Source organism: Entelurus aequoreus, linkage group LG15, assembly GCF_033978785.1.
Source record: "Entelurus aequoreus isolate RoL-2023_Sb linkage group LG15, RoL_Eaeq_v1.1, whole genome shotgun sequence".
Lineage (NCBI taxonomy): Eukaryota > Metazoa > Chordata > Actinopteri > Syngnathiformes > Syngnathidae > Entelurus > Entelurus aequoreus.
Window position 1 is genome coordinate 44,797,770 of NC_084745.1, and position 72,089 is coordinate 44,869,858.

The 72,089-nt window shown below is 37.7% G+C and overlaps 2 protein-coding genes across 5 annotated transcripts in view; both read left to right on the forward strand.

Moving 5' to 3' along the window:
* The first annotated feature begins 862 nt into the window (after positions 1-862).
* Positions 863-31,495, forward strand: LOC133630183 (zinc transporter ZIP12-like). 3 transcript variants are annotated; one of them, XM_062021592.1, is made up of 14 exons: positions 863-950; positions 1,438-1,735; positions 2,036-2,338; positions 8,493-8,700; positions 9,672-9,790; positions 9,863-10,034; positions 14,579-14,751; positions 14,817-14,969; positions 18,296-18,376; positions 22,951-23,023; positions 23,097-23,255; positions 23,325-23,512; positions 29,663-29,911; positions 31,186-31,492. In XM_062021592.1, exons 2-13 carry the CDS (start codon positions 1,490-1,492, stop codon positions 29,798-29,800), a joined length of 2,013 nt encoding a protein of 670 aa, XP_061877576.1. In that variant the 5' UTR covers positions 863-950; positions 1,438-1,489; the 3' UTR covers positions 29,801-29,911; positions 31,186-31,492. The 3 variants fall into 3 exon arrangements, with proteins under 3 accessions (XP_061877576.1, XP_061877575.1, XP_061877577.1); XM_062021591.1 differs by having other exon boundaries at positions 22,948-23,023; positions 31,186-31,490; XM_062021593.1 differs by lacking the exons at positions 863-950; positions 1,438-1,735; positions 2,036-2,338; ... (4 more) ...; positions 14,817-14,969; positions 18,296-18,376 and adding an exon at positions 18,664-18,704 and having other exon boundaries at positions 31,186-31,495.
* Positions 31,496-38,570: 7,075 nt separating this feature from the next.
* cacnb2a (calcium channel, voltage-dependent, beta 2a) overlaps positions 38,571-72,089 on the forward strand; it is a 190,779-nt gene continuing 157,260 nt past the window's right edge. For both annotated transcript variants that reach the window (XM_062021594.1, XM_062021597.1), the window contains exons 1-2: positions 38,571-38,662; positions 45,623-45,715. In XM_062021594.1, coding sequence (XP_061877578.1) covers positions 38,627-38,662; positions 45,623-45,715 — 129 coding nt within the window. In that variant the 5' untranslated portion in view covers positions 38,571-38,626. The remainder of the gene's footprint in view (positions 38,663-45,622; positions 45,716-72,089) is intronic.

A 72,089-nucleotide genomic window follows, 5' to 3' on the forward strand; every position in this document is an offset into this window, starting at 1 on the left:
TTTAAAATTGCACTTTATAAGTTAACCCGGCCGTATTGGCATGTGTTGCAATGTTAAGATTTCATCATTGATATATAAACTCTCAGACTGCGTGGTCGGTAGTAGTGGGTTTCAGTAGGCCTCTAAGGTTGTGTGTTTACATGCTTTTTTATTTCTCTTAGCTATTTGGGCGTATTGGACCCTAATTAGAATAAAAACTAAGAATCATCTTTTGATATGATGTACTTAGTCCATAAGTACACAAACGTGTACTTCATGTTTAGTGACATGCTAATTCTTATTTTTACACTTTTTTTCCCCAAATTCCATTGTATGTTATACTCTTCTGACACCACGAGGTGGCAGTATAAGTGTCCACATAAGCGGCCATAAGACCCCAATTCAGTAGTGTACACAATTTTGGAAATAAGAGCTAAAAGGCCTTTTGGGGCCAGATTGAAAATTTCCTCAGGTCTGGTTTAATCCCTACTATAGACCGGTTTGATGGTACAAAGTCCAAATGCATCATAAATGTTTTTCTGCCAGGCACGCTCCAATTGTCCACTAAATAAATGTGGTCTTGGAAAATTGCTCGAAACCCACGGGCCGTCACAAAAAGTCTCGCCCACAGATGGCTGTGAAGTTAATCTATTCCCAGTGGGATACGAAATACAATGAAGAAATCTGTGCTTTGAGTCTTCAACCTCAAATAGGACCTGTCATGTTCCCTCGAGTAATGCAAGGCAGTAACATACCGTAAATATGTTGAAATGACTATCACTTCTATTTCTCCATCACACTTCTGCCATTCAACCACCTCCTAGCCTTCTCCATGGCAACCGGCCCTCTGTCGCAGCTAATCCTTGAGAGCTTACTCCTTTCTTACCCTTTAAGAGGAGAGTTTCACCAACGACCCCAAACACCCACTGTATGCTGTGCTGAGGAACGGCGTGAGGAACTGAGGCGGACAGGTAGAGTAGAACTTTTGCAAACATGTCGTTTCACTCCGTCTTCTGTTGTTCCGTTTACTCGACCTGGGGGCGGGGTAACGGCGTGGGAGAAGAGTGCCGTTGGCTCTGTTGGTTTGATCTGCCATGACTCAGAGAGGATTGAGGAGAACAGAAGCTTCTATTTCAATCTAATGTTGGGGATGCAGGGAAATGTATTGTGTTGACAATACGTGAGCATTGGTTTAGTCACAACTATACCTCCTTTACCAAATATTACTTTCTTTACGAACTCATTAAGTTCTCCCAACAAGGCCCCCCACCTTTGCCTGCCACTGTGCTCTTTCACTTGCTGCACTAATCCTTTTGTTGTGGGCCGAGGGGCCCGGCTTTGGCTAGTTCAACTGGGGGTTGAACACCCGGGCCTTGCTTTCCTCTGCCAGGTCGGAAAGCTAGGAGACGGCTTTTTTACATGGTCAACTTATCTCTTTTGCCTCATCTTTGCTTCCAGTCGCCTCTAAAGCTCGTGACAGCTTCTCCAAACAGACGACTTTGGAGGGAACATGCGCTTCGGGGGAGTCGCTCCCCGTTTTCTGCTGCTGCTAAGTTTTTTGTCCGGGAGGGTTCGAGTGGACACAGGCCAAGCACAGGGTCATCTACAGGAGGTTCTCAGGGCATTGGAGCTACCACTCAGTGCTGATGAAGAACCACGTCTGCAGAAGAGCCACATCAGTCTCCTGCTCACCGCACTTCTTCTGGCAGTGGACTGTCAAGAGCGGGCTGGTGCCTCTCAAGAGGTCTGTGACAAGGTAGGTCTGTGAGATCGGAAAAACGACCTTGTCAAAGTCTGGAATGTGAGGGAGGCTTAAGTTCTTGAAATTTAGGCCTCCATTCATACAGCGCTACTTTGCAACCTGTGCTAAAATTAAATGGGATTTTCTTTTTCGGAATAGTAAGTGCCTCTTAAGCCCTCTCCATGTCAAGGTTGCCACTACCGAACCACTCACTTTTCCAGTAATCTAACATACTTGGTTGAAGTCCAAGTAGGACCAGGATTTTAACTCAACCTAACCCAAAGAACCACACCTTTTTTTCTTCTGTTGTTCCAGTGCTTGAAGCCAGACTTCGTTCTTTCAGTTCTGAAGGATGAAGGGAAGGCTTATCTCACGGAGGACGACTTCCAGCGCATCTCCACTCTTCTGCTCTACTACATCATCAACTTGCAGGATCTGTGCCAGTCGTCTTCCTCCTCTGCCGGCAGCTACGAGTTCTACCTTCTGGCTCTTACCAATCTGCACCCAGCAGAAGACAACCACTTTCTGTCCCCGGGGGAAATAGAGAGCATTCTGAAGCTCATCAACCAGCACTACAAACCCTCCAATCGTGAAAGTTCAAGTTTCTCGGACTTCCAGGTAACAGATGAGCTCTCTAAAACCTTAACCCAGGGGTGTCCAAAGTGCGGCCCGGGGGCCATTTGCGGCCCGCAGGTAATTTTTTATCAGCCCCACGGCACATTTTAAAAATGCGATTAAAAAAATGTAAAACATAAAAAGTGGTATAAAGGAGCAAACAGGTTAAATGTAACAAGAAAATGTAGCAATGTTTACTCTAATAACACAAAGCTGCCATGCAGGCTGTTTCTTTCTTTAAAAAATAATAATCAATCAAAATCAATGTCATTAGGAATTATTGACCTATTAAAGGCTCCAATTACGTCACATTAAATATTCCACTTTGAGATATTTTTTGGGGAAAATGTTGCATATTTTGTGTTTGCCATGTAAAGAACTGAGCTGTTTTTTTTAAAGAAGGGCTTAAAACGAACAAACAAAACACATAAACAACAATCAAACTTATAATTGACGGATAGTTCTGAAGTTGATCTCGAGATTATTGTGTTAAAAGTAAATAGTAAAAAAAATTTATAATTCTTTTTTTTAACTTTAATGAGTAGGACCCTTTTGGATCCCCAATAATTTTAGTGTGATTTGTTTTTAAGTGTCATTGCTCAAAAATAATAATGATATAATAATAAAAAATCAATGGTGTTATGAGTTATTGACCTTTTTAAGGCTCCAATTGTTATATAATCTCAAATATTCCACTTAAAAATTTTATTGGGTAAAAATATTGCATATTTTGTGTTTTTTTCCACAAAAAAAAAGGGTTTTCTTTGACAAAATGAGCATACACCTTAAATCTTTAAAAACATTATATTGACGGATAGACCTAATGTTGATCTGGATATTTAAAACTTGAAAAATAATAATAAAAATAATAATACTGAATAATGACACATTTTTAATGTTTTTTTTTACCAAAACCCTTTGGGGTCCCCGGGATCAAGCCTGAGTGGAGGCCTGAATGTATATTTTTTATACATATATTGTATTGGTTTTTAAAATAAAAAATATCAATCAATCAAAAGTTTACTTATATAGTCCTCAATCACGAGTGTCTCAAAGGGCTGCACAAACCACAACGACATCCTCTGCTCGGATCCCACATCAGGGCAAGAAAAAAACTCAACCCAATGGGATGACGATGAGGAACCTTGGAGGGGACCGCAGATGTGGAATGGCCCCCGCTTGCTTTGATTTTTCAGTGTGTGGCCCTCAGTGGGAAAAGTTTGGACACCCCTGCCTTAACCTCACTTGGCTACAGTCAGTGTGTCGCAAATATTTTCTGTTACGCCCCCTATAGGAAGAAACTTTTTTTTTTGCACCCCCCACTCTTTACCGTGACTATAAAGAGTATAATTTGTCTATAAAATTGTTAGGACTGTTATAACACTGTAAGCTTTTTAACACTAAAGGAAACGACGGTCTTTCCTCGTCTCCCACCGTGGTTACGGTGAAGCCAAGTGCTTCATACACTTCATTATATTCTGATACGGCAACAAAAGCCACTATTTGAGAAGGACTGGGGCTTCACAAACACACACAAAAAATACAGAACCCATGAAAAATGTATTAAATATTACAAAGATCTAGCAAATTTCAAAAAAATTGCCTACCTTAAACGTGTTCATGATCATTCCCCAAAGTTTCAGTTAGTTTCAGAAGTGGACTTAAAGGGATTGGTGCCTATGTACTTTTACACAAAAAAACATGGCCTCAGGAAAGGACGAACAGACATAAAAAATAAATGATCATAATGATTTTTTTGATATCCTCCGATCTCGATTGTTAACACAATTTTTCATCTTGGTTTTAAAATGCCAGTTTTAAAGCATGTGTACTAAAAACTAAAGAAACTAGAGATTAGTTGAAGTTCCTATTAACATTCAAAATAAATAACGGTGCAAATTGAATGAGATGAACATAGAAAAATTTAAAATAACACAATGAACAATTTTACCGATATTACAATACCAAACAAACCTTACCAATATAAACAATAGCAACACTTAATACGCCGATCATATACCTTTTGCAAATAACACTCCTCATGGTCCATATAACCCAACATTATAATAACATATCAAACAAATAAAAATAACCTGTATGTAGGAATATTTTTCCCTCAAAAGTGCAACAAATGTAGAAAAATGTTACAAAACAGTACACTGTGTGTAACCCTGACCATTTTTGGAAGTATACAAGATACAAAATAAACAAACTGCCCCTCGGGATTACGACCGATGTTCCCTCTGATTTTTCAGGTGTCTGAGCAAACACAAAAACTTCCAGAGCACAGTGTGAATATATATATATATATATATATTCATATATATATTCATATATATATATATATATATATATATATATATATATATATATATATATATATATATATATATATATATATATATATATTTATATATTCATATATATATTCATATATATATATATATATATATATATATATATATATATATATATATATATATATATATATATATATATATATATATTCATATATATATATATACTGTATATATATATGTGTATGTATGTGTGTATATATATATATATATATATATATATATATATATATATATATATATATATATATATATATATATGTGTGTGTGTGTGTGTGTGTGTGTGTGTGTGTGTGTATATATATATATATATATATATATATATATATATATATATATATATGTCTTAATTAAATTATCCAAAAAATAGTGCTCGATACCGTGGTAGAGCGTAATATGTATGTGTGGGAAAAAAATCACAAGACTATTTCGTCTCTACAGGCCTGTTTCATGAGGGGTTTTCCTCAATCCTCAGGAGATTTTAATGGAAGCATTCACATACCATGGTTTATATAGGGCACAGGGCGGGTGGGTACAGGCAGGCGTGGGGGCGTGGTGATTGACTCATGTGTTACCTAGGAGGTGTTTCCTTCTGTGACGGCATGCTGATACAATTTCGCTGCGCTTGTTGAGGGATGACAAGTCTGGACGGTATATGATAAACAGTTTCTCTTTTAAGCATAGGTTGCATCTTTTGTTACCACTGTTGTAAGGTGTGCTGGATGCAAGAATTTGCCATGTTATAGAGTATTCAACATTATTGTCTTTGAGATTCCAAATGTGTTTACTGAGTTCTGTAGTGTTCCGGAGTCTTTTGCATCTGAAAGAAGCCTTGTGATTGTTCCATCTGGTTTTGAATTCTCCCTCAGTTAATCCTACGTATGTGTCGGATGTGTTAATGTCCTTGCGTATTACCTTTGCTTGGTAAACAACTGATGATTGTAAGCACCCCCCGTTGAGAGGGCAATCAGGTTTCTTGCGGCAGTTACAGTCTTTGTCGGTTTTGGAGTCGTTCTGCCTGGTAGTGGGCGGCTCCTTTTCAATTGCTTTATTGTGGTTTGAAATGATTTGTCGTATGTTGTTCATGCAGCTGTAGCTCAATTTAATGTTGTTCTTGTTGAATACTTTTCTTAGGGTGTTGCCTTTGGGGAAGTGTTTGTCGATCAGGGTGAGGAATTTGTGGCCAATATTAGTTGAGACGTTTTTGCTGTATGGGGGGTTGTACCAGATAATGTTGTTTCGTTTTCTGCTCCTTTTTGGTTGGTTTCCTGGCGTGGGTTCGTAGGTGAGGGTGAAGTTGTATCCGCATTCATCAAGTGCTTTTTGGTACGGGGGGGTTGCTTTGTCGAATTCAGCTTTGCTAGATGACAGCATCGATAGTCTTTTATTAATTCCGGTAGGTATTCTTTTCGTGGTGGTGGGTGGGTGGTTGCTGTCATGGTGCACGTATTGGAGTGTTGTGTTGGGTTTCGTGAATGGTTGGTAGCTGTTATTCCTCAGGTTGAAAGTGACGTCGAGGAAGTTGACGGTTTGCTTGTTGGCTTCAATCGTGATCCGTAGACCGTTCTCTTTGAAGATTTGGCATATACGCTTCTTGGTATTCTCGCTGCTCCTTGGCGAGGCGCGACACACTGCCAGTCCGTCTTCACGGTAAATACCAAGGTTCAGGTTGAGGCTAGCGAGCTGGGAGAGGAGGAAACTCCCAACAAGTTTGCACGTTTCTGCTCCGTCAAAACTCCCCATAGTGACGTCGAATGTTGAATTGTTCTTTTTTTGCCATGGTGTACCGTTGCGGATGAGTATGGAGTTCTTTGCGTGGATGATGATGTTTCTTTCGTTGCCTGTGATTGAGTCGTAGTCCGAGGCAAAGTCTAGTGCTTTGGTCAGTAGGTCTTGCGTGATGGAAGGGTAAAATTCTTCGACATCGAAGGAGATGAAGTTGTGCTGTTGTTTGTCTTGACATCGAAGGAGATGAAGTTGTGCTGTTGTTTGTCTTGACAAACAACAGCACAACTTCATCTCCTTCGATGTCGAAGAATTTTACCCTTCCATCACGCTACGTCATATATACACACACACACATATATATATATATATATATATATATATATATATATATATATATATATATATATATATATATATATATATATATGTGTGTGTGTGTGTGTGTGTGTGTGTGTGTGTGTGTGTGTGTGTGTGTGTGTGTGTGTGTGTGTGTGTGTGTGTGTATGTGTGTGTGTGTGTGTATATATATATATATATGTGTGTGTGTATATATATATATATATGTGTGTATATATATATATATATATATATATATATATATATATATATATATATATATATATATATATATATATATATATATATATATATATATATATATATATATATATATACAGATAGATAGATAGATAAAAATAGTGTTCATGTATGAAATCTAAGATTATTGTTCTCAATATTGAAATCATGATTACTGATTGTTAGGTAAAGCAGTGTTGGGGTGTGAACGTAATACCATCATGTCATTTCTAATGTCTAATAATAAGACTATAGATACACTTTATCCATATATTTATAGACAAATATTAGTTTTTTTATTCTTTAAAAACATCAACTTGTCAGCTTTTTGGCATTCCATGATGCCTTTATCTCTATGTTTACATTTTGATAGAGAGTTTTTATTTATTTTTTTATTTTTTTAAGCAATGTACATTTATATGTACATCTAGATGACGTATCGGGACTGATCCATTAAGAGTTTCAGCAGAATTATGTCGTATAGGAATTAACTATACACAATAAAACATTAACAAAATAATGTGTCAAATGTTTTTTAAAGTAGTACCTTTGTGACATGAAAAAAACACAATTAATGTAAAAAAAAAAAACCTGGCGTTTACTTTTTGGTATCAAAATAAAACACAAAGCAGTTTGGCTAATGAAGATGAAGTCTAATAAACAAGCTTTGTTCTCCTCCAACGCCTCCCTAGTGTTCCAGTACAACAGTTTGGCCAACAACAACAAAAACCGGAGTGATACCTCTCACATCGAATAAACGATCTTCACAGCCTGCGTTCAATTCGATGAGATGACAAAACATTTTATTGATTTAATTTGAACACTGATACAGTTTGCAGTTAAACAAAGTAAAGACTTTATAAACAAGTTGTGACAAAGTTCACGACACATCGCCTGCTGCAAAACATCAAATAGTTTTCTCCTTCGCTGTATATTTTTAGTGTGGGGACAAGTGCGTCTGTCTCCAATATTGTCCACACCTGTCTCCATCCACACACAGCAGTGCGCTCTTAAACACACGGCGGGAAGCGAGGGAAAATGACATTAAACTAAGCGCTTGGCTCCGTTTAGGAGGGGAAATCTCCCAAGCAAATAAAAGTCAGTGTAGCTAGTCCGCCATGATTATCAAGCCAAACGACGCTAGTGCCGAAAATGCATTAATGAATGACGGTTTTTCGGTAATTAAAACATTAAACGGTATTACTAACCGTCTGGAATTTTATCGCAAATTGTCAATATACCGTTTACTGTTACATCCCTCGTCCGTTAACAAGTAAAAAGTCAAGGGCGGTCACGGCATGTTCTTGCCTCAGATGTTGGTACATTTTTTGGGCATTACGGTGAAAGACGAGTGCAGTGGCGGCAGTTGCAGCGGTTAAATTCGAGCCCTGGATATTGCAATAAAGTTCCACCTGACCGCAATCGTACCCTGGCTAACAGAACTTTGGTGTTTGGTGTAAACGTGGTTAAGTCATATCCCATGTGATCCCCTACAGTGTATTGACGCCGCTCATCTGTTGGAAGACGCAAACGAGAAAGATGTTGCAGGCGCCGGTGTGACGACCGTGCCCAAAGTGGCCGCCGCCATCATCAGTCACATCCTGCAGCGTCGCTGTTTCGCTGGAAAGAACCTCCCACCACCTTCCTTCTTCACCAATTATATCTTTCAGTCCCTCAATCGCTCCAGTGACCTGCAAGTCTTAGGTGAGACCATCCTGGAATTGATGATATTTATTGTTTGTCTTGCGTTTTCACTGTACCTAACAGACCAGCCACCTGTATTTTCTAGAGATGTCCGATAATGGCTTTTTTGCAGATATCCGTTATTGTCCAACTCTTAATTACCGATTCCGATATCAACCGATATCGATATATACAGTGGTGGAATTAACACATTATTATGCCTAATTTTGTTGTGATGCCCCGCTGGATGCATTAAACAATGTAACAAGGTTTTCCAAAATAAATCAACTCAAGTTATGGAAAAAAATGCCAACATGGCACTGCCATATTTATTATTGAAGTCACAAAGTGCATTATTTATTTTAACATGCCTCAAAACAGCAGCTTGGAATTTGGGACATGCTCTCCCTGAGAGAGCATGAGGAGGTTGAGGTGGGCGGGGTTGGGGGGGTGGGGTTGGGGTAGGGGGTAGCGGGGGGTGTATATTGTAGCGTCCCGGAAGAGTTAGTGCTGCAAGGGGTTCTGGGTATTTGTTCTGTTGTGTTTATGTTGCGGATGTTCTCCTGAAATGTGTTTGTCATTCTTGTTTGGTGTGGGTTCACAGTGTGGCGCATATTTTTAACAGTGTTAAAGTTGTTTATACGGCCACCCTCAGTGTGACCTGTATGGCTGTTGACTAAGTATACCTTGCATTCACTTGTGTGTGTGAAAAACCATAGATATCATGTGACTGGGCCGGCACGCAAAGGCAGTGCCTTTAAGGTTTATTGGCGCTCTGTACTTCTCCCTACGTCCGTGTACCACTCCGTACAGCGACGTTTTAAAAAGTGAAACCGATACCGATAATTTCCGATATTACATTTTAAAGCATTTATCGGCCGATAATATCGGCAGTCCGATATTATCGGACATCTCTAGTATTTTCGTCATGCTCTCACGTTTGAGACATTAGTGTTCTATTTTATTCTATTCTGTTCTGTTTTGTGTTGAAGATTTGCACGAGCTCCTTCTTCAACTGGGAGTCGGTGGTGAAGGAAAGAGGCGGAAGTCAGAGACAAAGACGAAGCATTTGCCGGGTGGTTGCATGCCAGAAAGTGCAGACTGGGCACGGGTAAAGCACCAAATTAAAAGCCAGAAAGAAAGAAAGTAGCGTAACTTTGTCTTGTCCTCTGGCTCTACACAGGTATGTTTTTCGGCCAATCAGCTGGTCGACATTTTTGCTCTGGACCCTCATTTTACCATTTCCAAGGAGCACTTGAGGCTAATTTGTCCGGCCATCATTCAGCAGTTGCTAGGCAATGTGTGTGAACCTGCAGAACGAAACGCCAGAAGAGCTCAGCCTACTGCTTTTGAGAGTGAGACAATTGACCTCTTGATTTCCTCCCACAACAGATAAAAGGGACATGACTGTATTGGCAACATATATAATACATTTTCTGCATCAAGATACGAGCTTTTAGGGAGCTGTAACGTTATTTTGAAAAGGTTGTACAATAATTTGTGTACCAAATAATAAGAGGGAGACTTCCTTTATTGTCATTCAAATTTGAACTTTACAGTACATATAAGAACGCAATTTCATTGCATTAGCTCGTTGTCGTGCAGGATAAAAGAGCAATAAGGTGCAGAGTGTTTGCATTTTCAAAAGAAGGTGCAGAAATAGATAGATTTACTGTACAGATAAATATATTGCACTTTTGCATATGCATCCACGTTTATGGATGTATGTTATATTGTCTTTATAGTCCAGCGAGTTAATCCCTTTTGGGGGGGAATCGAGGGGATTATTATGATGCGTTCAAGAGTCTTATTGAAGCTGTTACAGAACCTGGAGGGTCTGCTACGGAGGCTGCAGAACCTCTTTCCGGAATCCAGCAGTGAAAACAGTCCTTGGTGGGGTGTGGGAGGAGTCTCTACTGATTTTCTGATCCCTGGTCAGGCGGTGGCTTTTTGCGATCTCCCGGATAGGAGGAAGAGGAGTCATTGTCCATTCTGTTTTGGTGACTTTATATACTCTGGACCTAGACGTTGAGTCCGCGACATACAATAACTGATGCAGTCTGCTTTGCCAGTCCAAAAGCATTCACTGTTTTCCGTAGTCTTCCCTCGACGGCCAGGTAATACAAAGCACACGCTACCTTTTTTTTTATCACATCCACGGTAGCCCGCATTCTCGTTGACTTTCCTTCAAGAAATGGACAACGTTTTTCGGTAAGTAGAATCACAGCTGACCTGGACATTCGAAAGTTCTCTTTCCATCTGAGAAGTGTTGTATCCCAAATAGCTGCAATCGCTTTTTCTTAAGGTATTCATGAATGATTTCCACAAGCATCTGTACAGACGGAAGGAGAAACACGATCTTTTCCGCCGTCCGCACCACTCTCTGCAGAGACTTCCAGTCTGAGGCACTGCAGGCTCCAGTCCAGACAGATTTATAATGATAGTTTGAATGATAATTGTGTTGAATTTAGAATCGATTCCGATTTCAATCGTCACCCCAAGAATCTTAATCGAGTTGAATCGTGAGTTGTTCTAAGATACATGGTCCAAATTGAGAGTGGGTGCATAAAATAATATGTACAGATGTACCTCGGTTTTTGTAAATAGTCAGTTCCAAAAGGTGCAATGAAGAACTAAAAGTACAAAAACAGGACCCATTTTTTTGCAATAAATAATTATCCACAAGTAGTGGTAGAATAATTTCTCGGCAAAAATCAGCGAACATTTTTTTGCGAACAAATTCTGTTGTTGATAATAGTCGGTGATGTCATTGCTCCTTTTTTCCGGATAGGAACCTAGGAACTGATAGGAACTATCAGTTCAAATTTAATGACATAATCAATGAAACACCAAAGTTTTGATGTTGCTTCTGGGTACTTGCTGGCGTTATTTATTGAACAGGCGTCAACTTGCAGTCCACACGTATATTTTATGTGTGACTGCCATCTGGGAAGCACACGCGGAATTAATATGTACACTGTAAAAAAAAAAAGTGCACATTTTACGGTAAAGTACCGGCAGCTGTGGTTGCCAGGAATTCATCGATGTATAGGACATTATGGTATGTTGAATCTGTTAATTTTATAGTTAACTGTTTTTGCTTACGGTAAATTACTATGAAAAAACTGATATATTGTTAACCGGTTTTCCGAAAAAAACTATAGAATTTACGGTAAATTACTGGCGGCTGTGGTTGCCAGGAATTCATCGATGTATAGGACATTATGGTATGTTGAATCTGTTAATTTTATAGTTAACTGTTTTTGCTTACGGTAAATTACTATGAAAAAACTGATATATTGTTAACCGGTTTTCCGAAAAAAACTATAGAATTTACGGTAAATTACTGGCGGCTGTGGTTGCCAGGAATTCATCGATGTATAGGACATTATGGTATGTTGAATCTGTTAATTTTATAGTTAACTGTTTTTGCTTACGGTAAATTTCTATGAAAAAACTGATATATTGTTAACCGGTTTTCCGAAAAAAAATATAGAATTTACGGTAAATTACTGGCAGCTGTGGTTGCCAGGAATTCATCGATGTATAGGACATTATGGTATGTTGAATCTGTTAATTTTATAGTTAACTGTTTTTGCTTACGGTAAATTTCTATGAAAAAACTAATATATTGTTAACCGGTTTTCCGAAAAAAACTATAGAATTTACGGTAAATTACTGGCGGCTGTGGTTGCCAGGAATTCATCGATGTATAGGACATTATGGTATGTTGAATCTGTTAATTTTATAGTTAACTGTTTTTGCTTACGGTAAATTTCTATGAAAAAACTGATATATTGTTAACCGGTTTCCGAAAAAAAACTATAGAATTTACGGTAAATTACTGGCAGTTGTGGTTGCCAGGAATTCCCAGTAAAACAAATTACGGTATGTCAGGCCAATTAGGCCAATATTTGTGTTGCCAATCAACCTTAGCACAGGTGCATGTCTTTAGAGGTAGGAGGAAGTCGGAGTACCCGGAGAGAACCCACGCAGTCACGTGGCGAACATGCAGACTTCACACAGAAAAGACCCCTAGACCGGGAATCAAACCCTCCTCTCTGTGAGGCACGAGCATTAACCACTGCTCAACCATGCCGCCCTGTCACCAATACTCGTATCTGCAAAATGCCTGTGTTTACAAGACATGAGAGCGGTACGTGAGGGTTTTAACTTGAAAGTATTTGTACAACCTTTCACTGGACAACTCACAACATGTTCCTTCAAGTGAGCTATTGGAATCGAGCCTTAAATGCTCCGTATAGCTGCTCGCAACCTGTCCCAACACACTTAAACACACAGCGTGGTTCATTTCTATGCAGTTTGCAATGAATAACCTCTCAATGTCTGAAACCACTCGCCACAAAAGTACAAGAAAACATGTTGTTAGCCAAACGTTAACTCGGCTAATGCCTAAAATAATGAAGGTATGCTGTAAATTTAAATGTAAAATCTTTAAAAAAAAACTTTAATTCAAACAAATTAATAATACTGTACATTTTAGAGTATTTGCATGCTTATGACATTATGGTATTTGCAAATGCATTGTACAATTTTGTAATTATTTTCACAGTAAAGTCATGTATTTTCTACGTATTATAACTATAGTCGTTTAGGTTATCTACTACCTTGGTTTGCAGGAACCCACTGCATTTACTACTATGATAAACTATTTTTGATTTTACGGGTTTTTTTCTGTTGCTATTTGACATTTGCCTGCCGTCGTTTTTAAGGCCCTTTTTTGTACATTAGGTGCACCGGGGTTATAAGACGCACTGTTGATTTTTGAGAAAATGAAAGGATTTTAAGTAGAGATGTCCGATAATGGCTTTTTTGCCGATATCCGATATTCCGATATTGACCAACTCTTAATTACCGATTCCGATATCAACCGATACCGATATATACAGTCGTGGAATTTACACATTATTATGCCTAATTTTGTTGTGATGCCCCGCTGGATGCATTAAACAATGTAACAAGGTTTTCCAAAATAAATCGACTCAAGGTATGGCAAAAAAAATGGCAACATGGCACTGCCATTGTTATTATTAGTCACAAAGTGCTTTTTTTTTTTAACATGCCTCAAAACAGCAGCTTGGAATTTGGGACATGCTCTCCCCGAGAGAGCATGAGGAGGTTGAGGTGGGCGGGGTTGGGGTAGGGGGTAGCGGGGGGTGTATATTGTAGCGTCCCGTAAGAGTTAGTGCTGCAAGGGGTTCTGGGTATTTGTTCTGTTGTGTTTATGTTGTGTTACGGTGCGGATGTTCTCCCGAAATGTGTTTGTCATTCTTGTTTGGTGTGGGTTCACAGTGTGGCGCATATTTGTAACAGTGTTAAAGTTGTTTGTACGTCAACCCTCAGTGTGACCTGTATGGCTGTTGACCAAGTATGAATTGCATTCACTTGTGTGTGTGAAAAGCCGTAGATATTATGTGATTGGGCCGGCACGCTAATGCAGTGCCTTTAAGGCACGCCCCCAATATTGCTGTCTGGGTGGAAATTGGGAGAAATTCGAGAGAATGGTTGCCCCGGGAGATTTTCGGGTGGGGCACTGAAATTTGGGAGTCTCCAGGGAAAATCGGGAGGGTTGGCAAGTATGAATGGGAGACGCAACTGCTCTGTACTTCGCCCTATGTCCGCTCCGTACAGCGGTGTTTTAAAAAGTCATACAATTTACTTTTTGAAACCAATACCGATAATTTTCCATTATACATTTTAAAGCATTTATCTCTAGTTTTAAGTGCAAAAAATATGGTGTAACTTGAATGTCACAAAGTTCCATGAAAATAATAACAAGGAATTGTTTGTTCTTTACAAAAATGTGCATGTTTTCCTTTTTGTTTTGTTTTGTTTGGGGCACTGTTTTAAATGTACCCATGTCTCTCTGCCTGTGCAGAGTTTGGCTACAGCACAGCAGCAGTGCTGCTCATCACACTGGGCTCCATGTTGGGCATCTGCTTGATCTTCTTCAACTCGTGCCAGGAAACCTACACGCTCCTCCTGCAGCTCTTTGTGGGCCTGGCCGTGGGGACCCTCTCAGGAGACGCCCTCCTGCACCTCATCCCGCAGGTGATCCGGCACTTTTCAGACCTCGTCCGCTCCTTGTTTGAATACTGTAATATGCTTATTTGAAGATCCTCGACCTCCATGGCCATGAAGATGATGATGAGGAGCACCTCACTGAGCAAAGGGAGTACCTGTGGAAGATTTGTGGCGTCATTGCTGGGATCTATGGCTTCTTCCTCATTGAAAGACTTGTCTCCTTTGTGGTTCCTCATCATTGCCACGTAGGTTCCTCCTAACACTTGGTTTAGAGCAGAGGTGTCCAAACTTTTTTACTTGGGGCCCGTATTGAGCGAAAAAAATGTGGTCGAGGGCCGAAAGCGGACTGTATTTAAAGTATCTATATATATATATATATATATATATATATATATATATATATATATATATATATATATATATATATATATATATATATAAATTGTTGCGTCTGACCAGATGTTCCTCCACGGGGAATTTAAAACGCTGGTCACTCCCAAGTTCTTTTGATGACATATAAGCTGAGTTCAAATTGACCACCAGGACAGAATAGGTATTTTGTAATTTATATTCAAATATTTGAAGAGACCAGCCTCGAATAACACATACAAAATGCGTAGCCAAAGTTGATCTGAAAAACACCACGGAAAACACTCTCTTCTTCAATATATCCCCCCGCCCTCATCTCTCTCACCCCAAACACATGCCCATTGTGTCTCTCATCTAGAGTCGGCCTGAGAAGGGAAGCAGGGAGGATTCCTCCTCTCTGCGTTCCGAGCTCCAGGTGGCCCCACAATGTAAGCACACTTTCATGAGATGATGAGAAAAGGAAAAGAGTACAATATGGAACATTAGCTATTTGTAATATGACTATGAAAGTAAAGAAGTAACACACAAATATGGATATATGTAATTATCTGCCTCCGTCAATATATACGTATATATATATATATATTACAGATGTCCATTAATATTGGCCTGCCGATATTATCGGCCGATAAATGCTTTAAAATGTAATATCGGAAATTATCGGTATCGGTTTCAAAAAGTAAAATTAATGATTTTTTAAAATGCCGCTGTACGGCGCAGTACACGGACGTAGGGAGAAATACAGAGCAGTTGCGTCTCCCAGTCAGCAGCCCTTCCCCTCTCCCCTCTCCCACACACAACACAGGAGTTGACGACTGCAGCATGAGAGGTTTACTGGCGACGCTTGATGACCTCATCAAACCGCCACCAGCGGAGCATAACAACAAGAGTGTGTTGTTGCCGGTGCTGTAGCCATGGCTAACAAGCGAGCTCGCTCGATGACTGACTAACGACACCATGTCTATGGTTTGGGATTATTTTAAAGTGTCTCTGACGGATAAAAAAAACTGGCAATTTGTAATGACAGCAAAAAGTTGGTTATGCGAGGAGGAACCAAGACGTCTTCCTTTAATAAGAGCAATTTGATCTCCCACCTCTTCAAGAATCATAAGGAGATACACGATGAATACAAGCGGAAGATGGATGAAAAGCAAACGGCGAAAAAAAGTAGTACCACACAGTTGTCGCTTAAAGAGTCCGTGGCATGTAGGAATGATGCTCGAACCCGGTTTTCCCGGTTGTTCGATAAGAAAAGAACCGAGTCCTCGGACTAGAATCCCTTTTTGAGAACCGTTACCCGTTATCGAGACCACTATAATAAAGAAAAAGAGTTGGTTCTTTATTTGAATCCCTGGGAACGAATCCCAAATGGGCAATGTTATGCCCATTTGATTGTAGACTCTTACTGACACCTTGTGGCGATATGAAAATACTACGCGTCATTAGTCTGGCCACTTCCGGGTTGGCGAGTCAGTTCAGTTCATGAGACAATTGAGAAGCAGACAAGTTGTGTTAGCTCTTACAAGCCTTGGAAAAGATAAGTCTGTAAGTAAACTGTTTAACTTGTTTATGTAACTCAATACTAAGGTGGAAAGTGGTTAAATTTAAAACTAAGATGTTTATTGAAAAACGATTTTTGTGCAGCTAATATTTACATATTGTGTATTAAATTTGAGTATGTTAATTGAATCACATAGCTTATACATTTGTCATTGTGTGTATTTCAGTTAAATTTTTTTTTAAAATAACAGTCCAGTGCAAGACAAAAGTAAAGATAGGAAAAGACAAAGCAAGATCAACAACAATAAAGAGCCTAAATGGATTAATCTGCTTTGGAACTTTATTAGACGTCTTGGATTGTTTGTTAGCTGTCTGCCTGTGTGTGTAGTTAGTATGTTCCAATAGCAGCAGAAGTGCACTTTTTGGAGAGCTGTATTATTTTCAGTTTTGTGCCCAAGGGACTGAAAATCCCCCTTAATATACTTCGGGTAACAACAGTCAATATTTATTTTTTTTATTTTTTTAGGGGGGGTAACAGTCAATATTCATTTATTTATTTTATTTTATTTTTTTCTTATAAAATAAAAGTGAGCTTTTGTTAAACCAAATATTGTGTGTTTTTCCATATACAACAACTTATCTGGATTCGATAAGAGAATCGATAAGGATTCTGTTCGATAAGAGGATTCGATAATAGGCTCGAACTCGATAATTTCTTATCAAACATCATCCCTAGTGGCATGTGGTCAGGGCAGTTGATATATCTTTGAGAAGTGTGTACTTTGAATCAAACTTTGACTGGAAGTTCCATAAGCCAATCAGAGAAATTTACGGTATATGTTTTAATTGCTGATGCGTTTTAATTGATTTTTAAATGCGGCAAAAAATAACCCGTTTTGTATACTGTTGATGTGGTTCAATGCCCAGTAGTGCTTAAATGTATTCCTGTGTAGTATTTCTCCAGCAATGGTCATGTGGTGACATCAATTATGGTATTTTGAGAGGTAATCATTGAAGTCGGACATATCTGAAGGCCTAGGTGGGAAATGCACGGCCCGCCACTGGTGTATATATAGAGCCTATACATATACAGTATATGGCTCCAGCACCCCCCGCGACCCCAGAAGGGACAAGCGGTAGAAAATGGATGGATGGATGGGTGTTCATATTAAAACAATATAATGTATATATACTGTAATTAATATAATTGGATATTAAGAGTACGTGAAAGTTAGACTTTTACTTTGTTTACTTCCGTGAGAATCTCCTTAAAGTTTTGTAATCAATCAGAAATATCAAGCAGCTAAAATCCATTTTGCATTTTTCCCATCATGCTTTTTAATGATGTAAATGGGTGTAATTTAGAATTTTTTATGGTGTCTGTTGACATTTTTTGTTGGTTGGATTTTTTATTTCTTTTTCCACCATGACTTGGGAAGGTTGTTTACATTGGGCCATATAAATCAACGCTGCGCATTGAATGCATAAAAAAGGTAATTGACTAGGAAAATTCATGTTGACAAAATTGTAGCGACAAAAATGTTCGACTTTTTAAATGAATGCAATCCTTCTGCAGGCAAGATTCTTTATTAAACTCACGACGTCTAGCGGGCCAATTTGAAGACGTCGTCGGGCGGGCCCTAGTTTGGACACCCCTGGTTTAGAGAATATTTTTGCACAGTTGATAATTTTTTCTCTCCAGACCCACTCAGGTGATGTTCCTTTAGAGCTCCACTGCAATGCTCAGTCCCAGAGAGACAAGTCCATGTCCACCGTGCAGCTGGTGAGGCTCCTCAACGCGTACATTTTACCACCTTTAGCGTCAGTCACAAACATTTTCAGACGTCTAGAAGTAGATCATTGCCACTGGTATCGAACTTTTTTTTTTCATTCACCTCATGTCACAAAAGAAACAGAAGGTATTGTTGTTGTGTATTCCTGCAAATACGAGACTAAATCAATGCTGCTGCTCTCGTCTTATGTAAGAAATGGCGTGCGAGGGAGTAAAGAACATGTAGGATGCTGAAGAATGAGAAGTGTTGCAACCAGAGGTTTCAGTCTCGACCAGTTTGCTCTCCAACCCACAAGAATCCATTTCAAGTCAAATGATGGTGAATAAACCACTCAGAAGGCATTTATTTTTCTTGAATATATTACCGATTGCTGTGAAACATTTACAGAAGAACCTCAACTTACGAGCCAAATTGGTTCTATGACCGAACTCGTAACTCATCAAAATTGTAATGGTGCTCGGCCCCCTCAAAACAGCACAATTTTAACATGTGACATACCTTTTAAAAAGATAACAAATATTTAGATAAGAAGTATGAAAAACAATACCATAGAATGTAAAACTAACAGTAGTTGTATGAAGTAATGTACAAACCCCGTTTCCATATGAGTTGGGAAATTGTGTTAGATGTAAATATAAACGGAATACAATGATTTGCAAATCCTTTTCAACCCATATTCAATTGAATATGCTACAAAGACAACATATTTGATGTTCAAACTGATAAACTTTTTTTTGTTGTTGCAAATAATCATTAACTTTAGAATTTGATGCCAGCAACACGTGACAAAGTAGTTGGGAAAGGTGGCAATGAATACCGATAAAGTTGAGGAATGCTCATCAAACACTTATTTGGAACATCCCACAGGTGAACAGGCAAATTGGGAACAGGTGGGTGCCATGATTGGGTATAAAAGTAGATTCCATGAAATGCTCAGTCATTCACAAACAAGGATGGGGCGAGGGTCACCACTTTGTCAACAAATGCATTAGCAAATTGTTGAACAGTTTAAGAAAAACCTTTCTCAACCAGCTATTGCAAGGAATTTAGGGATTTCACCATCTACGGTCCGTAATATCATCAAAGGGTTCAGAGAATCTGGAGAAATCACTGCACGTAAGCAGCTGAGCCCGTGACCTTCGATCCCTCAGGCCGTACTGCATCAACAAGCGACATCAGTGTGTAAAGGATATCACCACATGGGCTCAGGAACACTTCAGAAACCCACTGTCAGTAACTACAGTTGGTCGCTACATCTGTAAGTGCAAGTTAAAACTCTCCTATGCTAGGCGAAAACCATTTATCAACAACACCCAGAAACGCCGTCGGCTTCGCTGGGCCTGAGCTCATCTAAGATGGACTGATACAAAGTGAAAAGTGTTCTGTGGTCTGACGAGTCCACATTTCAAAATGTTTTTGGAAACTGTGGACGTCGTGTCCTCCGGACCGAAGAGGAAAAGAAGCATCTGGATTGTTATAGGCGCAAAGTTGAAAAGACAGCATCTGTGATGGTATGGGGGTGTATTAGTGCCCAAGACATGGGTAACTTACACATCTGTGAAGGCGCCATTAATGCTGAAAAGTACATACAGATTTTGGAGCAACATATGTTGCCATCCAAGCAACGGTACCATGGACGCCCCTGCTTATTTCAGCAAGACAATGCCAAGCCACGTGTTACAACATTGTGGCTTCATAGTAAAAGAGTGCAGGTACTAGACTGGCCTGCCTGTAGTCCAGACCTGTCTCCCATTGAAAATGTGTGGCGCATTATGAAGCCTAAAATACCACAACGGAGACCCCCGGACTGTTGAACAACTTAAGCTGTACATCAAGCAAGAATGGGAAAGAATTCCACCTGAGAAGCTTCAAAAATGTGTCTCCTCAGTTCCCAAACGTTTACTGAGTGTTGTTAAAAGGAAAGGCCATGTAACACAGTGGTAAAAATGCCCCTGGGACAACTTTTTTGCAATGTTTGCTGCCATTAAATTCTAAGATAATGATTATTTGCGAAAAAAATTAAGTTTCTCAGTTCGAACATTAAATATCTTGTCTTTGCAGTCTATTCAATTTAATATAAGTTGAAAAGGATTTGCAAATCATTGTATTCTGTTTTTATTTACGATTTACACAAAGTGCCAACTTCACTGGTTTTGGGTTTTGTACTTTTACTGCAGTTTTGTGTCTACTTTAAAGTCTGTGTGGTATAAAATGTGTAAAACATCAATACAGTATATGCATTTAAAAACTTTTTTTTTTAGGTTTAGGTTGTAAGGAACACTGAAAACATTGATAACGAATTCATAAACTCACTAGTTATTTCAACGTTATTGGAAAAATCCATCGAAACTTAGCAACTTTCTGAAACAGCTGCACTGCAAAAACTGAAATCTAAGTAAGATTAAATATCTCAAATAAGGGAGATATTTGCTTATTTTCTGTCTGATAAGATCATTCTTCTCACTAAGCAGATTTTATGTTAGTGTTTTACTTGTTTTAAGGGTTTTGGTCCTAAATGATCTCAGTAAGATATTACAACTTGTTGCTGAGATTTGATGACCTATATTGAGTAAAAAATGCTTGAAACTAGAATATCAACTGTTGCAAAGCTGTGTCATCAACACTCACAAGTATAAAACTACTTTTTTAAAGTAATAATTTCTTACTTCAAGCATGAAAAAACTAATCATGATGCCGAGCGCATATCATTATATCAAGATAATGGCACGAGCATTTACTTAATTTAAGAATATTTTTCAACATATTGAGGAAAAATGTCTCTCTTTTTTCTACCAAGAAACGTGCAATTGTTATCAGTGACAATATACTTATTTGATGGTATTTTGGGGTTCATTGAGGTTAGCTAATCTTACTTGTTTTGGAAAGTCTTGACAAGCCGAATTTTCTTGTTCTATTGGCGGATAATTTTGCTTAGTTCAAATAAAAGACCCCTAACTTTTGGAATTTTTTTTCTTGTTTTTGAACACTGACTTTTTGCAGTGCGTTTATTGATTATACCAGTGGTTCTTAACCTTGTTGGAGGTACCGAACCCCACCAGTTTCAAATGCGCGTTCACCGAACCCTTCTTTAGTGAAAAATATTATTATATATATATTTTTAAAATTCAAGACAAAGTTAAATGTTTTTTTACTGGTGCACAAAAGGAACCGTGCATGAACATCACCTTGTTCCAAGAACAAAACCAACACAGTGCATGAACTCACAACAAATCCCCGTCAGGTTCAAACACCAAACTATCTATTACACAAGACAAGAAGAAGGAATCAAGCAGAGACAGAGTTGAATTTTACTCATGAGGAGAGACGTATTGGGCTGCACACTCAGTTACAGTTTCACCCTACGCTCTAAGGTACAGTCCCACGTGCACCTCTATTTATTCGGGAGGTCCCTTGTTTACATCACCGAGACTGCTTCTGAAGGGAGGGGGAATGCAAGCAGTCCCAGTAGACACATTCATCCATCCATCTATCTTCAACCGCTTATCCGGAATCGGGTCGCGGGGGCAACAGCTCCAACAGAGACCCCCAGACTTCCCTCTCCAGAGCAACATTAGCAACTTCCTCCTGGGGAATCCCGAAGCGTTCCCAGGCCAGAGAGGAGATGTAATCCCCCCATCTGGTCCTTGGCCTGCCACGGGGTCTCCTCCCAGTGGGACGTACAACGAGGACCTCCCTAGGGAGTCGCTCGTGAGGCATCCGCACGAGATGCCCGAACCACCTAAGCTGGCTCCTTTCCAAGCGAAGGAGCAGCGCCTCTACTCCGAGTCTCTCTCGGGTGACTGAACTTCTCACCCTATCTCTAAGGGAGATGCCAGCCACCCTTCTGAGGAAACTCATTTCGGCCGCTTGTATCCGCGATCTTATTCTTTCGGTCATGACCCACACTTCATGACCATAGGTGAGAGTAGGAATGTAGATAGTTCGGTAGACTGAGAGCTTTGCCTTCTGGCTCAGCTCTCGTTTCGTCACAACAGTGCGGCAGAGAGACTGCAATACTGCCCCAGCTGCTCCGATTCTCCGGCTGATTTCCTTCTCCATCTTTCCCTCACTCGTGAACAAGACCCCGAGATACTTAAACTCCTCCACCTGGGACAGAGTTTCGTCCTCTCTACCAGTAGACACAACACATGATTATTCAGAATGGAAATGTGCTGACACTCGTGATTTCGCCCTGTCTCTGATTTGTCTGCGTTGAGGTACTCGATGTCCGTCCTTGGCTGTCAGCAGGCAGGGTCTGGAAAAAAACTGCTGACACGAGACAACTCGCGAAGCAAGATTACAAGTTGTGCCTTTGCACAGATAGAAAAGTACAACTTCAGCACAATTGATAACAACTATAGCAATGGCCTTCAAGCATAAGAATTGTGTGATAACTTAAGTTTTTATTTACACGATGATTCGGGTGTGTCTTGACCTTCGTCGAACCCCTGAGACCGACTCACCGAACCCCTAGGGTGTGATCGAACCCAGGTTAGGAACCACTGGATTATACTGTGTGGACATTAGCTATGACCAACTGGTGTTTCACACCTGTTTCCAGCAGGGACCAGTAGATGGCCTGGACTGTGCAGAAGTATCTCCTGAGCACACAAACACACGGGAGTCTTCACGGCAGAGTAAGATCCACACAAAAATGCAATATGGCGCCCTTCTTTATGATGGCTGATGTTCTTTTTGGGGTTCTTTCAGGGCCAGGGGTTCCTCTGCTCGCCATCATGGTAATTGTGGGCGACAGCCTTCATAATTTTGCCGACGGGCTGGTCATTGGCGCCGCCTTCTCCTCGTCGCCCGAGACCGGCATGGCGACCACCGTGGCCATCCTGTGCCACGAGGTCCCACACGAGATGGGTGAGAGGTCTCAACTGCGTTTTTCTTTCCCAGCACTTTGGCTTTATTGACATGATCTCGCCTGCGAAGGAGACTTTGCGGTGCTGCTGAGTTCTGGACTGCCCGTAAAGACGGCGGCGCTCATGAACTTGGTCAGCGCCCTGACCGCCTTCATGGGCCTCTACATCGGGCTCTTTGTTTCCGGCCAGATGGAGGTGCAGCAGTGGATCTTCGCCGTCACCGCTGGCATTTTCCTCTACGTGTCGCTGGTGGAAATGGTGAGTATTTTTACACAAACACGACAAGTTACACAAGTCATGGTTTTCATTAGAGATGTCCGATAATATCGGGCTGCCGATAATATCGGCCAATAAATGCTTTAAAATGTAATATCGGAAACCACAGTTCTCTCACAATAGACAATAAACATTAAGGTATTTTTACATGTGAATAATATGAATACGGTCTATTATAGAGCATTATTCACATGTGAATAACATGAATACGGTCTATTATACAGCATTATTCACATGTGAATAACATAAATACAGTCTATTATACAGCCTTATTCACATGTGAATAACATAAATACGGTCTATTATACAGCATTATTCACATGTGAATAACATAAATACAGTCTATTATACAGAATTATTTACATGTGAATTACATAAATACAGTCTATTATACAGCATTATTCACATGTGAATAACATGAATACGGTCTATTATACAGCATTATTCACATGTGAATAACATAAATACGGTCTATTATACAGCATTATTCACATGTGAATAACATGAATACAGTCTATTATACAGCATTACTCACATGTGAATAACATAAATACAGTCTATTATACAGCATTATTCACATGTGAATAACATAAATACAGTCTATTATACAGCATTATTCACATGTGAATAACATAAATACAGTCTATTATACAGCATTATTCATATGTGAATAATATAAATACAGTCTATTATACAGCATTATTCACATGTGAATAACATAAATACGGTCTATTATACAGCATTATTCACATGTGAATAATATAAATACGGTCTATTATACAGCATTATTCACATGTGAATAACATACATACAGTCTATTATACAGAATTATTCACATGTGAATAATATAAATACGGTCTATTTTACAGAATTATTCACATGTGAATAACATACATACAGTCTATTATACAGCATTATTTGCATGTGAATAACATAAATACAGTCTATTATAGAGCATTATTCGCATGTGAATAACATAAATACAGTCTATTATAGAGCATTATTCGCATGTGAATAACATGAATACAGTCTATTATACAGCATTATTCACATGTGAATAACATAAATACAGTCTATTATACAGCATTATTCACATGTGAATAACATAAATACAGTCTATTATACAGCATTATTCACATGTGAATAACATAAATACAGTCTATTATACAGCATTATTCATATGTGAATAATATAAATACAGTCTATTATACAGCATTATTCACATGTGAATAACATAAATACGGTCTATTATACAGCATTATTCACATGTGAATAATATAAATATGGTCTATTATACAGCATTATTCACATGTGAATAACATACATACAGTCTATTATACAGCATTATTCACATGTGAATAATATAAATACGGTCTATTTTACAGCATTATTCACATGTGAATAACATACATACAGTCTATTATACAGCATTATTTGCATGTGAATAACATAAATACAGTCTATTATAGAGCATTATTTGCATGTGAATAACATGAATACAGTCTATTATACAGCATTATTCGCATGTGAATAACATAAATACAGTCTATTATACAGCATTATTCATATGTGAATAATATAAATACAGTCTATTATACGGCATTATTCACACGTGAATAACATAAATACAGTCAATTATACGGAATTATTCACACGTGAATAACATAAATACAGTCTATTATACGACATTATTCACACGTGAATAACATAAATACAGTCTATTATACGGAATTATTCACATGTGAATAACATAAATACAGTCTATTATACGGCATTATTCACATGTGAATAACATAAATACAGTCTATTATACAGCATTATTCACATGTGGACGAGGAATAGCTAAACATGCTTCACTACACACCATAGGTGGATACAATAGCTCACCGGCGTCACCGCTAACAAAAGCTAGCACGCCTGAATGTAAACAAATGCCATGGATGGAGCTACACCTGGCATCCACTGTAATGATACCAAGTACAATAGCGTATCAATATTTTTTATCGTCACAAAATCTTTTTTCCTTTTTAAAAAATTCATATTATGTTTATAAACTCAGGAAATATGTCCCTGGACACATGAGGACTTTGAATATGACCAATGTATGATCCTGTAACTACTTGGTATCGGATGGATACCTAAATTTGTGGTGTCATCCACAACTAATGTAAAGCATCCAAACAACAGAAGAATAAGTGATTATTACATTTTAACAGAAGTGTAGATAGAACATGTTAAAAGAGAAAGTAGGCTTTTTTTGTTAAAATAAAGCCAATAATACCAATTTTTGTGGTCCCCTTTATTCAAAAAAAGTATCGAAATACATTTTGGTACCGGTACAGGTACCAAAATATTGGTATCGGGACAACCCTACCACACATATTTCAAAGTAAAGACTAGCTGGCAGTAAAAGCTCATACTTAAATTACTGTACTGTTTTAGTTCATTATAACTAACTAACTAACTGCGCTGTCGTCCACAAGTTGCAGACATTCTCCGTGCATGTTTTACGCTTGAAAAGTGTTTGTCCATCTTAAACATTTATCTGTGTTCCAGCACATTTACCCCCGCACATTAAGATCATTTCTGAACTGCTGGGAGCTATCTATAGCGCTAAATGTTGTTGGTAAATGAGAGACGATGAGAGATTATCATCACACTTCAACATCTCTAACATGTAAACGCTGCCTCTTTGCTCGGTCAGCATTGCTAATGAAATTATGTTCCTAATTGTCCTACTCTGGATAAATACAGTTTAAATGAATATATCTATAAATGTAAACTAGGAAGTAAATGTTTATATACTCCATTACCCAAAAGGCTTAGTGCTGTAGGAACAGGAAGTAGGTCATAGCTTCGTGGAAGTACGACAGTTGTGTACAATTGAGGTTACCAAACCAATTTGACATTACTATGGGAATTTGTGAGTTATTATAATTAGGAGTGTAAAATATTGAGTTAAATGCCATTAATTAATTACAGTCATATTTGATGCGTTATGTTTTCTAATTGCAGTAATCAATTTTTTAAATCTCTAACATTATTGTTTCTGTACACCTGTAATTTAGAAGTTGTCTCGCCATCGGCACAACAATAGTGTGGCTTGTTAGGAAAAGCTTGATCAAGTAAAATGAGTCAAAAAGAAACCAATGGAAGGTATACAAATTCATTTGTTTATTATTAACCGCCCGGAATGAACTTAGGTTGTCTTTAAGTTGAAGGGAAATAGTAATTGTGGCCAAAATAACTCATCAAATTAAGCTTATGAAGCAGTAAATTTGACGATGCGGACACAGTTGTTACTGGATACTTTCTAATACACTTCTGCCGTGGAGACTTAGACTTAAACTTAGTTATTGATCCCTAAGTAATAGTAATTATTTGATACTTGTTTATATTGACAAATGTCGTGTTTTACACAGCAGTATTGTTAAATTAAGGACATTTATAAACAACGTGTACTTGGTGTGCAATTGTGTGCTTTGCTGTTGTGTAGCTGCTACCTCCAATAACCATGTTTATTTTTGGTAAATGACATGACAAAAATAAAAATTAAATACATCCATTAATTACACATCATAATTACTGAAACACTCATTTTTAAAGACATTATTATTGTCAACATTTACACTTTTTTCCTTGTCTTTTTTCACAATAGATATTAGTTTTCTTCATTGCTTGGTTGTGTTTTTAATATTGTGCCCTGGCCAATAAAAACCAACATGTACTGGTCTAATGGAATACAAAGTTTAGAATTAGGAATTAAAGTTTGATTGATTAATTGACTGATGGATTACCCAGCAGGCACAAGACATTAAAACAGCGTTGAGAACTTGTTGAATTAGGCCATGACGTTGAGCAACTCAAACCTAACGTTGAAACAACATGCTTTTTGACGACGTTTAATCAATATTGGGTTCTGACATTGATTTGACCATTGAATTTTTGGTAAGTTTTCAACCAATATTGTACAACACAAATACAACGTTGAAACAACATGCTTTTTGATGACGTTTATTCAATATCAAGTTGTGACGTTGATTTGACCATTGAATTTTGGTCGTTTTCCAACAAATATTATACAACACAAATACAACGTTGAAACAACATACCGTATTTTTCAGACTATAAGTCGCAGTTTTCTTCATAGTTTGGCCGGGCTCCAGTGCGACTTATATATGTTTTTTTCCTTCTTTATTATGCATTTTCGGCAGGTGCGACTTATACTCCGGTGCGACTTATACTCCGAAAAATACGGTACTTGTTGACGACATTTAATCAATGTTGGGTGTTGACGTTGATTTGACCATTGAATTTCTGGTCATTTCCCAACCAATATTATATAACACAAATACAACATTGAAACAACATGTTTTTTGATGACAATTGTTCAATGTCAAGTTGTGACGTTGATTTGACCATTGAATTTTGGTCGTTTTCCAACCAATATTCTACAACACAAATACAATGTTGAAACAACATGCTTTTTGATGACGTTTATTCAATGTCAGGTTGTGACGTTGATTTGACCATTGAATTTTGGTAATTTCCCAACCAATATTCTACAATACAAATATAACGTTGAAACAACATATTTGTTGACAACGTTTAATCAATGTTGGGTTCTGATGTTGATTTGACCATTGATTTTTTGGTAATTTTCCAACCAATATTCTACAACACAAATACAATGTTAAAAAAACATGCTTTTTGATGACGTTTATTCAATGTCAAATTGTGACGTTGATTTGACCATTGAATTTTGGTCATTTTCCAACCAATATTCTACAACACAAATACGACGTTGAAACAACATTCTTTTTGATGACGTTTATTCAATGTCGGGTTGTGACGTTGATTTGACCATTGAATTTTCGGTAATTTTCCAACCAATATTCTACAACACAAATACAATGTTTAAAAAAAACCATGCTTTTTGATGACGTTTATTCAATGTCAGGTTGTGATGTTGATTTGGCCATTGAAATTTGGTCATTTTCCAACCAATATTCTACAACACAAATACAACGTTGAAACAACATGCTTTTTGATGACGTTTATTCAATGTCAATTTGTGACATTGATTTGACCATTGAATTTTGGCCGTTTTCCAACCAATATTCTACAACACAAATACGACGTTGAAACAACATGCTTTTTGATGACGTTTATTCAATGTCAGGTTGTGACGTTGATTTTGTTCATTTCCCAAACAACATTCTACAACCCAAATACAACGTTGAAACAACATGCTTTTTGATGACGTTTAATCAATGTTGGGTTCTGACGTTGATTTGACCGTTGATTTTTTGGTAATTTTCCAACCAATATTCTACAACACAAATACAATGTTAAAAAAAACATGCTTTTTGATGACGTTTATTCAATGTCAGGTTGTGACATTGATTTGGCCATTGAAATATGGTCATTTCCCAACCAATATTCTACAACACAAATACAACGTTGAAACAACATACTTGTTGACGACGTGTAATCAATGTTGGGTTTTGACGTTGATTTGACCATTGAATTTTTGGTAATTTCTCAACCAATATTATACAACATAAATACAATATTGAAACAACATGCTTTTTGACGACATTTATTCAATGCCAAGTTGTGACGTTGATTTGACCATTGAATTTTGGCCGTTTTCCAACCAATATTATACAATACAAATACAACGTTGAAACAACATGCTTTTTGACAACGTTTAATCAATGTTGGATTGTGACGTTGATTTGACCATTGAATTTTGATAATTTCCCAACCAAAATTCTACAATACAAATACAACATTAAAATAACATGCTTTTTGACGTTTATTCAATGTCAGGTTGTGACTGTGATTTGACCATTGAAATTGGGTCATTTTCCAACCAACAACATGGATCCAACGTCAAAAACATCAACTTAGTCTCAATTTCCAAATACAACTATTTTGCTACGTTGTTTTAAAGTCAGTTTTAAAGGACATATGGGTATAATCAACATTGTATCAATGTATTGTGCCTGCTGGGTACTTGATGATTAGTAAATGCTTGGGATCATCCAAAAAAAAAAATTCAATAAAAAATGCAGAAGTGATTTCAAGTGTGAGTAAAAACCGTAAAATCTTTCCGTCTTTCCTCAGCTTCCTCAAATGAGTCGAGTGAGCAGTGGCCGTCCTCGCCTGCTCTTCCTGCTGCAGAACGTCGGCCTGTTGTCGGGTTGGTCGTGTCTTCTGCTGCTGGCGCTCTTTGAACATCAGCTCACCTTTCGAGATGGCTGACATTGACGCCCCTTGTTTAATGTGTGGCGTATCGATTCTTCACGTCGTGTCGGTCGCTTTATACAACAATAGAGCTTGAACAATCATTCCGCCTTAACGCCATACTCCAAGGCAGGGGTCACCAACCTTTTTGAAACCAAGAGCTACTTCTTGGGTAGTGATTAATGCGAAGGGCTACCAGTTTGATACACACTTAAATAAATTGCCAGAAATAGCCAATTTGCTCAATTTACCTTTAACTCTATGTTATTATTAATAATTAATAATATTTACACTTAATTGAAAGGTTTCAAAGAGGAGAAAACACAAAAAAAATGACAATTAAATTTTGAAACATAGTTTATCTTCAATTTCGACTCTTTAAAATACAAAATTCAACCGAAAAAAAGAAGAGAAAAACTTTAAAAAATTATTTATGGAACATCATTAGTAATTTTTCCTGATTAAGATTAATTTTAGAATTTTGATGACATGTTTTAAATAGGTTAAAATCCAATCTACACTTTGTTAGAATATATAACAAATTGGACCAAGCTATATTTCTAACAAAGACAAAGCATTATTTCTTCTAGATTTTCCAGAACAAAAATTTTAAAAGAAATTCAAAAGACTTTGAAATAAGATTTAAATTTGATTCTACAGATTTTCTAGATTTGCCAGAATAATTTTTTGGAATTTTAATCATAATAAGTTTGAAGAAATATTTCACAAATATTCTTCGTCGAAAAAACAGAAGCTAAAATGAAGAATTAAATTAAAATGTATTTATTATTCTTTACAATAAAAAAAATAAATTTACTTGAACATTGATTTAAATTGTCAGGAAAGAAGAGGAAGGAATTTAAAAGGTGAAGTGAAGTGAAGTGAATTATATTTATATAGCGCTTTTCTCTAGTGACTCAAAGCGCTTTACATAGTGAAACCCAATATCTAAGTTACATTTAAACCAGAGTGGGTGGCACTGGGAGCAGGTGGGTAAAGTGTCTTGCCCAAGGACACAACAGCAGTGACTGCAACCCTCAAGTTGCTGGCACGGCCACTCTACCAACCGAGCTATACTGCCCCACAAAAAATTGTCTTTCTGAAAGTTATAAGAAGCAAAGTAAAAAAATTTATGAATTTATTTAAACAAGTGAAGACCAAGTCTTTAAAATATTTTCTTGGATTTTCAAATTCTATTTGAGTTTTGTCTCTCTTAGAATTAAAAATGTCGGACAAAGCGAGACCAGCTTGCTCGTAAATAAATACAATTTAAAAAATAGAGGCAGCTCACAGGTAAGTGCTGCTATTTGAGCTATTTTTAGAACAAGCCGGCGGGCTACTCATCTGGTCCTTACGGGCAACCTGGTGCCCGCGGGCACCGCGTTGGTGACCCCTGCTCCAAGGTGTCCATAATTAGGGCTGAGGCATTTATTCCTACAAATGTACTTTTATCAATGGAAGAAAGAATAATTTAGCGGCATTGTGCGTAAAAAAAACTAACCTGTTCTTTCCGCGGTTCGTTCTCCGTATGACCACAACATGGGGCCAAAGAAAGTTGTGACTGCCAGCACTTTGAGAAGTCAAGGATTATTTTGATCAACATTTCTTAATTGTGATTGACTAATCTAATGAAAGGGACGAATAAAACTGAAAAATGTTGGTTTTTGTTTTGGTCTTGTTTTTGTCGCCTTCCACCGACCTGCATGACGAATAAGTCCAAGTCTGGCCGTCATCATGACTCATCCAACCAGACTTTGCACAACAGTTTCTTTCTTCGCAAAGTGCAAAGTCATGCCTTGTGTTTTTATTCCTCCTCCTCGTTTATTGTCCTTCCTGAGTCTCGCTCGTACAATAGCAGAAAGTGCTTCGTCTTTTGTCTTATTTTTGCTCTTCTGCGCTGAGGAAATCCCTTTGGCTTTTTTTCTTTTTTTTTTTCTGTGTGCGTGGTTCCCGTTCTCCGAACCGCGTTTTTGGCACACGCACGTCGTTTCAAGGCAAAGCTGCCAGGTGGAGGAAGGAAGAGTTTTTTTTAACTCTCACTTGGTCACGAGGTCAAATGATGGGAAAGCAGAAAGTCAAAACAGGAAATTCGAGAGTTTTCATCTTTGAAAGAATTCGAGAGAGAAAAAAAGTGAAGTGAAGTGAATTAAATTTATATAGCGCTTTTTCTCTAGTGACTCAAAGCGCTTTTACAAAGTGAAACCCAATATCTAAGTTACATTTAAACCAGTGTGGGTGGCACTGGGAGCAGGTGGGTAAAGTGTCTTGCCCAAGGGCACAACGGCTGTGACTAGGATGGCGGAAGCGGGGATCGAACCTGGAACCCTCAAGTTGCTGGCACGGCCACTCTACCAAGCGAGCTACACCGCCCCCCAAAAAAGCATTGTTATTGGATAGCATGTCTGCTCTCTGCTAAAACAAACTGCTGTTGAAATTGCAGCTGCAATTAAAACCACAAGGGGGCCACAACGAGTCACAAATGTCCATAGTTTATTTTCTCTCTCACTTTGGCCAAATCGCCCTAAACATATTTTGGTTTTCACTTCGCAAAGTGAAATTTGAGGAAAAAAAAATAGCATCGCACATTTGGACCGTAGAGAAGTATTGGTATGTGTCAGTATGATATTATATAAGAATGGATGGATGGATGGATGGACTTGTGTGGTGTTTGGGTCTGTGGGACCCGTTTTAATTTTTTATTAACAGAAAAATGATACAATTAATTAATTTTTCTAACTGAGACTCACGAACTTTGGCTCATTTTCTGTGAAGAACATATATCAGAATACATATTTAATGACCACACACCATACACCCCCCTACACATTTCTATTACATATAAGATGTCCGGGTCCACTGGACCCGGGGCTAATAGTGTCATGTCTGGGATCATGTTTTGTTTAAGTTATGTTCTGTTTGGTTTTTGGACTCTTTTTAGTTCCTGCTTTTTCACTCCCTTGTCTTGTTTCCATGGTTACCCATTCTGTCATGTCTGTGTGATCATGTTTTGTTTTGGTTATGTTCGGTTTGGTTTTTGGACTCTTTGTGCACTCTTGTTTGTTTTGTTTCCATGTGTAATGGTTTACTAGGGGAGGTGACGGCAAACATACACCAGGGGGAAGTATATACAAATATTTATTATATATATAGACAATATAGATATATATATAATAATAATAAACAATACAACTAAACTAAGGGAAATGGAGTGTGAACTAGAATACAAGAGTGTGTGGTGTAAGACTATGTGTGTAGTTAGCTGAAGTGTGTGTGTTACCAAGTGTTGAACAGAGATGAGGAAGTCCAGGTACCCATGTTACCCATGCTACCATAGTTCCATGCCAAGTGAGTTTTGTCTATATTCTTGTTACAGTAAGTGTTTATTTGTTTCATGTTCATAGTTTTTTGCCCAAGTGCTAGTTTTTGTTTCATTAGTCAAGTTTGTTCTCCGCCTTTGTGCGCGCCTTTTGTTTGTACTTCGTAGGTTATAGTAATAATTAAACCATGTCTTTACCTGCCCGCCACCTCCGCTCCAATTCTTGCATCTCGAACATCCCATAGTCCTCGTCGTTATGACAAATAGAAGTGTGGAAATTGATGTTCTATGTACCACACACACACACATAGCGGGCCTAGACAGGAGGAGGACAGACTGTAGGTACACAGAACATCAGAGGGTCAAATGTGCGAGAAAATGAGAGCAGACAGTGTTGACAAACAATGTTGCAACCTTGCGTGGGAACCGCAGGTGCAGAAACACAAAAGAAGAATCCCTGTGGGATGCAGAAACTGGCAGAGAAATTTTCCGTGCAACGTTCATATTGTTGTTACTCAGCCAGCGTTTGTGGGTCTGATGGACCCATTGCATTTTGTGGCTTTTAATGCCTCACAAACACTTTTATGTTAAAATACTGAACAGATGTTTACCTTATCCCAATAAACATCTGTTCAGTATTTTAACATATACGTGTTTGATTGTGAGGCATTAAAAGCCACAAAATGCAACGGGTCCATCAGACCCACAAACGCTGGCTGAGTAACAACAATATGAACATTACACAAGGGTTAAATTATGGATAGCTTAGCCGCTATCCTGATTTTGGAGTCACGCCCACTTTGACGTCACAAAGCCACACCTTCCTCTTTGAGACCCACACATTTTATCTAGTTTCATCTTTAGTGCTTATTCACTGTGTTGTCACGACCATGGATGATTGGTGGAGGGAAAGACGATAGAAGGATGAATGGATGGAATAAGAGTTGGGTGGATGGGTGCTGGATGACAGTGGATGACTGATGGAGGATGGGTCGAGGAATGGATGGTTAAAGGAAGGATGGATGACGGCTGGATGACCGAAAAATAAATGAATGGATTTGTTTTTTCTATCACGCATTTGTAGATCATACTCAGTGGCCTAGTGGTGAGAGTGTCCGCCTTGAGATCGGTAGGTTGTGAGTTCAAACCCCGGCCGAGTCATACCAAAGACTATAAAAAATGGGACCCATTACCTCCCTGCTTGGCACTCAGAATCGAGGCTTGGAATTGGGGGTTAAATCACCAAAAATGATTCCCGGGCGCAGCCACTGCTGCTGCTCACTGCTCCCCTCACCTCCCAGGGAGTGATCAAGGGTGATGGGTCAAATGCAGAGAATAATTTCGCCACACCTAGTGTGTATGTGACAATCATTAGTACTTTAACTTTAGATAGAGGTTTAAGAAAGGTTGGATAGATGAAAGGATACATAGATGGATGATTATGGAAGGATGGATGACAGATGGGTGATGGATCGATGAAAGGGTGGATGGAAGGATGATGGATGGAAGACTGTATAGCTGGAAAGATGAAAAGTTGGCTGATGGATGTAAGGATTAATGGATGGATAATGAATGGATGTTGGATGATTTATAGATGACAGATAAATGGTTGATGGATTGATGGATGTGGCATGCTAGATGGTCAATGGAAAAAAGGACGAACGGAAGAATGGACAGATCTTGGATGGATAAATTGATGGAAAGATGGTTGACAGATGGATGGATGACAGATGGGTGATGATAGATGAAAGAATAGACGGAAGGATGACCGATGGAAGACCGTGTGGCTGGAAGGATGAAAAGTTGGATGACGGATGGATTAATGGACGGTTGATGGGTGGATGGTTGATGGATGTTGGATGCTGGATGGTCGATGGAAAAAAGGATAAATGAAAGAATGGATGATTGTTGGAAAGATGAAAGGATGAATAGATGGATGATTATGGAAGGATGGGTGACAGATGGGTGATGGATCGATGAAAGGGTGGATGGAAGGATGATGGATGGAAGACTGTATAGCTGGAAGGATGAAAAGTTGGCTGATGGATGTAAGGATTACTGGATGGATAATGAATGGATGTTGGATGGTTTATAGATGACATATAAATGATTGATGGATTGATGGATGTGGCATGCTAGATGGTCGATGAAAAAGGATGACCGGAAGAATGGACAGATCTTGGATGGATGAAAGGATGAATCGATGGACGATTGATGGTTGATGGATGGATGGATGACAGATGGGTGATGATAGATGAAAGAATGGATGGAAGGTTGACCGATGGTAGACTGTATGATTGGAAGGATGAAAAATTGGATGATGAGTGGATTGATTAATGGACGGATGATGGATGGATGGTTGATGGATTAATGGATGTTGGATGCTGGATGGTCGATGGAAAATAAGGATACATGGAAGAATGGATGATTGTTGAAAAGATGAAAGGATGAATAGATGGATGATTGTGGAAGGATGGATGACAGATGGGTGATGGATCGATGAAAGGGTGGATGGAAGGATGATGGATGGAAGACTGTATAGCTGGAAAGATGAAAAGTTGGCTGATGGATGTAAGGATTAATGGATGGATAATGAATGGATGTTGGATGATTTATAGATGACAGATAAATGGTTGATGGATTGATGGATGTGGCATGCTAGATGGTCGATGAAAAAGGATGACCGGAAGAATGGACAGATCTTGGATGGATGAAAGGATGAATCGATGGACGATTGATGGTTGATGGATGGATGGATGACAGATGGGTGATGATAGATGAAAGAATGGATGGAAGGTTGACCGATGGTAGACTGTATGATTGGAAGGATGAAAAATTGGATGATGAGTGGATTGATTAATGGACGGATGATGGATGGATGGTTGATGGATTAATGGATGCTGGATGGTCGATGGAAAATAAGGATACATGGAAGAATGGATGATTGTTGAAAAGATGAAAGGATGAATAGATGGATGATTGTGGAAGGATGGATGACAGATGGGTGATGGATCGATGAAAGGGTGGATGGAAGGATGATGGATGGAAGACTGTATAGCTGGAAAGATGAAAAGTTGGCTGATGGATGTAAGGATTAATGGATGGATAATGAATGGATGTTGGATGATTTATAGATGACAGATAAATGGTTGATGGATTGATGGATGTGGCATGCTAGATGGTCAATGGAAAAAAGGACGAACGGAAGAATGGACAGATCTTGGATGGATGAATTGATGGAAAGATGGTTGACAGATTGATGGATGACAGATGGGTGATGATAGATGAAAGAATAGACGGAAGGATGACCGATGGAAGACCGTATGGCCGGAAGGATGAAAAGTTGGATGACGGATGGATTAATGGACGGTTGATGGGTGGATGGTTGATGGATGTTGGATGCTGGATGGTCGATGGAAAAAAGGATAAATGAAAGAATGGATGATTGTTGGAAAGATGAAAGAATGAATAGATGGATGATTATGGAAGGATAGATGACAGATGGGTGATGGTCGATGAAAAAGGATGACCGGAAGAATGGACAGATCTTGGATGGATGAAAGGATGAATCGATGGACGATTGATGGTTGATGGATGGATGGATGACAGATGGGTGATGATAGATGAAAGAATGGATGGAAGGTTGACCGATGGTAGACTGTATGACTGGAAGGATGAAAAATTGGACGATGAGTGGGTTGATTAATGGACGGATGATGGATGGATGGTTGATGGATTAATGGATGTTGGATGCTGGATGGTCGATGGAAAATAAGGATAAATGGAAGAATGGATGATTGTTGAAAAGATGAAAGGATGAATAGATGGATGATTATGGAAGGATAGATGACAGATGGGTGATGGATCGATGAAAGAGTGGATGGAAGGATGATGGATGGAAGACTGTATAGCTGGAAGGATGAAAAGTTGGCTGATGGATGTAAGGATTACTGGATGGATAATGAATGGATGTTGGATGATTTATAGATGACAGATAAATGGTTGATGGATTGATGGATGTGGCATGCTAGATGGTCGATGAAAAAGGATGACCGGAAGAATGGACAGACCTTGGATGGATGAAAGGATGAATCGATGGACGATTGATGGTTGATGGATGGATGGATGACAGATAGGTGATGATAGATGAAAGAATGGATGGAATGTTGACCGATGATAGACTGTATGACTGGAAGGATGAAAAGTTGGATGATGGGTGGATTGATTAATGGACGGATGATGGATGGATGGTTGATGGATTAATGGATGGAAAAAAGGATAAATGGAAGAATGGATGATTGTTGGAAAGATGAAAGGATGAATAGATGGATGATTATGGAAGGATAGATGACAGATGGGTGATGGATCGATGAAAGGATGGATTGAAGGATGATGGATGAAGACTAGAGCTTCAAGGATGAAAAGTTGGCTGATGGATGGAAGGATTAATGGATGGATAATGAATGGATGTTGGATAATGTATAGATGACAGATAAATTGTTGATGGATTGATGGATGTGGCATGCTAGATGGTTGATGAAAAATAATGAACGGAAGAATGGACAGATCTCGGATGGATGAAAGGATGAATAGATGGATGATTGATGAAAGATGATTGACGGATGACAGATGGGTGATGATAGATGAAAGAATGGATGAAAGGTTGACCGATGGAAGACTAATGGATGTTGGATGGTCGATGGAAAAAAGGATAAATGTAAGAAGGGATGATTGTTGGAAAGATGAGAGGATGAATAGATGGATTATTATGGAAAGATGGATTGATGAAAGGGTGAATGGAAGGATGACCGATGGAAGACTGTTTGGCTAGAAGGATGTAAGGTTGGATGGATGAATTTGATTAATAGACGGATGATGGATTGATGACAGAAAGATGGTTGATGGATTGATGGATGCTGGATGATGGATGGAAAAAAGGATGAAAGGTGGAATGGATAGATGTTGGATGGATGAAAGGATAAATAGACGGACGATTGATGGAGGCATGGTGGAAGGATGAATGGCTAGATGGATGATAAATGAAAGGATGGATGGATGGATTGAAATATATAGAAGTGATGAAAGAACGGATGTTATGTTCACACATTGATGATGGATGGATGATTTATAGAAGGATGAATGAATGGAAGGATAAATGGATGGATGGAAAGATGCATGAATAATGAAAGAATGGATGGATGATGTAATAATGAATGATGATGGATGGATGTTTGATGACAGATAGATGAAAGGATGGATAATAGATAGATGATGGGTGGATTTTGGATGTTTTAAAACGCTTGAAGGTCGATGACAGATGGAAGGAAGGAAGGATGGTTGAAAGTTGGATGATGAGTGGTTGGTTTATGAGCAGCAAGAGTGGGCAGCTGAGTGATGATGAAGATGAGGGTTGCATCATCATCCTCTTCATCATGTAGTTGCAGTGTCATCAGAAGCTCCTCCTGCTGGCAGTGAGGAGCGAGCAGACAGAAGATGTTGCTGCTTGCAGAAGAGGAAGAAGGACCAACATGGAGACAGACGCTGAGGAGCACATGATGTTGCAAGTAAGTTCTTCTATCAGATCACATCCAACTGGCTTGGTCAGCACTTTCAAGCTCACCATGACATGCAGTACATGTAGTGTATATTTCATCTTGACAAATAACTGACTGACTCCTCATCTTGACAACATTCATCCTTTTTAGACCTGAATGATTGACACTTACTTGTACCACAGTTACTTGTACCCATACTTTTATACCACGGTTACTAGTACACACACATTTATACCACAGTTACTTGTACACATACTTTTATACCACAGTTACTTGTCCACATACTTTTATACCACGGTTACTTGTACACATACTTTTATACCACAGTTACTTGTACACATACTTTTATACCACAGTTACTTGTACACGTACGTTTATACCACAGTTACTTGTACACATACTTTTATACCACAGTTACTTGTACACGTACGTTTATACCACAGTTACTTGTACACATACTTTTAGACCACAGTTACTTGTACACATACTTTTAGACCACAGTTACTTGTACACATACTTTTAGACCACAGTTACTTGTACTCATACTTTTATACCACTGTTACTTGTACACGTACGTTTATACCACAGTTACTTGTACACATACTTTTAGACCACAGTTACTTGTACACATAATTTTATACCACAGATACTTGTCCACATACTTTTATACCACGGTTACTTGTACACATACTTTTATACCACGGTTACTTGTACACATACTTTTATACCACAGTTACTTGTACTCGTACTTTTATACCACAGTTACTTGTACACGTACGTTTATACCACAGTTACTTGTACACATACTTTTATACCACAGTTACTTGTACACATACTTTTATACCACAGTTACTTGTACACATACTTTTAGACCACAGTTACTTGTACACATACTTTTATACCACAGTTACTTGTACACATACTTTTATGCCACAGTTACTTGTACACGTACTTTTATACCACGGTTACTTGTACACACACTTTTAGACCACAGTTACTTGTACACGTACTTTTATACCACAGTTACTTGTACACATACTTTTATACCACAGTTACTTGTACACATACTTTTATACCACAGTTACTTGTACACATACTTTTACGCCACAGTTACTTGTACACGTACTTTTATACGACGGTTACTTGTACACACACTTTTAGACCACAGTTACTTGTACACATACTTTTATACCACAGTTACTTGTACACATACTTTTATACCACAGTTACTTGTACACATACTTTTATACCACAGTTACTTGTCCACATACTTTTATACCACGGTTACTTGTACACATACTTTTATACCACAGTTACTTGTACACATACTTTTATACCACAGTTACTTGTACACGTACGTTTATATCACAGTTACTTGTACACATACTTTTAGACCACAGTTACTTGTACACATACCTTTAGACCACAGTTACTTGTACACATACTTTTATACCACAGTTACTTGTACTCGTACTTTTATACCACTGTTACTTGTACACGTACGTTTATACCACAGTTACTTGTACACATACTTTTAGACCACAGTTACTTGTACACATAATTTTATACCACAGATACTTGTCCACATACTTTTATACCACGGTTACTTGTACACATACTTTTATACCACGGTTACTTGTACACATACTTTTATACCACAGTTACTTGTACTCGTACTTTTATACCACAGTTACTTGTACACGTACGTTTATACCACAGTTACTTGTACACATACTTTTATACCACAGTTACTTGTACACATACTTTTATACCACAGTTACATGTACACATACTTTTAGACCACAGTTACTTGTACACATACTTTTATACCACAGTTACTTTTAGACCACAGTCATAGATCTGACTTCATTTCTTACATTAAAAGTTGGATCTTTTGATGGCCAGCACGGTGGAAAAGTGGTGAGCATGCCTGCCTCGCAGTCAGAAGATTTAGATTGGAACTTGTGTGGGTTTTGCTTTTCACACATCTAACAAACCTGCATGTTATGTTATTGTCAAAACATGCATTTTATGTTCATTGTAAAAACATGCATGTTATATTTGTTGTAAAAATTTACATTTTATATTCATGATAAAGACATGCCTTTTAAATTTCTTGTAAAAACATGCATTTTAGACTTATCATAAAGACATACAAGTTATAGCTATTGTAAACACGTGCATTTTATATTTGTTGTAAAAACATGTATGTTTTATCCATGATAAAAACATGCATGTTATATTCATGATAAAAACATGCATTTTGTATTTATTGTAAAAATATGCATCTTATATTTATTGTGAAAACATGCATCTTATATTTATTGTAAAAACATGCAGGTTATATTCATTGTAAAAAAAAAAAAAAGCATGTTATATTCATGGTAAAAACATGCATGCTAATTTTATTGTAAAAACATGCATGTTATATTCATTTTAAAAACACACATTTTATATTCACTGTACAAACATGCATTTATATTCATTGTAAAACATGCATTTATATTCATTGTAAAAACATACATTTTAGATTCATTATAAAAACATGCATTTATATTTATTGGAAAAACATGCATTTATATTCATTGTATAAACATACATTTATAATCATTGTAAAAACATACATTTTATATTCATTGTAAAAACATACATTTTATATTCATTGTAAAAACATACATTTTATATTCATTGTAAAAAGATATGTTTTATATTCATTGTAAAACCATACATTTATATTTGTTGTAAAAACATACATTTTATAATCATTGTAAAACATGCATTTATATTCATTGTAAAAACATACATTTTAGATTCATTATAAAAACATGCATTTATATTTATTGGAAAAACATGCATTTATATTCATTGTATAAACATACATTTATAATCATTGTAAAAACATACATTTTATATTCATTGTAAAAACATACATTTTATATTCATTGTAAAAACATACATTTTATATTCATTGTAAAAAGATATGTTTTATATTCATTGTAAAACCATACATTTATATTTGTTGTAAAAACATACATTTTATAATCATTGTAAAAACATACATTTTATATTTATTGTAAAAACATACATTTTATATTCATTGTAAAAACCTATGTTTTATATTCATTGTAAAAACATATGTTTTATATTGATTGTAAAACCATACATTTATATTTGTTGTAAAAACATACATTTTATATTCATTTTAAAAACATGCATTTATATTCTTGTAAAAACATACATTTTATATTCATTGTAAAAACATACGTTTTATATTCATTGTAAAACCATACATTTATATTTGTTGTAAAAACATACATTTTATATTCATTATAAAAACATGCATTTATATTTATGGAAAAACATGCATTTATATTCACTGTATAAACATACATTTATAATCATTGTAAAAACATACATTTTATATTCATTGTAAAAACATACATTTTATATTAACTGCAAAAACATACGTTTTATATTGATTGTAAAACATACATTTCTATTTGTTGTAAAAACATACATTTTATCTTCATTGTAAAAACATGCATTTATATTTATGGAAAAACATGCATTTATATTCATTGTATAAACATACATTTATAATCATTGTAAAAACATAAATTTTATATTCATTGTAAAAACAAATTTTATATTCATTGTAAAAACATGTTTTATATTCATTGTAAAACCATACATTTATATTTGTTGTAAAAACATACATTTTATATTAATTGTAAAAACATGCATTTATATTAATTGTAAAAACATACATTTTATATTCATTGTAAAACCATACATTTATATTTGTTGTAAAAACATACATTTTATATTCATTATAAAAACATGCATTTATATTTATGGGAAAACATGCATTTATATTCATTGTATAAACATACATTTATAATAATTGTAAAAACATACATTTTATATTCATTGTAAAAACATACATTTTATATTCATTGTAAAACCATACATTTATAGTTGTTGTAAAAACATACATTTTATATTCATTGTAAAAACATGCATTTATATTCATTGTAAAACATACATGTAATGTTCATTGACACAACATGCATTTATATTTATTGTAAAAACATGCATTTTATATTCATTGTAAAACATGCATGTAATGTTCATTGACACAACATGCATTTATATTTATTGCAAAAACATGCATTTATATTTATTGTAAAAACATGCATTTATATTTGTTGTAAAAACATACATTTTATATTCATTGTAAAAACCTATGTTTTATATTCATTGTAAAAACATATGTTTTATATTGATTGTAAAACCATACATTTATATTTGTTGTAAAAACATACATTTTATATTCATTTTAAAAACATGCATTTATATTCATTGTAAAAACATACATTTTATATTCATTGTAAAAACATACGTTTTATATTCATTGTAAAACCACACATTTATATTTGTTGTAAAAACATACATTTTATATTCATTATAAAAACATGCATTTATATTTATGGAAAAACATGCATTTATATTCATTGTATAAACATACATTTATAATCATTGTAAAAACATACATTTTATATTCATTGTAAAAACATACATTTTATATTAATTGCAAAAACATACGTTTTATATTCATTGTAAAACATACATTTATATTTGTTGTAAAAACATACATTTCATCTTCATTGTAAAAACATGCATTTATATTTATGGAAAAACATGCATTTATATTCATTGTATAAACATACATTTATAATCATTGTAAAAACATAAATTTTATATTCATTGTAAAAACATAAATTTTATATTCATTGTAAAAACATGTTTTATATTCATTGTAAAACCATACATTTATATTTGTTGTAAAAACATACATTTTATATTAATTGTAAAAACATGCATTTATATTAATTGTAAAAACATACATTTTATATTCATTGTAAAACCATACATTTATATTTGGTGTAAAAACATACATTTTATATTCATTATAAAAACATGCATTTATATTTATGGGAAAACATGCATTTATATTCATTGTATAAACATACATTTATAATAATTGTGAAAACATACATTTCATATTCATTGTAAAAACATACATTTTATATTGATTGTAAAACCATACATTTATATTTGTTGTAAAAACATAAATTTTATATTCATTGTAAAAACATGCATTTATATTAATTGAAAAACATACATGTAATGTTCATTGACACAACATGCATTTATATTTATTGTAAAAACATGCATTTTATATTCATTGTAAAACGTGCATGTAATGTTCATTGACACAACATGCATTTATATTTATTGTAAAAACATGCATTTATATTTGTTGTAAAAACATACATTTATAATCATTGTAAAACATGCATTTATATTCATTGTAAAACATACATGTAATGTTCATTGACACAACATGCATTTATATTTATTGTAAAAACATGCATTTTATATTCATTGTAAAACATGCATGTAATGTTCCTTGACACTACACGCATTTATATTTATTGTAAAAACATGCATTTATATTTGTTGTAAAAACATACATTTTATATTCATTGTAAAAACATGCATTTATATTCATTGTAAAACATACATTTATATTTGTTGTAAAAACATACTTTTTGTTTTTATTGTAAAAACATGAATTTTATATTCATTGTAAAACATGCATGTTATGTTAGTTGTAAAAACATGCATTATATATATTGTAAAAACATGCATTTATATTTATAGTAAAAACAAAACTTTTAGATTCATTATAAAACATGCATTTATATTAATTATAAAAACATACATTTTATATTCATTATATAAACATACATTTATATTTATTGTAAATACATACATTTTATATTCATTGTAAAAACATACATTTTATATTCATTGTAAAACATACATTTATATTCATTGTAAAAAAAAAAAAAGATCATATGACAGTATGTAACTGCAAAAATGTACAGCAAGTACCGGTATTTTTTTGGTACCGGTTCCTAATTGGGTCGGTCCAGGAGGACTGTCGAGATTGTGGACAAATGACACGGCTCTCAGTATTTTTTTAAAATCCAGCTGTAATTATGACGCGCTGTCACATTCACTTTAGGTGCCCCTACTATGCATTAAAAAGACATGGGTAGGATAACCACAAATAAGTAAAAGCAACACAACACAAAAGTTTGTAACACAACAAAAGTCCCTCAAAGTCACGCACGCTATTAAGAGTCAGTATCAGTTTGAAGTGAAAATGCGCTTCATCAACCTTCCTCCTGACGATCTAGTAATCCACTCAAAAAAGGGAAAAATGGAAGTAATATAATATTTCATAAAGTAGCTGTGAAGAAAGATAGCATCTGCTGACGAGTCTCGAGTCACCTTCTGACGTCCCTTTACTGCCCGCGTTTGTGCGGCATCAATGCACACTTTGCTTAAATACACACCGACTTAACATGCTAATCGACTGTATTGATTTACACTATATATTTGTGATATATCATGTCAAATAAATATTAAATACATAAATATTATTCCCATCTGATAGTTGTAATGAGTTGAAACACAGTGATGGATCTGTGTGGTAAAAAAGCAAGTGTTGATAAAAGACTTCCCTGCTGTGAGACGTTACATGATGTTGGTGGTGTACAATCCATTGGGCTAATAAAAAAAAGAATTTTTTTCACATCTTTATTTAGACCGATTACATAAGTACCGATAAGATTCCGATGAATATCGATAAGGATTATCTATATTGGTGTGGGTATCGATAAAATCCTAACGATATACATCCCTACTACAGGCTGATCAATGACAGACGTCAGTGGGTAGAACCAGGGCCAACCAGCCAACTCGTCCTGGTCTTGTTCTTCTTATAGTTTAAATGACTTGTGCATTACTGCCATCGAGTGGTTGGAAGCTGTACCTGCATCTCATTTCAACCAATGAATCCTATTGTATTGATTTTTTTTTTTTTACTTTTCGAAGTGTCAAGGCAAAGCAGCCCGGAGCAAAATTGGCTTCAGTGGTTCAGGCGGGAGCACCTCCTCTGACACTACGACCAACAGCCTCATCCGGCAGGTAAGGATGCCCTTTTGTTTGGCAGCAACTGCAAAAAACGTACTACCAAACGGCTAAATGTCCCAGGGCAAGGCGAACTAGCATAAGTGGGCGGTTGAAGGTATCATCATCCATCAGGCCTGAGATCCACTGCGAGCCTTTTAATGGCTTGGCGTCGTCCTCACCACTTTCTTAGCAGCGGCACAGCAGCCTGTTTTGAAGCCAAGGTGTCTGGACTTTGTTAAAGGAAGATCTGCAAGGGACCCCTACATGTTTCTCCCTTTTAAGGAGGAGCCACGGTTGGTTGGCTTTGTTTTTGGCAGAGACCACTGCCTCCTGCTCATTCTCAACTTTCTGTGAAGTTGTGAATGAGCGCCGCAAACTCTGCTCAGTGAAACCAACTCAATGAGAAAGTGTTCCTATCTTGCTGCCTGCCACCCATGAGACTGGACTGGACACCCACAGTCCACAAACCAGTTCCCTCTAGTCCAGTGGTTCTTAACCTTGTTGGAGGTACCGAACCCTATCAGTTTCCTATGCGCATTCACCGAACCCTTCTTTAGTGAAAAATCAGATGTTTTTTTTTTTCAAATTCAAGACAAAGTTAAATGTTTTTGTAACACTTTAGTATGGGGAACATATTATAAGTAACAAAGACTTATTTTAGAGTTTTTTGGACACTAGGGGAACATATTCTAAGTAACAAAGACTTAATTTAGAGTTTTTTGGACACTAGGGCAGCGTTTCTCAAAGTGTGGGGCGCGCCCCACTGGTGGGGAATAGAGACATGACAGGTGGGGCGCGAGGAACGGAAGGAAATTTCACTTTATTTTTTTTATTTTTTTTTATTATATTCTTAGTTTTTTTTTTTACTATGCTTTCATTTTCTATACACACTGTAAATCACTTTGTGATTCTGTCTGTGAAATCCGCTATATAAATAAATGTAAATTAATTATTTTTCCTGTAGGCTTTAAATTTCTAGGTAGGAGCGAAAGTTTGACAGACAACAGTAACTAATGGGGGCGGGGCTAAGCGGAACAAACTCTCGCGCGGATGGGTAGCAGGCTAAGAGTGGCAGTGTCAAGCCTGCAACCCCGATTTGAAAAGCTGTGCAGTGCAAAACAGGCTCATTGCAGCCACTAATGCTGGAGAACTGTAAAACTCATGTTCACTTGCCCTGTCTTGCCAAATGCATAGCTCCTCCTTTTTTTTTTTTTGCAAAGATTGCAAAGTGGCACTTTTATTTTATTTACTATTGAAATGTATGCAAGTTATTTGATTTATTATTGAACTTGATGCAAGTTATAACACTTTTATTTGATTTATTATTGAACTTCATAAAAGTTATAACACTTTTATTTGATTTATTATTGAACTTGATGCAAGTTATAACACTTTTTTTGATTTATTATTGAACTTGATGCAAGTTATTTTATTTATTATTGAACTTGATGCAAGTTATACCACAGCTGCACAGTTATTTTATTTATTATTGAACTTGATGTTATTTTGTGTTATTGAGTTTGAATGTACACAACTTGATGTTACTTGATGTTCGATAAATTTGAAAATGTTAAGCTTGGCATTAGCGTTCTGTTGGGGCGATGGGGGAAGGTGGGGCTTGAAAACTCCCCCTTGTCCAAAGTGGGGGATGACAAAAAAATTTTGAGAACCACTGCACTAGGGGAACATATTCTAAGTAACAAAGACTTAATTTAGAGTTTTTTGGACACTAGGGAAACATATTCTAAGTAACAAAGACTTAATTTAGAGTTATTTGGTTCGGGTTAGAGAGTTAGGGCCAGGGTTGGCGGATTAGGGTTATAATAAGGCCATGCTGAATAAATAAATGATAAATGGGTTATACTTGTATAGCGCTTTTCTATCTTCAAGGTACTCAAAGCGCTTTGACAGTATTTCCACATTCACCCATTCACACACACATTCACACACTGATGGCGGGAGCTGCCATGCAAGGCGCTAACCAGCAGAATAAGGCATTAATAAGTACTTAATAATGACTAGTTAAGAGCCAATATGTTACTAATTTGCATGTTTATATATATATATATTTTTTTATCATTTCAAACAACATAAAAAAAGACACAAAATACACTTACCATTAGTGCATCAACCCAAGAAAACCCTCCCTCCCCCATTCACACTCATCCACACTCATTTACACAAAAGGGGCTGTCTCTTTCTGTTATTAAAAACTTCTGGTTCCTACAATATAGAATAATACAGTCTGCAAGGGATACAGTCTTTAAAGCACACATGATTGTGTGTGCTGCTGGTCCACTAACATTTTCATTAATTACTATTTTTTATGTAATTGTTTTATATTGCTTTACTTTCTTTTCTATCCAAGAAAAAACAATTTTTTTTTTTTTTTTACTTTTATTTTAATTTCTTTATTTTTTCATTTATTTATCTTATTTTATTCCACTTAATAAAATAAATAAAAAAATAAAAATTATTATGAAAACAATAAATAAATAAATAAACAAAACAAAACAAACAAAAGACCTTATCTTCACCAGACCGGGTTGTCAATGAAATCAGATTGTTCAAAAGGGTTCTTAAAACCAGGTCCAGTTCAGATTACGTCCAGATCGGGCTCAGCAACACACACCTTCACCCATGTACACCAAAAACCAGGGAACACAACAGGTTGCATACAATCCACAAACAAAAATACATTTTCAAATTAAGCCCCCATGTACAGTCCAGATCACATCCAAGTCGAACTCAGCAACACATACCTTCATTTATGTACACTTAAAATAGGGAATACAGCAACAGATTGCATATCATATATAAACAAAATTACATTTTCAAAATAAGCCTTTGAGGACTTTCCATCTTTTTTTATGTTTTTTGGCATCATTATCGTTTTCAACCATATAATTTTCTAAAGTTAAAAAATACTGAATAAATGTTTTAAAGAAAGAAATACGAAGTGAATATCTGTTTTTGGCCTTAAAAATAAACCTTTTACCGAGTATTATAATGAAATTGACTAAATCATGACTGTCAATGAACTCTCCTAAAATAACAGAAACCACATCAAGCTTCATAAACAAACCAATCTTTAAACACATTTTTTCAACTTCCACCCAAAAACGAAGACACAATGTGACAATACCAAAACAAATTTAGGGTGGATTCAGGCTCCTGACAACAAAATCGAATCTAATTTGCATGTTAATAAGCAACTAATTTATGGTAAATATGTTCCCCATACTAAAGTGTTACCATGTTTTTTTTACTGGTGCACAAAATGAACCATGCATGAACATCACCTTGTTCAAACAACAAAACCAACACAGTGCATAAACTCACAACAAATTACACACCTGCAAATCAGTCTGACTTCTGCTGTTGCCGTATCCGCAATACGCCGATAGGGAGAAGTTTTTATTTACACGATGAGTCGGGTGTGTCTTGACCTCTGCCGAACCCCTGAGCCCGACTCACCGAACCCCTAGGGTTCCATCGAACCCAGGTTAAGAACCACTGCTCTAGTCTGACTCCTCACAGTGCCGTCGTTTAGAAGAGAAAGGTGACAACAATTCTAAGGGCTTTAACGAATGGGGTACTCGGGGCCCAAATCGATATTCTTTCAGGGTCCATAGCAACTGTCCTGCTCGTCTTAGACTAAATGAAGTAGGAAGTAAGAGCAGTGATGTTTTGATGATCAGTGAGGTTCAACGCCATGTTTGGCCGTACTATAACCAAGACAGGTCTACTCAACATCCGGTCCACCAAAGCTTTTCATTTGGCCCACCGAACATCAGAATCAGAAGTGCTTGGTTATTAAACCCCGAGTCTAAGCCTGGGCCCCTGGAGAGGGGGTCCAGACTGAGGCCAAGGAAGAAGGAAAAAAACCTCACAGCCATAGCACACATAAACATGTGTGTAAGAAGGAAACATCAAAGAACACAAAGGATATTAAAGATATTAAAAGAGCAGAGCTGATGCAACCAGCAGTGCCATTTCTACATAATGCTACAAAAGTAAAACAAAAATGTGTCACTGTTCATAAAGGGGTGCCTCAGGGATCTGTATTGGGGCCCCTCTTATTTATCTTACACATCAATGATCTAGAACAACATTTCTCTGATGCTAATATGCATTTTTATGCTGACGATACAATTATTTATTGCTCGGGATCATCTGTTGAAGAGGCTGTTTACCACCTGCAGAAAGCTTTTGTCGCAGTGCAGAATTCACTTATTGACTTATAACTGGTTCTCAATGCTGACAAGACAACACTTATTCTGTTTTCCAAACATAGGAAGGTGCCTCAAACTCCCCCGGTAGTGGAGTATCCCCTCAATTCCCCCCAAAAAGGGATTAACTCGCTGGAATAAAAAAGACAATATAACAACCTGGATGCATATGCATATGCAAAAGTGCAATATATTTATCTGTACAGTAATCATTTATTTATATCTGCACCTTATTGCTTTTTTATCCTGCACTACCACGAGCTAATGCAACGAAATGTTGTTCTTATCTGTACTGTAAAGTTCAAATTTGAATGACAATAAAAAGGAAGTCTAAGTCTAAGTCTAGTGTCCGCCCTTGAAGGGAATGCCATAGGAGTGTTGCATGAATATAAATAACTTCATGTTTTAATTGATGACTCTCTTATTTTTAAACCTTTGTTTGATCAACTGGTGAAGAAACTAAAACTTAAATTGGGTTTTTTCTTCCGTAATAAGAGATGGTTTTCTTTTGGTGTAAAAAAGCGCCTTGTCTCTGCCACATGTTTTATCTGTGCTACAAACCCCGTTTCCATATGAGTTGGGAAATTGTGTTAGATGTAAATATAAACGGAATACAATGATTTGCAAATCCTTTTCAACCCATATTCAATTGAATGTAAACACAAGATATTTGATGTTCAAACTCATAAACTTTATTTTTTTTTTTGCAAATAATAATTAACTTAGAATTTCATGGCTGCAACACGTACCAAAGTAGTTGGAAAAGGGCATGTTCACCACTGTGTTACATGGCCTTTCCTTTTAACAACACTCAGTAAACGTTTGGGAAATGAGGAGACACATTTTTTAAGCTTCTCAGGTGGAATTCTTTCCCATTCTTGCTTGATGTACAGCTTAAGTTGTTCAACAGTCCGGGGGTCTCCATTGTGGTATTTTAGGCTTCATAATGCGCCACACATTTTCAATGGGAGACAGGTCTGGACGACAGGCAGGCCAGTCTAGTACCCGCACTCTTTTACTATGAAGCCACGTTGATGTAACACGTGGCTTGGCATTGTCTTGCTTAAATAAGCAGGGGCGTCCATGGTAACATTGCTTGGATGGCAACATATGTTGCTCCAAAACCTGTATGTACTTTTCAGCTTTAATGGCGCCTTCACAGATGTGTAAGTTACCCATGTCTTGGGCAATAATACACCCCCATACCATCACAGATGCTGGCTTTTCAACTTTGCGCCTATAACAATCCGGATGGTTCTTTTCCTCTTTGGTCCGGAGGACACGACGTCCACAGTTTCCAAAAACAATTTGAAATGTGGACTCGTCAGACCACAGAACACTTTTCCACTTTGTATCAGTCCATCTTAGATGAGCTCAGGCCCAGCGAAGCCGACGGCGTTTCTGGGTGTTGTTGATAAACGGTTTTCGCCTTGCATAGGAGAGTTTTAACTTGCACTTACATATGTAGCGACCAACTGTAGTTACTGACAGTGGGTTTCTGAAGTGTTCCTGAGCCCATGTGGTGATATCCTTTACACACTGATGTCGCTTGTTGATGCTGTACCGCCTGAGGGATCGAAGGTCACAGGCTTAGCTGCTTACGTGCAGTGATTTCTCCAGATTCTCTGAACCCTTTGATGATATTACGGACCGTAGATGGTGAAATCCCTAAATTCCTTGCAATAGCTGGTTGAGAAAGGTTTTTCTTAAACTGTTCAACAATTTGCTCACGCATTTGTTGACAAAGTGGTGACCCTCGCCCCATCCTTGTTTGTGAATGACTGAGCATTTCATGGAATCTACTTTTATACCCAATCATGGCACCCACCTGTTCCCAATTTGCCTGTTCACCTGTGGGATGTTCCGAATAAGTGTTTGATGAGCATTCCTCAACTTTATCAGTATTTATTGCCACCTTTCCCAACTTCTTTGTCACGTGTTGCTGGCATCAAATTCTAAAGTTAATGATTATTTGCAAAAAAAAAAATGTTTATCAGTTTGAACATCAAATATGTTGTCTTTGTAGTTGAAAATGATTTGCAAATCATTGTATTCCGTTTATATCTACATCTAACACAATTTCCCAATTCACATGGAAACGGGGTTTGTACTTGATGTCCATCTTGTCATTTTATTGTGTAATGTGAATTGGACTTTATGTGTAACTTTGCTGCCTCTTGGCCAGGACTCCCTTGAAAAAGTTCTTAATCTCAATGGGATTTTTTCCCGGTTGAATAAAAAATAAAATAAAAAGCCAATGTGGTTACTTTGTAATTAAGCAATCTAAGTCTCAAAGGAATATAAGCTTTGTGGAAGTTTCCAGATTTTTATGTCCGGCCCCCGGGCCCTTGGCCTCTTGAAACTGCGGACCTCTTCATTATGTAGTTGAATAGCCCTGGTATACGAAAACCGAAGCAAAAATTGGGCTGAAACTTTCGACTAACAACAAATTATATGAAAAATTCCAAGTACCACTGTAGATGGAAATAATGTTTTAAGTACTCTTCACGTGATTGTGTTCATTGTCACACAAGAATGAAGGTGCGGTTTATAAAGGAGGTTCTTATCCGTGATCCATGTTTGTCAGGAAACATCAACATAGTTGTTTATGTGTAGGACCTATGCAACCTCATTGTACTATTGGCTAAGTTTTATATTCATAAATGTAAGTTTCTCAATACCCACCAACCTGTTTTTTGTGCCTTTAAAAAAGAATTACAACTCTATGTTAAAACACTCTCTACCTCTAACAACCAAAAAGCTGTGAAAACGATGATGCTGTGTTCCAAATTGAAATTATTTACTGAAATCGGGAGACGATGGGGTAGATCCAAAAAGGGGCGGGGTCTCACTGCGATGGTCCCTCCCACGGACGGAGATGGCCCCTGGCACCCATTTCTTTCGCCAATCGGATGGGCTTAGAACCGGTATCTGCTGGAGTGACCTCTCCGGTGGACCTCTCCAGTGGATCTACATGGCCTGGGCATGGAACTATGGAGGGCAAGCTGTTGTCTAGGCAGCAAGGGAGTAAACCCCGACAGAAAATCAGGAGCCGGAGTCCTGAAGGCGGTTTGATGTTGTAGCGTCATTCCGGCAACTCCTGCGGCGTTGCTGGTGCCAAGTTGTATCAACACTCGTCGCTCCCTTGGATCCACCAGCCATGCGGAGAGGGCGGGCTTGCACTTTGTTATATATATATATATATATATATATATATATATTAGGGCTGTGAATCTTTGGGTGTCCCACGATTCGATTCAATATCGATTCTTGGGGTGACAATTCGATTCAAAATCAATTTTTTTTTTTCAATTCAACACGATTCTCGATTCAAAAACGATTTTTTTTCCCGATTCAAAACGATTCTCTATTCATTTAATACATAGGATTTCAGCAGGATCTACCCCAGCCTGCTGACATGCAAGCAGAGTAGTAGATTTTTGTAAAAAGCTTTTATAAGTGTAAAGGACAATGTTTTATCAACTGATTGCAATAATGTAAATTTGTTTTAACTATTAAATGAACCAAAAATATGACTTATTTTATCTTTGTGAAAATATTGGACACAGTGTGTTGTCAAGCTTATGAGATGTGATGCAAGTGTAAGCCACTGTGACACTATTGTTCTTTTTTTTTTTTTTTTAAATGTCTAATGATAATGTCTTTGAGGGATTATTTTAATCACTGCTATGTTGAAATTGTAACTAATATTGATACTGTTGTTGATAATATTCATTTTTGTTTCACTACTTTTGGTTTGTTCTGTGTCGTGTTTGTGTCGCCTCTCAATTGCTCTGTTTATTGCAGTTCTGAGTGTTGCTGGGTCGGTTTTGGAATTGGATTGCATTGTTATGGTATTGCTGTATATTGTTTTGTTGGGTTGATTAATTTAAAAAAAAAAAAAAAAAATTTTTTTTTAAATAAAAAAATAAATTAAAAAAATTCTGAATCGCACGACGTGAGAATCGCGATTCGAATTCGAATCAATTTTTTCCCACGCCCCTAATATATATATATATACATACATAGCCTACATATATTGCATTCTATCATTTATTTTAGTTACTTTGAGTTTACAACCCCCTGGCGCTGTTTTGTACTGATTTTAATGATCATTTCTCAACTGTTTGTAAATGCTGCAATTTATAAATAAAGGTTTATAAAATTAAAAAAAAGAAAAAAAAGTTGTTTATGTGTAGGTAAACAGTGTTGGACAGTGGTCCCCAACCTTGTTGTAACTGCGGACCGGTCAACGCTTGAAAATTTGTCCCACATTAAAAATGTATTTTTTTTTGTCATTAAAAAATACAATCATGCGTGCTTACGGACTGTATCCCTGCAGACTGTATTGATATATATTGATATATAGGAATATATATTGATATATAGGAACCAGAAATATTAATAACAGAAAGAAACAACCCTTTTGTGTGAATGAGTGTAAATGGGGGAGGGAGGCTTTTTGGGTTGGTGTACTAATTGTAAGTGTATCTTGTGTTTTTTATGTTGATTTAATAAAAAAATAAAAACTTTTTTTTTTTATTTCTTGTGCAACCCGGTACCAATCGATCCACGGACCGGAACCACTGGTGTAGGAGACAGGAGCAGTGTGTGTGGGTGTGTCTGTGGGTCACATGGGTATAGGTGGGTGTGGCCACAAGGGGGCGTAATTAAGTCTTTCAGGAGATCCACGTACACCTGTGAGCGAGGATTGAGATGTTTGGGTGCTACCGCTTTACTTTGCTGTTAAATTTCATCTTATTTGTCACCTCCGTCAGTCATCATATCCATATTTATTGTCAACTTTATTTGTAAACATGAAATTCTGAGTTTAAAGCGCGTCATTTAGGTCGCTATACAAACTAAACAAATCAGGCTCGTCGTTCATGGACAGACTGGAGCACCGCCCAGTTTGAATTTTTTTTTTAACATGCCTCAAAACAGCAGCTTGGAATTTGGGACATGCTCTCCCTGAGAGAGCATGAGGAGGTTGAGGTGGGCGGGGGCGGGGTTGAGTTGGGGGGGGGGAATAGCGGGGTGTATATTGTAGCGTGCCGGAAGAGTTAGTGCTGCAAGGGATTCTGGGTATTTGTTCTGTTGTGTTTATGTTGTGTTACGGTGCGGATGTTCTCCCCCGAAATGTGTTTGTCATTCTTGTTTGGTGTGGGTTCACAGTGTGGCGCATATTTGTAACAGTGTTAAAGTTGTTTATACCGCCACCCTCAGTGTGACCTGTATGGCTGTTGACCAAGTATGCATGGCATTCACTTGTGTGTGTGAAAAGCCATAGATATTATGTGATTGGACCGGCACGCAAAGGCAGTGCCTTTAAGGTTTATTGGCGCTCTGTACTACTCCCTACGTCCGTGTACACAGCTGCGTTTTTAAAAAGTCATACATTTTACTTTCTGAAACCGATACCGATAATTTCTGACATTTTAAAGCATTTATCGGCCGATAATATCGGCAGCATGATATTATTGGACATCTCTAATATTAACTATGAATGATAAAAGAATGAATATTGACATCATATGAATGTCACACCTCCTCTCGATCGACATATTTTCAAGCAAGCGAAACGCAACAAAAATGCAACAAACACAGTGATATATGAACGTGAAGGGTAAAAAAAACCCCACCTAAAATCTGATACATCACTAAGCTTTAAAACTTTGTTGTAAAAATCTCCCTCCGCGTCTGTCCCTGACACCCGCATTTCAGGCTGACTCTCTGTGGAAACGGTCCCCACCCACACTGCTTGGTGCCTCGTCTGAGCTGCTGTGACTTAGATTACCATAGTAACTAATTTGATTACCGTAGTAACTAGTCTATCATGCAAAAGCGCAGATTGCAACCATTGAAATTAGACATGTCTGATATTATCGGCCGATAAATGCTTTAAAATGTAATATCGGAAATTATCGGTATCGGTTTCAACCTCCGATATTCCCGGGAGACTCCCGAATTTCAGTGCCCCTCCCGAAAATCTCCCGGGGCAACCATTCTCCCGATTTCCACCCGGACAACATTATTGGGAGCGTGCCTTAAAGGCACTGCCTTTAGAGTCCTCTACAACCTGTCGTCACGTCCGCTTTTCCTCTATACAAACAGCGTGCCGGCCCAGTCACATAATATATGCAGCTTTTAAACACACATAAGTGAATGCAAGGCATACTTGATCAACAGCCATACAGGTCACACTGAGGGTGACCGTATGTTTGCTGTCTCATGCTGCTTCCGTTATTCCGTCACATATTAATTGTCCCCCCAACAATGTGACCAAACCGGAACAAAAAATATGTTCCTCTCCAATTTACATGGGTTTTGTAACAAAAATAAAGTTAACATATACTTGCATGAAATTACCAAAGGAAATACATTTTTAACCACATTATATGTAAATATGAACTTATATTTATACATTGTATTTATTTACTCTAACCAACTATGAAATTATATAACATACATACAATGTGCTTCTGTCAGCAGCTACAGCCATGTTGGCACTTTTTTCCATAACTGGATTGATTGATTGATTGAGACTTTTATTAGTAGGTTGCACAGTGAAGTACATATTCTGTACAATTGACCACTAAATGGTAACACCCGAATAAGTTTTTCAACGTGTTTAAGTCAGGGTCCACTTAAATTGATTCATGATACAGATACATACTATCATATATACTATCATCATAATACAGTCATCACACAAGATAATCACATTGAATTATTTACATTATTTACAATCAGGGGTGTGGAGGGGGGGGGGGGGGGGGTAGGATATGGACAGCAAGTAGTGGACATAGAGAGAGAGAGAGAGAGAGAGAGAGAGAGAGAGAGAGAGAGAGAAAGAGGGAGAGAGAGAGAGAGAGAGAGAGATCAGAAGGCATAAGAAAAAGTATCTGCATTTGATTGTTTACATTTGATTATTAGCAATCCGGGGAGGGTGTTAGTTTAGGGTTGTAGCTGCCTGGAGGTGAACTTTTATTGCGGTTTTGAAGGAGGATAGAGATGCCCTTTCTTTTATACGGGGGCGGTATAGCTCGGTTGGTAGAGTGGCCGTGCCAGCAACTCGAGGGTTCCAGGTTCGATCCCCGCTTCCGCCATCCTAGTCCCTGCCGTTGTGTCCTTGGGCAAGACACTTTACCCACCTGCTCCCAGTGCCCACCCACACTGGTTTAAATGTAACTTAGATATTGGGTTTCACTATGTAAAGCACTTTGAGTCACTAGAGAAAAAGCGCTATATAAATATAATTCACTTCACTTCACTTCATACCTTTTGGGAGCGCATTCCACATTGATGTGGCATAGAAAGAGAATGAGTTAAGACCTTTGTTAGTTCGGAATCTGGGTTTAACGTGGTTAGTGGAGCTCCCCCTGGTGTTGTGGTTATGGCGGTCATTTACGTTAAGGAAGTAGTTTGACATGTACTTCGGTATCAGGGAGGTGTAGTGGATTTTATAGACTAGGCTCAGTGCAAGTTGTTTAACTCTGTCCTCCACCTTGAGCCAGCCCACTTTAGAGAAGTGGGTAGGAGTGAGGTGTGATCTGGGGTGGAGGTCTAGAAGTAACCTGACTAGCTTGTTCTGAGATGTTTGGAGTTTAGATTTGAGGGTTTTGGAGGTGCTGGGGTACCAGGAGGTGCATGCGTAATCGAAAAAGGGTTGAACGAGAGTTCCCGCCAGAATCCTCATGGTGCTTTTGTTGACCAGAGAGGAAATTCTGTAGAGAAATCTCGCTCGTTGGTTAACCTTTCTGATTACCTTGGTTGCCATTTTATCACAGGAAAGGTTACCCTCTAGAATGGAACCTAGGTAGGTGACCTCATCTTTCCTGGTGATAACAATGTCACCCACTTTTATGGTGAAGTCATTGACTTTCTTAAGGTTGATGTGGGACCCAAACAGGATGGATTCTGTTTTACCCAAGTGTATGGATAGCTTGTTGTCAGCGAGCCAGGTGCAAGTTCTACAGAGCTCAACACTGAGGATTTTCTCCACCTGTGACTTGTCCTTGTCTGATACCAGCAAGGCAGAGTCATCCGCAAACAAAAACAATTCACAGTCGCATGCCGATGACATGTCATTTATGTATATTAGGAACAGTAAAGGTCCCAATATACTGCCTTGGGGGACTCCACAGCTCACCGAGAGGAGGGGGGACACAGTGCCGTTCACCTCTACCACCTGCTCCCTCCCCTCCAAGTAAGATTGCATCCAGCTCCATGAGGTTTTGTTAAATCCGATTGCTCTGAGCTTATCCAACAGTATAGCGTGGTTAACGGTGTCAAAGGCCTTCTGAAGGTCCAGCATGACCATGCCGCAGTATTTGCCCGCATCCACCTCATGTTTGATGTGGTCGGTCAGACAGAGAAGGCATGTGTCAGTGGAGTGGTTAGTTCTGAAGCCGGATTGGAATTTGTACATGAGTTTATTAGTAGCAAGGTAACTATCGACCTGTTCATGAACTATTTTCTCCATTACTTTCGAAATGGAACTGAGAATAGAAACAGGTCGGTAGTTGCCAGGTTCCAATTTGCTTCCTTTTTTAAAGAGGGGAGTTACTCTTGCTATCTTAAAATCTTTTGGTACTTGGCCTTGTGTAATTGATAGGTTTATTATGTGCCTGATGATCGGGGCAATGATGGAGGCAGAGTCCCTGAGGAATCTGGAGGGAATATTATCAAGGCCGGTGGCCTTGTTAGGGTGGAGCGCGCTCAATTTTTTAAACACCTCATCAGCTGTGACCATTTCTAATTTGAAATCATCGTTGGATATTCCTAGCTTTCTGTAGAAGGCTTTAATGTGTTCTACACCAAAGCGACCAGAGTGGTGGGACAGCTTGTTGACAAGAGTTGCGGCTATGCTGGTGAAAAAGATGTTAAGTCTGCTAGCTACCTCCATTTTGTCTGTAATGAGGGAGTCACCCTCCTTGATGCTGATGTTGGTGAGTCTTGTTTTAAGTTTCTGGCTGCAACCAGGAAGCTGGTTGTTGAGAATTTTCCAGAGCTCACGTGGCTTATTTGTGTTTTCCTCTATTTTGTCGTTAATGTAATTTTTTTGAAAGAATTTATTCAGGTTGGTTGACTTATTTCTTAATTTATTGCATTGCTTTTTGAGAGTTGAAAGGAGTAATTTGAGGTTGATATTATTGGGTTGTTTATCTACTTCTGTTTTACGTTTTTGGTATTCAGAGTATTTTCTGTCTCTGTCTTTTATGGCAGCTAATAGGTCCGGATTCATCCATGGTTCCGAGCGGGCTTTGATCCTGACTGTTTTCACGGAAGCCGTGTCATTTAGTATCTTTAGGAACGCCGTTTTGAAGCGATCCCAAGCAACATCGACCAGGTTGCTCGCGAGCACAGGGGACCAGTCCCACTCATCTAATTTTAAATTGAAGTGGAGTTGAAGTTGTTCTCTTATTTTGGAAAACCTTGTTTTTGATTGATTGATTGAAACTTGTATTAGTAGATTGCACAGTACAGTACATATTCTGTACAATTGACCACTAAATGGTAACACCCGGATAAGTTTTTCAACTTGTTTAAGTCGGGGTCCACGTTAATCAATTCATGGTAAAGTTACATTGTTTAATGCATCCAGCGGGGCATCACAACAAAATTAGGCATAATAATGTGTTAATTCCACGACTGTATATATCGGTGTCGGTTGATATCGGAATCGGTAATTAAGAGTTGGACACTATCGGAGTATCGGATATCGGCAAAAAAGCCATTATTGGACATCTCTAATTGACATACTTTGTATAGTTCAAGACTTAAAGTAATTTGAAAACATCACTGCACATCATAATGGCAGCTACAGTTTCCATCTTAAAAATCTAAAAAAATGATTTGGGAATGTCTGGCGGGCCAGATTGAAAAGCTTAACGGGCCGCGTGCTGCCCCCAGGCCTTAATTTGCCAAGGTCTGGTTTAGCTGCATGTCATGACAACTACGTGCAGGAGGGAGACTTGCTTTGTGGTCTCGATAGAGCTTAACAAGCTGCAGCTGACTCTTCTGTTTCGCTGTCAAGTGTGTGGTAATGTAGTTGTTGACTTCATTTGTACCAGTGTTCCCGGTGCCTGAAACTGCTGCGTTTGAACTAAACTAAAAGTATGAACAGTTTGTCGTCTCTTCAACTAATCAAGTCTGTGAAATTGCTGTGTTGGTTATTGACTCAGCAAGCCAATAAAAGAGGTCAGTTAATTTCTAACTACAAACCCCGTTTCCATATGAGTTGGGAAATTGTGTTAGATGTAAATATAAACGGAATACAATGATTTGCAAATCATTGTCAACCCATATTCAGTTGAATATGCTACAAAGACAACATATTTGATGTTCAAACTGATAAACTTTTTTTTGTGTGCAAATAATCATTAACTTTAGAATTTGATGCCAGCAACACGTGACAAAGAAGTTGGGAAAGGTGGCAATAAATACTGATAAAGTTGAGGAATGCTCATCAAACACTTATTTGGAACATCCCACAGGTGAACAGGCAAATTGGGAACAGGTGGGTGCCATGATTGGGTATAAAAGTAGATTCCATGAAATGCTCAGTCATTCACAAACAAGGATGGGGCGAGGGTCACCACTTTGTCAACAAATGCGTGAGCAAATTGTTGAACAGTTTAAGAAAAACCTTTCTCAACCAGCTATTGCAAGGAATTTAGGGATTTCACCATCTACGGTCCGTAATATCATCAAAGGGTTCAGAGAATCTGGAGAAATCACTGCACGTAAGCAGCTAAGCCCGTGACCTTCGATCCCTCAGGCTGTACTGCATCAACAAGTGACATCAGTGTGTAAAGGATATTACCACATGGGCTCAGGAACACTTCAGAAACCCACTGTCAGTAACTACAGTTGGTCGCTACATCTGTAAGTGCAAGTTAAAACTCTCCTATGCAAGGCGAAAACAATTTATCAACAACACCCAGAAACGGCGTCGGCTTCGCTGGGCCTGAGCTCATCTAAGATGGACTGATACAAAGAGGAAAAGTGTTCTGTGGTCTGACGGGTCCACATTTCAAATTGTTTTTGGAAACTGTGGACGTCGTGTCCTCCGGACCAAAGAGGAAAAGAACCATCCGGATAGTTATAGGCGCAAAGTTGAAAAGCCAGCATCTGTGATGGTATGGGGGTGTATTAGTGCCCAAGACATGGGTAACTTACACATCTGTGAAGGCGCCATTAATGCTGAAAGGTACATACAGGTTTTGGAGCAACATATGTTGCTATCCAAGCAACGTTACCATGGACGCCCCTGCTTATTTCAGCAAGACAATGCCAAGCCACGTGTTACATCAATGTGGCTTCATAGTAAAAGAGTGCGGGTACTAGACTGGCCTGCCTGTAGTCCAGACCTGTCTCCCATTGAAAATGTGTGGTGCATTATGAAGCCTAAAATACCACAACGGAGACCCCCGGACTGTTGAACAACTTAACCACCTAAAAAGCTTAAAAAATGTGTCTCCTCAGTTCCCAAACGTTTACTGAGTGTTGTTAAAAGGAAAGGCCATGTAACACAGTGGTGAACATGCCCTTTCCCAACTACTTTGGCACGTGTTGCAGCCATGAAATTCTAAGTTAATTATTATTTGCAAAAAAAAAAAAAGTTTATGAGTTTGAACATCAAATATCTTGTCTTTGTAGTGCATTCAACTGAATATGGGTTGAAAAGGATTTGCAAATTATTGTATTCCGTTTATATTTACATCTAACACAATTCCCCAACTCATATGGAAACGGGGTTTGTAGTTCGGGTCTGATGATCCTGCCCACACTGGAGGCTCCTCCGGGATATAAAACCTGGGACTTCTCACAAATGTCTGCCATATGAGTAAGTAGTAACCTGATAATCTGTTCCGTAGTTGGTCCCCAGAACAACTAGTCTATGTGCCCTGAAAAATAATAGTCAACTTTCCTTATTTAGCGCTTGTCTGAAAACAGTTAACAAAGGCTCTTGTCAGGCGCGAGAAACAAAAGTAGAGGTGAAACAGCTTTTTAAACAAAAGGACTGAGGGCCAAGCATTAGGTCTAAAAAAAAAAAAAAAAAAAAAAAGGCTGTCTTTGGTGGTGACACAAATTTGTCAAAACATGAAATTTGGCCTCAGTGCTGAGAAACTGTCCTATCAAGAAAATTGGTAACGCCTGCCAGGGTCATATGTCATTTAAAATTGCTCTGTCTTTATCGCATCTATCTGGACCGACCCTTGAACCAGCTCTGATCAAACTCAGCTGCATTCTCTCAGGCCCATCTTCTCCTCTGTACCTTTTTGGATGAAGAAACATCCCCCTGATAAGCATATCTGGAGTGAAAACTCCCAAGCTTTTGTGTAAGCAAACTTGTACATATGCATAATAGTGGTATTAGTTCCTAAAAAGTCATCCAGCTGAAAACTGTGCAGGGATAGAATGTAGCACTAGGCTACCATCTAGTGGAGAAAGTGGTGTTCTGCCTCCTTGATCACACAGTCAAGGTGCTCGCTGCAAGTCTACATTTGTTATATACTGTATTTATTGTTATTCATTCTGAAAAGTAGTCCTGCATATAATTTTATATTTGGCCCACTACAACTAATCAATATGTCATTGGCTTGTTGTAACTATCCCCAAATAAACATAAATGTCTGTCAATCCAATCCAAGTCTAAGACTAGATCTGACCAATCTAAGTCTTAGAGCATGAACTGATGAAGCCTACTCGGATGAGAGGCGAAACATCTAAAACAAACCAAACAGTCCAGCTGCGATCAATTGAACGCCCTGAGATTACTTTGAGGCATTGTGTGGCAAAACGATTGGTGTGTAACGACCACTATCAGTCGGAATTACCCACGTTAGCATTCCGTTCAGTTGTAACACACACGGTCAATAAGAAACCAAGCTGTGTGTGTCTAAGTAAAGAGGTACTGAATGCACGTAGGTCAATACAGGACATTCGGAAGTCCACCCAAACCCTCTGGCTACTTTTCTAAATCCTCAAGCAGTCAGAAGCAGTGTGACAGCCTGCAAACTGAAGCACTGCAGATCTTGGCAGACCTGTACCAGATTTAGTAATGACTGCTGCCAAAAGATGATCGATGACACCCAACAATCAGACTTTTGAAATTCCGAGCCTCAAGAGAAATTGGTGTAAAGGCAACTGGGGTCTGAACGTTCAAGTCGTTTTCATTCGACCTCGAAGTCATTGAAAGGTGACAAACGTCACAATTCTTCATCAAAACAGAGTAAAAGCTAGATGAAGTAGTAGTAAACAGTCACTGGCGAAAAAATTATGTTTTAGAAGTGATTAGACTATAGGAGGACTTGCATCAATGTCCCACCGCTTGCACAAACTCCTTGAAATTGACATGTGCCAGGACTACCACCAACACGAATCGTGGCCATGTTTACTTCTGAAAACACAGGTGCGACTTCATGTTTTATGCGCATAAGGTTCAGTTCACCAACACATTACATTCACATTAGACATACAAAGTAGAAGTCACTTTTTTTTTTTGGTAATGCCGACTACATAAGTGAAGTGAATTATTTTTTTCAAGTGACTAAAAGCGCTATACATTGAGAAACCCATTATATACACTACCGTTCAAAAGTTTGGGGTCACCCAAACAATTTTGTGGAATAGCCTTCATTTCTAAGAACAAGAATAGACTGTCGAGTTTCAGATGAAAGTTCTCTTTTTCTGGCCATTTTGAGCGTTTAATTGACCCCACAAATGTGATGCTCCAGAAACTCAATATGCTCAAAGGAAGGTCAGTTTTGTAGCTTCTGTAACGAGCTAAACTGTTTTCAGATGTGTGAACATGATTGCACAAGGGTTTTCTAATCATCAATTAGCCTTCTGAGCCAATGAGCAAACACATTGTACCATTAGAACACTGGAGTGATAGTTGCTGGAAATGGGCCTCTATGCACCTATGTAGATATTGCACCAAAAGACAGACATTTGCAGCTAGAATAGTCATTTACCACATTAGCAATGTATAGAGTGTATTTATTTAAAGTTAAGACTAGTTTAAAGTTATCTTCATTGAAAAGTACAGTGCTTTTCCTTCAAAAATAAGGACATTTCAATGTGACCCCAAACTTTTGAACGGTAGTGTACATTTAAACTACATTTACACCAGTGCTGGTGGCACTGAGAGAAAAGTGGGTGAAGTGTCTTAACCAAGGACACAACGGCAGTGACGAGGATGGCGAAGCTGGATTTGATCCGAGAATCCTACATTTTCTGGCAGGCCGCTCTACCATTGGAGCCACACTCGAATAACACCAAAAAATCCGATTTGAAGCATCACACCACTGTAAATGTAGCCAGGAGCTGCGTTTCCATTATAGTTTTTTTGCAAAATAATAGCAATGTTTATAAAATTGCGACTTGTAGGTGTTTATATTAATGTATGTTTTGCGTCATGAGCTGTAATGCTTGTAAAATCTTGTTCCGGCATTTTCCACTTTGAAGAAAATAGACACTTTGCGACCTTTGCGACCTCTGTGACCCGGTCCAGTGCCGCCCTGCTCCCCCCCGGCCGACCGATCGGAAGACAGACCAAGACGACCCGTTGGCCCTAGATTTCCTGCTTTGGTGCCCAGCCAGTTTTGTGTTTAGGTGCCCTGTGAATGCGAAAAGTGTTTACTCATGCTTTTGCAACACACATCAATATCGAAATGTCTGAAAAAACACCCCATGAGAGCGTAAAAATGTTTTAGCGATATTTGAGAGGCTTTTCGAAATATCTAAATATTTATTTATATATATAATTATATATATATTATATTATATTATATTATATTATAATATATATATTATAAATATATATAATATATAATATAATATATATATATATATATATATATATATATATATATATATATATATATATATATATATATATATATATATATATATATATATATAATTATAATATATATTATAAATTATATATATAATAACATTATATATATAATATTTACCTGTTTCTTATTGCGATATTTAGGTTTTCCGCATTTCTAGGCACAATAAAAACACTTAGAGAGACATTACTACGGTATTGTACCGAAAATGATTCATTAGTACCGCGGTACTATACTAATACCGGTATACCGTACAACCCTACTAGGTACAGATGTACAGTATATTAATAGATCATGTAATAAAGACACCCATAAAAAAACTTTACATAGTGCATCTGCATTTACTATTCCTTGGTTGAACCAGTTGTTTAAACAAACAAGCTTATATATCTTTTCAGATGACAGCGCTGATCTCTTTTTTTGTACAAACTACCTCCAAAGTGGTGGAATTCTGGTTAGCTGAAATGTGAACATTTCTACTGACACAGATGACAGCACATGATATGCATTTTCTTTTTCCTAGTTTGTGTGTAAACATTGAAGAAGTGTGCATGCGCTGCCTCACTTTTTACAGTGTGTAGCTTGATTGCGGTCATGTGACTGCCAGGCTTTGTTTGATTGGTGAAATGGAGTTAAACATCACTAGAGCTTACATTGGATTAGTGAAACAGAGTCATGTTACAGTGTCCGCTGGAATAAATGTCCCTAATGAGCAAAATTAATGCGTCTTTGGGAGCAGTAATCCATAGATTATAAAAAAAAATCATGATATATATAAATGTAGCAATTGGAATGAATCTTAATGTAACGGAGTGAAAGTAGCGTTTCTTCTTCACAAAAATACACATGTAAAAGTGAAACGAGTGAAAAAGGAATTTGCCTCTTTATGGAATGTATTTTCATATATATCTGATGTATGACACCGAAAGAGTTACAAAATGTGTGAGTCAATAGATATAATCAAAATAGTATTAATCTCACAGAGATTCCCGAGCCATTTTGAGAGATAATGAGCTAGCAAGTCGCGTGATCCGTGACATTGCTTTAGGAACCACAGATCCCTTCCGTACCAACAACAATGCAAATCATGCAGACTTTGTAAGAGCCAACGACGATTACTTTGGGAAATATGATCCAGAACCTTATATTTTTTATCCTGAATATAGGGAGGATGAGCTACAAGTTTTAGAAGCTCTGCTAAACAGATCCAGCTTTAGTGAAACACTAAGCATCATGTAGCAGTATTGCTAAGTGCTAAACAAGAAATACAAACTACAAACATAATAAAACGATAGATTACTGTACAATGTCTGCTCTCACCGTGATGACGGCTGATAGGATGTTTATATCTTCCCGTTTTTTTTAATAAATAATCATGATGCACAGAAAGGGTTAACACGGAAAAGTCTCCCTTTGTGTGTGTTTGTCTTTTGAATTGAATGTCGCAGATGAACAACTTCTAGATTCATGGCTAAAACCCCCTAATATCCAAATGAGAGGCATGTTTTATAATCTAGAATAACTTTGACGAGCCGAGACACGATGATGTGGGAGCAGCAGGACATCGCGGCCAGCTCACCGGAAAGCTACTGAGCTGTGTGTTATTAATCCACCGCTAAAAAATAGTTTTGTTGCATTAGCGCTAATACTAGGTTGATATTCAGGTCACAATATGTATATAGAGAATTGTTGGCAGGTTTTTTAGAGGGTTTTGTGTGCGAAATAGAGAGCCCCCATTGACTACATTTTATGTATTTATTTATTTACGACTTAGAATGAATTTAAAAAAGAAGCTTGTATGTTCATGTGTTATGTAAGGGTTGTGAATGATAGTCAGCACTTCTTTCTCTAACTTTTGTGTATTTGGACTGATCTGATACTATGGTCAGAGTGCAGAAGTGTTACTCCAGTGACGTCAATCTACGGAAATGACCGAAGAAGTTCGGAGCGGGATATTCAAAATGGCTGACTGAATTTGTGGCATTTTGTTACGTTAAGATGATATTTTCACATACTTTGCGGATTGTAAGTACAATTGGATATGGTTTAATGGCTACAATGAAACACAAATAAGCATCTAATGTCAACTTGTTTTTCCCCCCTGCTGGTACTTTAAAACTAGAAGTACAACTAATCAAAAAAGGTTTTTTTGGTCTTGATTTGTGCGTTTCAAAATAATATTAAAATAACCATTAACCATGATTGTTTTCGACAGCTCCCCGGTGCCTTCTTGCACAATCATATGACTATCCAATGCTATGGATGCACAGACTTTAAAGAAAGTCAAACCAAAACAATCCAATTAACGCAGTTATGACATGTTTTTTTTTTATTAAGTGCAGTTACTCCAATTAGAAGCGACTGAAATGGTAAAGTATTGTAAACCAGAATATGGTATTATGTAGGGCTGCAACTAACGATTAATTTGATAATCGATTAATCTGTCGATTATTACTTCGATTAATCGATTAATAATTGGATAAAAGAGACAAACTACATTTCTATCTTTTCCAGTATTTTATTGAAAAAAACAGCATACTGGCACCATACTTATTTTGATTATTGTTTCTCAGCTGTTTGTACATGTTGCAGTTTATAAATAAAGGTTTATTAAAAAATATATATATATAAATAAATAAAAAATATTACAAATAATTGCCTCTGCGCATGCGCATAGCGTAGATCCAATGAATCGATGACTACATTAATCGGCAACTATTTTTACAATCGATTTTAATCGATTTAATCGATTAGTTGTTGCTGCCCTAGTATTATGTAGTGACAAGTTCGGCAGGTTGGCACTTTTTAAAAGTCAACAGTGTCTACTCTGAGCTCTCTTTTTCCCACCAGTCAAACACGTTCGGCCTTCACAATAATAGCGCTTTGTCGCACAACCGGTCTAACTGCGCTAACAAAAAATGTCTTCACTATAATAAATGTTGATCAATGTTAAACGCATCGGTATTTGTGATATGCATTGTAGTTTTCAACAACATGGTAGGTTACCATGATTTTGTTATGTGGAGTACCCCAATTACGAGATGTTTTGGGCCCCCATTTGATTAAATACGCCCCAGGCTGATAACGAGCGTTACTGTCATTGTTTCATAAATGTTTGAGTCATACAAAAGTGTTGCGTTCGGGTGCTATGATCACTCAATGACTGACCATGGCAGCAATTACTTTATAATTGATGCTGCATCATTAATAGAATAGAATAGAAAGTACTTTATTGATCCCTGGGGGAAATTCAGCACCACAGTTTGCTCACAATAGACAATAATAATTATAAATAATATAATATAATGTGAGTGTGAATGCTGTCTGTCTATCTGTGTTGGCCCTGCGATGAGGTGGCGACTTGTCCAGGGTGTACCCCGCCTTCCGCCCGATTGTAGCTGAGATAGGCTCCAGCGCCCCCCGCGACCCCGAAGGGAATAAGCGGTAGAAAATGGATGGATAATATAATATAATATATAAATATATTCTACATATACTCTACATTTAAGTGCAGTCAAGGAACATATGCATTATACAATTAAGATAGTATGTTTGTGCTGGCTTGGAGCTCTTATCACAAAACACGCCACCAGTCGCCATACATCTTTAATTTTTGTGTTTATTTTCAGCTTTGGGCAACGTCCAAACTGCACTGCAGAGTCATTCTGTTTACATTTTTACCACTAGATGGCCTCGTTCCACTTCTGCTTTGCACCTGAACACATCATGTCTGCAGAGAGACTGCTGATTCCACAGTTTTCAGGTCTAATGTGTTATATTGGTGAAAGGTCTAGCAGCGTTTTAATGAGGACGGTCTGAATAATGCATTACACAACAGTGGACTAGTGAGTGCTCAAGTGATCCACCGGGTGTTGTCCCACAGTTTTAGCCAAAGGAAAATTGACACGAGCCAACAAATATTTCCAGTTCGAAGACGTAATCTCAAATCCTGCAGCCAAGACAAAGAATTGTGCGCTTCCTAAACTATCATGGACCAACATGGAGCATACCGTAAGCTTTAATTGAGTAGATGAGTGGATTAGTGTAAGGCCAGCTGTTGACAGGCCACACTTGACTCGTAAGCCTCACCGTAGTGTGTGTGTGTGTGTGGGGGGGTTCATCAACACATCCATGTGCTGGGATGAAGGCCACACGCCGGCTGCAGGTGTTGCGTTCAGGCGTGCTGAAAGAAAGACGTCATTAAAAGCCTAGAACAGAGCAGGAATGGTAATATTTTCTGTTTCCGTCAAGAGCCCGGCAGCCACTCGCTCTGACGCCGCACTTTACATGTCAGTGTTGCGTAATAAAAATGACATTTCCACTAGGAACGTGGAGCATGAGGTTCCTAAAAGGTTGGCGCAGACGCCAAGTCCACTCATGGAAGCTCACGTAATTGAAGACTTGCGTTCCCCTTTCTTCGTCCTGCCACAGCAGCAGCGGCCATGAATATTTATCAATGGAAGGTGTTCAGTCAAGTCGGGCATAGTAAAACATATTTGGACCTTTGCTACTGTCAACAAAAGTTACATATTTGGAGGTATCTACAAACCCCGAAACCAGTGAAGTTGGCACGTTGTGTAAATGGTAAATAAAAACAGAATACAATGATTTGCAAGTCCTTTTCAACCTACATTCAATTGAATAGACTGCAAAGACAAGATACTTAATGTTCGAACTGGAAAACTGTATTTTTGCAAATATCAGCAAATTTGGAATGTTATGCCTGCAACATGTTTCAAAAAAGCTGGCACAAGTGGCAAAAAAGACTGAGAAAGTTGAGGAATGCTCATCAAACACTTATTTGGAACATCCCACAGGTGAACAGGCTAATTGGGAACAGGTGGGTGCCATGATTGGGTATAAAAGCAGCTTCCATGTAATGCTCAGTCATTCACAAACAAGGATGGGGCGAGGGTCACCACTTTGTCAACAAATGCGTGAGCAAATTGTCGAACAGTTTAAGAGCAGCATTTCTCAACGAGCTATTGCATGGACTTTAGGGATTTTACCATCTAAGGTCTGTAATATCATCAAAAGGTTCAGAGAATCTGGAGAAATCACTGCACGTAAGTGATGATATTACGGACCTTCGATTCCTCAGGCTGTACTGCATCAAAAACCGACGTCAGTGTGTAAATGATATCACCACATGGGCTCAGGAACACTTCAGAAAACCACTGTCAGTAACTACAGTTGGTCGCTACATCTGTAAGTGCAAGTTAAAACTCTACTATGCAAAGCCAAAGCCATTTATCAACAACACCCAGAAACTCAGCCGGCTTCGCTGTGCCCGAGCTCATCAAAGATGGACTGATGCAAAGTGTAAAAGTGTTCCGTGGTCTGACGAGTCCACATTTGAAATTGTTTTTGGAAACTGTGGACGTCGTGTCCTCCGGAACAAAGAGGAAAAAAAACATCCGCATTATTCTAGACGCAATGTTCAAAAGCCAGCTTCTGTGATGGTATGGGGGTGTATTAGTGCCTAAGGCATGGCTAACTTACACATCTGTGAAGGCGCCATTAATGCTGAAAGGTACATACAGGTTTTGGAGCAACATATGTTGCCATCCAAGCAACGTTATCATGGACGCCCCTGCTTATTTCAGCAAGACAATGCCAAGCCACGTGTTACAACAGCGTGGCTTCATAGTAAAAAAGTGCGGCCTGTCTTTCTAAAATGCAGGCTGCGTATTCCTCCTTTTCCAAAAAAAGTGGTGCAGGTCATTAACATCTCCGTCCATCTCACCAATAGGCCGGCACATTTTTGTCTTTTTTTATAGGGAATTTGAGGCGGGAAAAAGGGTACCTTTCAAGGAGGAAAATGCAAACTGACCCCGAATTTTCCACCTTGTGTTTAAAAACAATGGCAGAGCTGCCAAAAGGACAGGCAAATTGGGCGATTGGTGCTCTATGTAAAAACGGCTACTGACACCTTGCAGGTTGTATGTGTCAGAAAAGGCAAGGGTGAGGGGCGCGGGGGATAGACTGATCCCAGGCCAGTGAGGCCGCACAACAGAAACTGCTTCCAAATAAATTGTATTTAATCCCCCAAATTAAAATAGACTCATATACCGACATATAATTCACTGGGTTGGGTAAAAAATGAAGGGGAAAAAGTGAGCAGTCATCTACGTGACACACTTGACTCCGGTTGATTGGACGGTGTTGGCAAAGGGTAATGAGAAATGTCGAGTGTTCATCCTCATCATGGATCAAAGTAAAAGACTTAAGAAGCCATCAGGTTTCCAGTTTAGAAAAAGAAGAAGATGAGAAAGGGGCACAAGATAAAGGTTTGCATATTTTTCTTAGTGCCATTAGGCTATGGGCTAGTAATTAGCCTCTTGCTAATATGTTGTTATTAGCCACTGAAGACGGCTATTTGGTTTGTAGTTTTACTGAACTGGCAACTATAAGAATGAAAGCATCATGTCATGCAACTAATTTCACCCATAGGTAACCTTGCCTGGTTTGTTTGCAACACAAGTACAAATTCACATTGTCGTCCTGATTGTGAAAATGTTTTATTACTATATGCTAAGTTAAGTAACTTCAAATACCGTATTTTTCTGATTAAAATTCGCACTTGAAATCCTTTCATTTTCTCAAAAATCGACTGTGCGCCTTATAACCAGGTGCGCCTAATGTACGGAATAATTCTGGTTGTGGCTACCGACCTCAAATCAATTGTATTTGGTACATGGTGTAATGATAAGTGTGACCAGTAGATGGTAGTCACACATAAGAGATACGTGTAGACTGCAATATGTAAACACCAACACTTTAAATGTCCCATTGAAAATAAAGAACATTACACACAACACTAAAAAAAAATCTGTGAAAATGTTTTAGTATGACTTTGAAGCCGCACCGCTTGATGGATTGTCGGCCCATTACGGCTAACGTAGTCTAAGATACAAGTATTACTATGGTGTGTGTATAAGGACCGCAAAATGGCACCCATTAGCGTTTTTTTTCACAATATTATGCAAAACCAACTTTCCTTACCATCTGGTACCTGCTGATGTGTATTTGAGATCTGCATAAGTCCTGAAAATTTGTGTCAGGCTTGGACGAAGGAAGGGACTCAGAGGCAGAGATGGGATTTCTAAATAAAGCTTTTATTTTGAAAACTCTTTAACCTCCAGAGCAGAGAATATTCAATTACTATGAGGCACAAAAACAGACAGCGAAAAAAGGTTCCAAAAAGGGAAAAAACGAAAATCAATCCAAAAGGGGGAAATACAAAAATAAGACAAAATATAATTAGCACCGTATCTGCTATAAAAA

What these genes read in the sequence shown, in the direction of transcription:
- LOC133630183 (XM_062021591.1), top strand. Translation starts at nt 1,490, where the DNA reads ATGCGCTTCGGGGGAGTCGCTCCCCGTTTTCTGCTGCTGCTAAGTTTT. An exon ending in CCATGTCCACCGTGCAGCTG is followed by an intron (nt 18,377 to 22,947) that starts GTGAGGCTCCTC and finishes ACCTGTTTCCAG; the next exon opens with CAGGGACCAGTAGATGGCCT. An exon ending in ACGTGTCGCTGGTGGAAATG is followed by an intron (nt 23,513 to 29,662) that starts GTGAGTATTTTT and finishes GTCTTTCCTCAG; the next exon opens with CTTCCTCAAATGAGTCGAGT.